At 39.0% G+C, this 71,930-nt stretch overlaps 4 protein-coding genes and 2 long non-coding RNA genes across 8 annotated transcripts in view; 1 reads left to right on the forward strand and 5 right to left on the reverse strand.

The window, feature by feature from the left end:
• The window catches only part of LOC115754628, a 3,782-nt gene extending 1,092 nt beyond the window's left edge, over positions 1–2,690 (reverse strand). The window contains exons 1-2 of the mRNA XM_030693709.2: positions 2,409–2,690; positions 2,029–2,293 (exon numbers count right to left, since the gene is read on the reverse strand). Coding sequence (XP_030549569.1) covers positions 2,029–2,293; positions 2,409–2,522 — 379 coding nt within the window. The 5' untranslated portion in view covers positions 2,523–2,690. The remainder of the gene's footprint in view (positions 1–2,028; positions 2,294–2,408) is intronic.
• On the reverse strand, positions 1,126–2,022 carry LOC115754629. Its single transcript, XR_004017015.2, has 2 exons — positions 1,886–2,022; positions 1,126–1,704 (listed from the first exon to the last, which is right to left on the reverse strand). It is a non-coding gene; the product is annotated as an uncharacterized LOC115754629 (long non-coding RNA).
• A 22,856-nt stretch (positions 2,691–25,546) lies between the features above and the next one.
• On the reverse strand, positions 25,547–39,568 carry LOC115754622 (isoamylase 1, chloroplastic). Its single transcript, XM_030693695.2, has 18 exons — positions 39,035–39,568; positions 37,964–38,146; positions 37,610–37,702; positions 37,132–37,284; positions 36,047–36,138; positions 33,942–34,083; positions 33,756–33,863; positions 32,896–32,981; positions 32,389–32,460; positions 32,155–32,281; positions 30,936–31,022; positions 29,712–29,804; positions 29,405–29,563; positions 27,881–27,964; positions 27,097–27,177; positions 26,939–27,021; positions 26,732–26,849; positions 25,547–25,985 (listed from the first exon to the last, which is right to left on the reverse strand). The coding sequence occupies exons 1-18, from the start codon at positions 39,425–39,427 to the stop codon at positions 25,722–25,724; spliced, it is 2,418 nt and encodes an 805-aa protein (XP_030549555.1). The 5' UTR covers positions 39,428–39,568; the 3' UTR covers positions 25,547–25,721.
• A 5,902-nt stretch (positions 39,569–45,470) lies between these two features.
• LOC115754623 (serine/threonine/tyrosine-protein kinase HT1) lies at positions 45,471–54,850 on the reverse strand. 2 transcript variants are annotated; one of them, XM_030693697.2, is made up of 4 exons: positions 54,338–54,850; positions 47,666–48,555; positions 47,013–47,468; positions 45,471–46,033 (listed from the first exon to the last, which is right to left on the reverse strand). In XM_030693697.2, exons 2-4 carry the CDS (start codon positions 48,383–48,385, stop codon positions 45,761–45,763), a joined length of 1,449 nt encoding a protein of 482 aa, XP_030549557.1. In that variant the 5' UTR covers positions 48,386–48,555; positions 54,338–54,850; the 3' UTR covers positions 45,471–45,760. The 2 variants fall into 2 exon arrangements, with proteins under 2 accessions (XP_030549557.1, XP_030549560.1); XM_030693700.1 differs by lacking the exon at positions 54,338–54,850 and adding an exon at positions 52,170–52,278.
• Positions 54,851–63,216: 8,366 nt separating this feature from the next.
• LOC115754630 (galacturonokinase) overlaps positions 63,217–71,930 on the reverse strand; it is a 16,403-nt gene continuing 7,689 nt past the window's right edge. For both annotated transcript variants that reach the window (XM_048277504.1, XM_048277505.1), the window contains 7 exons: positions 71,545–71,644; positions 69,645–69,817; positions 65,288–65,328; positions 65,177–65,205; positions 64,789–64,858; positions 64,585–64,674; positions 63,217–63,681 (listed from right to left, as the gene is read on the reverse strand). In XM_048277504.1, the coding sequence (XP_048133461.1) occupies positions 63,437–63,681; positions 64,585–64,674; positions 64,789–64,858; positions 65,177–65,205; positions 65,288–65,328; positions 69,645–69,817; positions 71,545–71,644 (748 nt within the window). In that variant the 3' untranslated portion in view covers positions 63,217–63,436. The remainder of the gene's footprint in view (positions 63,682–64,584; positions 64,675–64,788; positions 64,859–65,176; positions 65,206–65,287; positions 65,329–69,644; positions 69,818–71,544; positions 71,645–71,930) is intronic.
• Positions 66,619–71,930, forward strand: part of LOC125314655 — a 10,706-nt gene continuing 5,394 nt past the window's right edge. The window contains exon 1 of the long non-coding RNA XR_007198114.1: positions 66,619–66,660. This is a non-coding gene — a long non-coding RNA (uncharacterized LOC125314655). The remainder of the gene's footprint in view (positions 66,661–71,930) is intronic.

Consider the following 71,930-nt stretch of genomic DNA (forward strand, 5'->3'; position numbering starts at 1 on the left):
CACTTCAGCCAACAAATCACTGCAAGATAATATATTGGTGTTCTAAAAAGCTTGAGAGAAGACGGATCATTGCTGATTCACAATCAAAAGATGATTTCCTAAACGATAAGGACTCTCCTCAAGTTTAATCAAAGAAATTATCAGCTAGGATGGATTATTATTATTAGGATTTTCTTAAGTTCCATTTGCTTATTTTATGCAAGATATTTCGTTTTTAGAGGTTTCCATTTTGATTTGAGATTTTCTATTTCCACTAGGAGTATAACTTTTAGAGTCTATTTATCGTTGAGTTAAATCCCAAGGTAGGCGAGTTGACACCTGAGTCAGAGACTTCAGGTAAAGATAATGAACGTTGTTTTGAGCAACAACAAGAAGATTGATTAACTCGCTACGCATATAAAATTGTTAATGTCCTGGGGATGCAATATATAGAAAGAAATGCCGATCAAGTCCCGCCACAATATTAAAACAGTAGGGGTGTTCAAATATTAGAAGAATCGAACTCAAAGGAAGATCTTCAAGCACAAGCACAGAAGAGATGAAAAATAATAATGGATCAAGCAAGAAGGATGGCTTGAAAGTTGTGTACTTCTGGTGTGGAGATTTCAGTCATGTTGCTTATCAATGTCCAATAACGGTGCATTGGCAAGACAAGGAACACTCTGTTCAAGGTGGTTGTGAAGATCAAGGAAGCATAGTTGATGATGTTGATCTTGTGATACCATCCAAGTTTGAATACCACATAAAAGTTGGATCAGGAGTTTCTTCTCAAAACACGCCCCGATCTAATTTCTTTCGGCTTGAGGGACAGGGCTCGTCATGGTGGATAAAGCTAATGCATTCAATTGTTTCACACTTCAAAACTCGAGAATGAATCTCCTCCAACCAAGGGAGATGATATTTGTTCAAAGACTGATGTTTTTACTAAGCTCGAGTGCAGATGGACCATTGCTGATTCACAATCAAAAGAAGAGTTTCCAAAAGGATTAGGATTCTCCTTCAAGTTTAATAAGTGAAGTTATCAACTAGGATGTTTCTAGGATTTTATTAAGTTTTCTTTTCTTTTTTAACTAGGATGATACTCCCTTTATAAAGGTTTCCCATTTTGACTATGTTTCATGTCTTCAGATATCCTATTTCAGTAGAACTTTTAGAGAGCCTATTTATATGATGAAATTCTTTGTTTTCAGTAGAGTTGATGGTAATCTGAATTTTGCAAGCTTTAGCTTTAGGAATTAGGATTATCTGATGCAATGATTCTTTACGTGCGATGCTTATGAAACCCTCTAGTGTGATGCTAAGGAAATTTCGAGTGCAAAGCCTAATGTTTAGTTTGTGTGGTGAGACTCGTTGTCCAACATCATATTGCCAACTATTTTTCAACTGTTCGGTAATTCCTTTAAATCCTTGACTGCTCCAGTATTGCTTCACTCATTCCACCGGCTTATACTCGTGGTGCAGACAACAAAAGACATTCTCATCTCAAATTTTGGTTTTCGTGTACATGATCTCCTTATTGTTCAAATCCTCAATCTAAGTAATCAATAAGTTCAACAACCACAATGCTTGTACGTGCAGAATTTCTTGCACAATTTTTAGCCTTTTTACACGAAAACAAATTCGTCTGTGCATTTTTACCTTAGTAGTTCAGCAATACACCATAATTGGACACATCAGAGCACATAATTCTCTCGGGCTTCTAATCTAAACATAATGACACTCAATCGTAACCAAAATAAAACTAGGGAAAAAAATCAAACTTGATTTGCAAGTGACTACCCACTTCCAAACTAGAAATGAAACAATCCCAAGCTCACTAACCACTTGCACAATGTTTACCCGGCAGAGTCATTAAGCAAACTAGATAAAACCATGTTCATCCCACCTCCGTTTTCCTAGAACTTAAAAGAGCTGATGAGTATCTCAGTTAAGACAAACGACAATGGCTTAATCATCCGACGGCAAACCTAATCATTGCAGCAAAAACGACAAGCACGACGAAAAGGAGCTAGGGCTCAGGTTACTTACTCTTAAACCCAGAGATGAATTCAGGGTCCACGGACACAGAGAAACTCGAAGGGGAGTTCATTCCAAGAAGATGGCCGTGCACGGGCTTGAAGAGAACGAGAGCCCTCTCCTCGTTCTCCGGGGCGGAGGACGAGGCCGATTCCGTCGGCAATTCCTTCATCACCGGCCCACCGCTCCGGCTCTGCAGAATCTCAGGTTCCGGTTGAAGGTAGGGCATGGCGAATTCAGGTTCATCGTCCTCCATTATCGGCGGTAACTCCGCGTCCTATCACACGACACGCGCGCGCGCATTTGAGGCGATGTCAGAGAGAAAGAAGAACGACCACACAAAATCGATGGACTGATCGATCTCGCGAGAGAGAGAGAGAGAGAGTGTGTACCAGTCGGCGAATCTTCCTGGCGGGAGAAGAAAGGGAGAAGTCGGAGAAGTCGTCGTTAACTTGGTCGAGGTCTTTGCGCTTCATCTTCGTCCTCGTCCTCGTGTACGCCTCCATAGCTACAAGAATCCTCAATCTCTCTCTCTCTACCGTGAAAGTTCGAAAAGATTTGGAAGCGAATCCTGATCGAGTGAGAGCTCAAATGAACAACCTCCGGAGCAACCGATTCAACAATGGTTTCTTATACGCCCTTCTCGCGAACACCAGAGAGAGAGAGCCCAGACTTTTCCAGAACACATGAGAAAGATGGACACCCGACCCTCTTCGAGCCCCTTTGCTCTCGGCCAATCCGCATCCGACACGTCATCACGAGGACGCTTGCTTGGGACAGCGTCCCCCGCGGCAAGCCCGAGCGAGTAATCAGAACGACAAGTCGTATGAAAGCGAGGGGACAATCAGGTGCGCATGATAACACGTATGGAAGTATATTTATGTTTTGGAAGTATTTCTAGAGTAAAAATTTATTTCATAACATAACTTTTAAAGTAAAAATTCATATAGCAAAAAATTTTACTTTTGAAAGAAATTTTTACTTCTGAAGTGAATTTTCACTTTTGAAGTTATTTTTCTCCTAATTTGAGAAGATAAAAAAATTAGCTTCTTAATTCAAGAAGCACTTCTTAGACAAAAAAAACGACCTCACAAAGTATTTATCGCCTCACCTTCCTTTCATTACACCCTTACCCTCTTTTTGATTAGGCCCACCTCCGCCAACTTTCATCGTCGCCCATCGCCGACCACAAACATCCACCGCCGCCGTCGACAACCGCCAACCACCGTCGCCCACCACCCATCGCCGCTCGTGACCATCGCCAACCGCCGACCATCGCCCGCCGCTTCCCACCGCCCGCCACCGACCGTGACCGCTGTTCGTTGCTCACCGCTGGCCGTTCACGCCTCCCACCGCCGGCCACGATCGCCGACCATCACCACCACCGCCCCTTCGCCAATCGCCGCCGCCAATTCGCCATCTCCGGCGGCCGAAGTAAAACATAAATAATTTGTTTTTATTTTTAAAAAGTAAATAATATTTTTTAATAATACAAATTATTTTTTAAAGAAATTTAAGAAATTTTTCGACGGATGACAAAAACTATTCATAGAAGATTTTTTGTTAATAATGTTTTAGAAGTAAAAATTTTGAACCATTACCAAATGAATTTCTATGATTAGAAATCAACTTCTACTTTTGAGTAGAAGTAGAAAAATCAAGTTTTAACCAGAAGTTGATTTTTGAAGTAGAAGTGTTATCATGCACACCCTAACAAAGTAGAAATTATGTGAATTTTTTCTCTTTAAATTTTAACCCAATCATGATATACAATTGAGGGGTGAGGGAAAAATCGGGAGCCAACGGTACCAGCAAATTGAAATCCAACCGATACCTAGTGGAAACTATCAAAAATGAGTTGGTTGGGTATGGTCCTGGCAATTGGACTAAAAAAGTCATTTTTGTGACATTCCGAATTCTAACAGTTTCGAGGTCTATGAATGAATAAAATATCCTTCGATGTATTTCGAGTTAAATATCGCTCGATTTGATCGCTCTTGAGATAGCTAACCAAAAAGGGAAATGCTAACTAGAGTTTAAGTACGTGGACTAAAGAATTCGACCATGAACTGGTACTTGGACCATAATGATTGCCGAGAAGAAGTTTTGAACCATTAGAGGCTGATCTAAAATTGGTCTTAGAATGATTTGCTAGTATTATACGATGGGTTTGCGGATGACTCTGTTTGACCATCGTATGATTTGCAAATCAACCTAAACCAATTTCATGACGATCGCGTCCTTTGGAACTAGTAATTGAACCTCGCAATTACATGAAAACCAAAGTCTCCATCGCTCGAAAAACCCTTAAACGTGACATTAATCACGGGTCGACACGCGTAACCCCTAAAACCCGCCCGTTAGTTGAAGATACATTGAAACCGAGATTAAGCGATTTTGGCTATGAAATAGACTTCAAACTTGGGCATCGGAAATTTAAGAATTCCAATTATGGAAAATTGGGCGTCGCCTAATCAAGATCAATTAGAATTAAGGTTCGTCTTAGAAAGTTCGAAAAGTGAAAATTGGAGTGAAAAGTGGAATTGCCATTTTTGCCTCCCGATGAGTGCTCATACCTTTAAGATGGACTAAGGGTAAGATGGTCCTTAATCAAATTCCACATGTGATCAAATGATGAAGGATAGGATGGTCCATAATGCTCTTGCATTATTGGAAGACAAGAATGACCATTGAGTTGATAAAAGAAATCTCACAAACAACTATACTATTTGATCACTATTCTCTCTCTTACACACTCTATCTCACCCCATGAACCACCCCACTCACAAATTTGAATTCTTGAACCTTGATACAAGATGGCGAGGTTTTTTTCTCTCCCTCACACTTCTCATTTTCGGCTGAAGCTCTCTCCCTCTCAACTCTCCTCTCGGTTTTCGCTTCCGCCCGAGAGCTCGCCGACCGCTTGTCCATTCTTGAGGTAGGTGACCCTCTAAGCTTAGTTTAAGTCTAGTCGAACATTGGTATTTTGATTAAAGCTTAGTTAATGGTAGATTAGAGGCTAAATGGTTGTGTTTGCTTGAAATCGAAATAGCCACTCCAAATTCCAGATTTGGTTACCGGAGTTTGCTACTATTCTGAAGACTTGAAAAGCTTGTTTTAATTTGTGAGTTAACTCTAAACTCATATCAGGACTTGAGGTTACTAATAGACCAAGTGTGGATGAAATTTGGCATGATTAGTGGGCTGTTTTAGTGGGTTTTGTCTTAAACTCGAGATTGACTTGTTGGCTGCCTACTTCCTTGATTGATTGAGAATTATTGTAGTTGAAACCAAGGTTGTTGGGAGGTACGGTTGAGTAGGGGTAATGAGGGCGTCGTGGATGAGTTTGTGTGAATTGGCATTTGAGTTAGATCTTAGAGCCGAAATGTAATTTATGATTTAATTGAGTTTCAATTGATTGGAACCGGCTTATAGTTGAGCATGTATAGTCTTGATACTTGATGTGATTTGGAAATTGAGGAACATGCATGTTGGATCCCTTCGATGTATAATTGGTCTTGTGAGGAATTGTGGACCAAGTGCTTGAATTGCAAGATGAGCCTTGCATGTTTCGGTCATGAGTGACCTTGAATGATGAATATTGGTTAAATTGAGATGTGTATGTAGAGTTCGGCCATGAATGAGAATGTTTATGAGCTTGATTGGCCATTTAGAATGAATTGTGTTAATATGCATATGATTACCCTAAGACATATTGACGCGGGATCTATAGTCAATTAAATCTTATGATATGAGTATGATATGAGTATATATATGCACATTATGCCCCGATGCGATAATCGCGGAGTTTACAATATCCCGATGCGTACTAACTCGAGATTTGACCTAAGGAGTACTAACGCGGGTCCGACCCGAGGTGTATTAACGCGGGTCCGTGAATGAAAAATTGTAACCCAATGCGTACTAATGCGGATACAATGTAATTTATTAGCTCGATGCATATTAACACGGTATGGCCATCGGAATTGAGAACTATTGCTATTGAGTACCACTATGATGAAATTGAGTAATACCCCGTGAACTTGTGATTTATAAATTGCCCGAAGTACGAAGCTTAGCTTAGTTTGATTACACTATTCAACCCTTAAATTGTAAACTTGATTGTGATTCATGAAGTGCCAGCATGTTATGACTCTTGCGAAGTACGTTTGCCATGTATCATTATTAAGTAGAATTGCATGTCGTAAGTGTCTAGAGGTACTCTTGGCCTAGTTTAGGTTAGGGTTAGCTTAACGAGATCCATTCTTATCCCATTGTGGGACACCCTTTTTCGGACCTTAAGTCCTAGCCATGCCGCCAAAGCGTTTTGGGGTACCGATGGACATCGTTACGTCCATCATTGAGTACCTGGTGGGCGAAAGTAAGGCCTACATTAGGAAGGGAAGCACGGTTTGGGTAGACGAAGGGGACGACTTCTGGAAGCCCCACTCCTATGAAGCCTAGTTTTATAAAGACGGTGATACAGAGTTTGGACCGCTTAGGACTTTTGAGATACCCACTAGTATCATCTCTAGGTGGTTTAGTGCTACTCCCTCGGACGGTGAAGTATTCGACTTGATCGTCAAACCTGAAGTCCAGCCTTAGAATCCGCCTAACCCCGAGGAAGGATATGAAGTCGTGGAACCCTCTAATGTTGATGCCGAGGCTGAACCTAGAGAACCTTCTAAGTCGTAACCCGAGATGAAGGACGAGTAGGATATCCTACCGGACGCTTAATCCGATCCCGAGGATGAGGAGGAGGAGGAAGCAAAAGACCCCATGGAACTCCAAATCAGACGTTTCTGCAGTAGATTGCCCCTCGATGACGAAGAATCATCTGATGATAGTGAGCCCGACCTGCGGGTGTAGTCGTAACACCTAGTTTTTAATATTCCTTTGGGTTTAGATAGTATTATCCTTTTAGCCTGTATCGTCTCCTTTGAACCCTCAAGGTCCTTTTTGCTTTATCCCTCGTGTTGTAAAATACTATGTGTTATGTTATGTTACTTTCTTTAAGTCATATTGTTTCAATTTATTCAGAGTTTTGTTTATGCTTTTAGTTGTGGATATCATATCGCGTTAAGATGTACGTCGTTGGATCCTGGGAATAATCGAAAGAGAACGACCGTGGCGGGATGTTGGCGAGCCCGAAGGATTCGGGGCGGGACATCCGCATTGAAGTGGTATCAGAGCAAGGTCAGCTCGATCCAAGTTGGTTGAGACATGGAGTAATAAAGAGAGATGACTTTAGGATGACTAGATAGCGAGACCTAGGGATTCGCTAGAGTTAGGCACGATACGTATGACATGTGAATTGGAGCTTGTAATTGGCATACTTGTTTGGTATTATCTTGAGTGATTAAGGGTAACTAAGCTTCATATTTGGCAATTGGTGATGTCCGGCTGATGACTATCTATTGAATGGCTTGCTGTGGTAATTGTACTAAGTTGCGGATGCATCCGGACTTGAGATACGAATGTGAAACCTTGGATGTAGTACTCCTATTTGTTTGTTGAGAACCGATTACTTTGATCGCGAATGCTGCTGTGGTAGTAGCTTATAATTGCTAGGCTTGAGTGGATGACTTAGGTCCCTAATTTCTAAATTGAATTATATGGGTTAGGTGCGGTGAGTCTAGCGAGGATGAGTAGCGGGAATAGGGGTACTAGAGGAGCCTCGAGCTCGAGGTTGCAAGTAATGGAAGATTCAAGAGTTGATGGGGGTCTTGAGGGCACTGGAGGAAATTGGAAATCTGATAGGCGGGAGGCTCATGAATGAGCCGCCACTATCGCCCAAGTCGCCGAGGCCGCTGTCGCGACCCTCCGTCGGAAAATTTCCGTCCGATGAAATCCCGGCGGTGGTGTAGGGTTAACGAGCCAATCCCCCTCTTTATATTTTTTATGGGATCGCGGGTCCCTCCCAAGACCCATTACTCGAATCGCGATGTCGGGTAAAATTTATCAAATATCGAAATTGACCTTGTGTGGTCGGGTGGCATGTGCGAGGTGTACATGCAATTTGGAGTCGCCACCGATAGATTTATTGGAAGGTACGATCGGAAAACCTTACCGAGCGGTCGGGAGAAACCGTTCGGTTCCGCGAAAACCGGAGATTTTGGGTTCGGGGACTTGGTTACGCCAAATTTCATATTTGACGCCCTTTCGGTTACCGATGTTGAGTGTTTTTCTAACCTAGGAATTCATGCAGATGCGATATCGGGTGAGGTAGGCCCTAACAACTCTAAGTTTTCATGCGGATGGAAATTTTCTATCCTAATCAATCACAATCAAAAAATTTAATGCGCAATCAAAATCATTACAAGCAATCAAATCAATCAAATCAATGTTCGATATGTATAAAAATGGCCCTATCGGCCCATACAAAAATCAAAATTGGGTGTCGGGGTGATTTGGCAAAAAATTTGGGGCGGAAGGCCCGGAAGGGTAGAATGGTCATTTTTGGGAGTTGGGACCCGAAAATCACAAAATTCCGATTTGGCCAGTTGAATGTGGCCATTTCTCATTTTTTGTGATTTTCTTGAATTTTTTCTAATTTTTCTATTTTTTTGGAATTTCTATTTATTTTTCAAAAATATTAGGAATTTTCCGGATCGAAATTAATCGACCCTCGAAGTCTCAAAAATTTTCGATCCAGACTTTATGAGTCCCGAATCGATCTACAAATTTTTAGAAATTTTTTATGAAAATCTGGGAATTTTTATGAATTTTCTAAGTATTTTTACAATTTTTTTGGATTTTTGGAAATTTCTTTTTATTTTTTATTATTTTTTTATTAATAAACCGGACCGGGTCAACCCGGTCAACGACCGGTCAACCCGGTCCGACCGCTCACAAACCCTCTCAGCATCAAAACGACGCCACATGCAATTTTCTAATTATTTCTATATATTTTTTTGATTTTCTAAATCTATTTTCTAATATACAAAAACGATGGACGATTGAGATCAATCGGCGAATCAATCTCAGCCGTCGGCCCTTCAATAAACAAAACGACGTCGCTCCGGCAACCCCCCCTTCTAAACGACGCCGCGTCTTCTTAATAAACGGACGATCGGGATTTAACCTAAGATCTAATTTGAACCGTCGATCCTTCTCGATGCTAAAACGGCGTCGCATCTCCTATTATTGCTGAACGGCCACGATTAAAACCTGAAACAAGATCCGGGCCGTCTGTTCTATCTAAAGCCAAAAACGACGACGCTTTATCCTCTCTACATGAAACGACACCGTATCGTTTAAAACCTTGAACGACCATGATCTAACCTAGACTCAATCTGGACCGTCCATTCCTAATCTACCCTAAACGACGTCGCCTAATACTAGTTAAAACGGCGCCGTTTCTTTTATTTTCTATTTTCTTCCTATTATATCGATATCTAAAAAATACGAAAATTGGATCCGACGGTCCGTAATCAAACTTGCCTAATTATCTGGACCGTCGGATCGGAGCCGACTCGGCTCGCTCGCGCCAACGGCCGAGCCGAGTCAGCGACACCTTGGCCCAATCACACAATGACACATCACCTCTTTGACCCGTTGACCGCCACATCATCGTCGTCTTCTTCCTCTCGACGATAACAGAACGGACGGCCAGAAGCTTTCCGGCGAGATCCAACGGCGAGATCTCGCCGGAATGACACCAAACCAATGCCAAACGACTCGATTTAACCTCTAGACCAACATATTCAAAGATCAAGCAACTTCGTTCACGTAATCGCGAGAATCATCTCACACACAGTCACGGCATTCAGAACTTCAATCGAGCAATATACAGCACAACAATCAAATTACATCACACATAAGCCAAAATAGGGGGTAAGAAGACTTACCTCGAGTCCCGATTGGACTCGCGACGGCTAGAAAGGTCCGGCCGGTGTTCGGCCAAACCGAGCTATGATGGAGGTTCGACTCGAGGTTATAGCGTAGAATCAATGCACGAATGAGATGCGATCAAGGTCGGTGAGGTTCGGGCATCAAAAGGCACACAATAATTTCACAAATCGTGCTCGGGATATGAAGATGCCATGATCGCACAGTGAGGAGAATCGAAGTTCAACTCACCTGGTTTGGAGATCCGGAGCCAATCGAATGAGTGCGATCGCTTCTCCTGGATGCCGGGGAACTTCTGAAAGTGATTTGGCAGCTCGAAATAGCTTCGATTGGTCTCACGGTCGATGCTCGGTCTAAGCTCCAATGGACGACGACGATGCTCACAGGAGCTTCTCTCTCTACTCGCTCTCTCTTTCTCTCTCTATTCTGTTGTTGCGCGAGCCAAATGAACCTCTTTTTGCTTCTAGAATTCTCTTGACTATTTATACCCAATTTTTCAAAAATGCGCGCGCGGGTGAAGCTTGGCCAAGAGATCCTCACGTGCGCCCACGTGACTTTAGGTCGCCGGACGGCGACGGAGTTAGTTGCTATTCCGTCCGGGGCCGTTTGGTGTCCGTTTGAGCTTAAGTGAGTGCGAATTCCCCTTTGAATTTGAGAATGTTGACATTTGAACGCCGGCACCTTTGACCATCGATTCCGGCCACCTCGGGCGACGGCCGGTCACGCCGTCGGTCCCAATCGACACACCAGATCCCGAGGATCAAAAACCCCACGACAAGTAGCTCAATTAGGTTCGAATTGGCTGTCAATTTGATCGCCAAAATTAGTCTTCAAATCTGCAAATGGCGCGGGCTCGAGGGGAAGAAGAAGCACTATTCCGGACCGGTTCGACCGGTTCGACCGACTGGTCGACCGGTCCGAACCGGTTCGGACGTGTAATTTTCAAAATTAACCCAAATTTATTGGGAATTTTTGCAATTAAACCTCAAAATTGAGCTTAGGACCCTGGATATTATCTAAAAAAGTGGTTTTGCCCAAAATTTCACCTCAATTTCTATGAAAACCCCAAATTTTTTCAATTTACCCAAGTTGGGGAAAAGTTCAATTGGATGTCAATTTGACCAAATTGGACTATGAGACCTATGCCAATCGATCTAGAATGCGTGAAAACATAGGGGACCAGTCCAATTTTGCCACGAAAGTCCCCCAATTAAGATTAATTTCAAAAGTTGGCAAGTTGAGGGACTTAATTACAAATAATTTGGGGATTTGGCCTAATTCGTGCAATTGGCGTAATTGTGGGTGCAATTGATCAAATTGGCGTTCAAAGGGACCACAATTGAATGTCTAGACTCCAAATGTGCAAAAATTGCAAATAAAAAGACTTAATTGGTATTTTTTATGAAAATTCAACCTTAGGCATTGTGAAGGAACACCTAAAATTGAACTCAATTTTTGATTTTTCTTGAGGTCAATATTAAAAGGGAATTAAAATAAAAATATTGAACATTTTTGTGTATTTTTGTGACCTCTAAAGGTATTTTTTCATGAATTTTGAAGTATTTTCCTATTTTTCGAAAATATTAAAAAAATGCGAAAAATATGAAAAATTATTTTTTGTTCCAAATTGGTTCCTTATGCTTGGCCAAGGCTTCCAATGTTGATTTTTTAATTTTTTTTTTATTTTTTGTGAATTTGTAATGAATTTTGGAAAATAAAACTAAAGGAAAACCGACTAAAAATTCGGGTGTCAACAGATGCCGCCGCCGCCACGAACGTGGCTAATGGAAATGGAAATGGCAATGGGGGTAATCATGGTATCAATGGGAACGGGAATCGCTCCATGAGTCGGCTAGTAGAGCGGCTCCTAAAGCTTAAACTAGCTAAGTTTGATGGTAAGGAGAACCCCGAAGTCTCCCCTTATTGGATAGAACTCGAGAAAGCTTTTAAGGTGCTAGGGTGCACGGAGGCTGAAAGGTAACCTTGGCCGTGTACCAGCTGGAAGGTACTGCCAATGATTGGTGAAAGACCACCAAGGGAAGAGTTTTCCCAGAAGGCACAGTACCAAATTGGACTGCCTTCTCTGAAGTGTTCAATGGGAAGTACTTTTATGAGATTGCACAAGAGCAGAAATTGGTGGAGTTTCAATAGTTACGTCGGAACCACTTGACGATAGACCAATATGAAGCAGAGTTTTCGAAACTGTCGAAGTATATTCCAAGGATGGTTGAGAATTCCTTGGATAAGGCGCAGAGGTTCCGGGATGGATTGAGGCCGGAACTCAGCAGTAAGCTAATATTGTTGAATTTGAGGAACTACGATGAATTATATGAATGGAGCTAGATGGTTGAGAGAGACATGAAAGAAAGAGCAGCGGTTTTTGGATCGCGGTTTGTCCTTATAAGAGACAACCGTCGGTTTGGCAAGCAGCCAATGGTGAGCAATAGACCATTCGTTCCTCCCGCAAGAAAGAACATTGGGAAGCCGGCTCATCGTAGTAATTGGAACTGTCGTCTCTATGGAAGGAGACATGGAGGTGGACCTTGCCCTAGTTAGACGGGCGCTTGTTTTAAGTATGGTCGGTTGGGCCATCAGATAAGGAACTGTTTTAACAGAGCCCCAAGATTTCAGCCACAAGTGCTAAGGCCTTAAGGAGGGCCTCAAGTTAGAGTTGCCCCGCAAGGAAATTAGCATAGGCCGTCGGCTCAAGGAAGAGTTTATACAGTGGCACGAAAGGATGCGGAGAGCGCGCCCGGCATGGTCATAGGTATGGTCTCTTTCGTGATCATGCTTGTCTGTGCTTTGCTTGATCCTAGAGCATCACATTCTTTCGTATCCGCTCGGTTTGTTGAATTGGCTGAATTGGAATTGAAACCGTTAGAAGTACTATTGCATGTTGTTACACCTTTAAAGGATAAAGCATTGGTCTCTTTAGGGTGTGTAAACCGTAAGATGGTTATTAATGGTAGCGAAGAAAGAATAGATCTTGTTGTATTAGAGATGTATGATTTTGATGTTATAATTGGGATGGATGGCTCGAGAAAGCAAAGAGCCATTGTTGATTGTGGTAATAGGACAATTCTATTCTTTCCCGTTGATCGTTCTAAATTCGAGTTTGTAGGAAGTTGAGGAGGAACCTCAATCCCTTTGATTTCATCACTTGAGGTGATTAAGTTGATAAATGACGGATGTGGGGCTTATTTGGCTATCGTGATGGATCCGACAAGTGAAGAGCCAAAGCTTGAGGATATACCAGTAGTGCGCGGGTTTCTAGATGTCTTCCTAAGGAGTTATCGAGACTGCCACCCGAGAGAGAGATAGAGTTTGTGACCGAACTAGCTCCCGGGATGGAGCCGATCTCGAAAGCACCCTATAGGATGTCACTGTCAAAGTTAAAGGAATTAAAGGTTTAGATGCAAGAACTGCTGGACAAGGGATTCATTCGTCCAAGCGCGTCACCCCGGGGAGCGTCGGTGTTGTTCGAAAGAAAAAAGGACGTGTTATTGCATTTGTGCATTGACTATAGGTAGTTGAACCAAGTCAATGTCAAGAACAAGTATCCGTTGCCAATGATCGACGATTTGTTCGATCAGTTGCAAGAGGTATCCGTGTTCTCCAAAATAAACTTGAGGACGGGTTATCATCAATCGAGGATTAAAAAAGAGGACATAACGAAGTCGGCTTTCCGGATGAGATATGCACTCTATGAGTTTACGGTCATGCCATTTGGATTGACTAATGCCCTAGCCGCCTTCATGGATTTAATGCATCGAGTATTCAAGGAATTCCTAGATCGGTTTGTTATCGTATTCATAGACAATATCCTGATATACTCAAGGAGCTCCGAGGATTATGAGCAACATTTAAGAATAGTTCGACGGACCTTAAGAGAACACTCGTTTTACGCTAAGTTTAGTAAGTGTGAGTTCTGGCTAAAAAAAGTAGCATTCCTTGGATATGTGGTTTCTGAAAATGGGATTTCGGTAGATCCTGCGAAGATCGAAATTGTTACGAATTGGCCCGGATCGACATTAATTACCGAGGTTAGAAGTTTTCTTGGATTGGCTGGATATTACGGGAGGTTTGTGGAGAAATTTTCCTCGATAGCTACTCCGTTGACAATATTGACAAAGAAGGACACATGGTTCGAATGGATGGATAAGTGTGAAAGGAGCTTTCAAGAGCTTAAGCACAAGTTGACTACCGTGCCGGTGCTAACATACCGTCCGGACTTGGAGGATTTGAGATTTATAGTGATGCGTCGCTAAAGGGATTATGATGCGTTCTGATGCAACATGGAAGAGTTGTTGCTTACGCTTCGCGACAATTAAGGCATCATGAAATGAACTACCCGACACACGATCTGGAGCTAGCTATGATTATCTTTGCATTGAAGATCGGGAGGCATTACTTATGTGAAGAGAAATTTCAGATCTATACGGATCATCAGAGCTTGAAATACCTGTTTTCCCAAAAGGAATTGAACATTAAGCAACGACAATGGATGGAGTTGCTGAAGGACTACGACTGCGACATCTTATATCACCCCGGGAAAGCAAATAAGGTTGCGGATACACTTAGTCGGAAATTAAGCATCGTGCATTTGATGGTTAAGGGATGGTCTCTGTTGGAAGGAATGAGTTCAAGTTTGAGGTCTGTCATCCGTCTAGCCCGATGGCTACCTTGAGGATCGAACCCGAGATTCGGGAGAGGATTAAGGCGTTACAATCCACGGACCCCGATATTCTGAAGATTCTAAAAATGGATGCAACAAAGAGGAAACCTGAATTTCAAGTATCTGAAGACAAGGTTTTGAAGTTTCGTGGACAGTTGTACATACCCGGTGATGAAGAGTAAAAGGAAAAGATCTTATCAAAAGCTCATCGGAGTAATTACAGCATTCATCCGGGTAGCACGAAAATGTATCAGAACCTACATCAGCATTATTGGTGGAATGTAATGAAAGTGGATGTGGCGAAGCATTTAGCTAAGTGCTTGACGTGTTAGCAAGTGAAGGCACAACATTGTAAACCTGGTGGGATGTTACAACCTCTGGAAATTTCCGAATGGAAATGGGAACACATCACGATGGACTTCGTGATAGGGTTATCGAGAAGTCAGAGAGGACACAACTCAATTTGGGTAATCGTTGATAGACTAAATAAGTCCACACATTTACCGGTAGTGCGAAAAGATTTCACCATGGATAGGTACGCTGAGTTGTACATGAGACACATAGTTCATTTCCACGTAGTACCGGTGACGATTACATCGGATAGGGATCCGAAGTTCAAAGCGACCTTTGGGAAAAGTCTTCAGGGAGCTATGGGAACAAAACTACAATATAGTACGGCTTACCACCCTTAGACCAACGGACAATAGGAAAGGATGATTCGGACACTTGAAGATATGTTGCAAGCGTGTGTTATAGATTTCAAAGGAGGTTGGGAAGAACAGTTACACCTAGTCGAGTTTGCCTACAACAACAGTTACCAGCAAAGTATCGGAATGGCACCGTTTGAGGCATTGTATGGTAGAGTTTGTAGAACGCCGATATTCGGGGATGAGATTGGTGAAAGAAGTATTACGGGGCCGGAATTAGTGGAACAGTCGGTTGACACCATGAAAGTGATCGGGGAAAGGCAGAAAACAACTTAGAGTTGACGGAAGAGCTATTCCAATAAGCGGTGTAGACCGTTGGAATTCCAAGTGGGAGATCATGTCTTCCTTAAAGTGTCGCCAATGCGAGGATAATCTCGGTTTGGAAAGAAAGGAAAGCCGAGTCCGAGGTACGTAGGTCCTTTCGAAATTTTGGAATGAGTTGGAATTTTGGCCTACCGCCTCGCCCCGCTGCCAAGTTTGTCACGGGTTCACAACGTATTCCATGTGTCGATGTTGAGGAAGTACGAATTAGACCCAACCCACGTCTTGGATTACAAAGACATAGACGTGGATGATAGAGTATCCTATGTTGAAAGGCCAGTTAAAATAAAGGATAGGAAGGAGCAAGTCCCGAGGAACAAGACAATCCCACTAGTGAAAGTAATTTGGGAGCATCATGGAACAAAATGAGCCACCTGGGAAAGTGGGGAGACAATGAAGTGCCAGCACCCCCATTTATTTGAATAGTTTGGTTGTTGTAAATTTCGAGGACGAAATTTTCGTAAGGGGGAAGAATTGTGACATTTTGAATTCCGACCCTTTCGAGGTCTATGAATGAATAAAATGTCCTTCGATGTATTTCAATTAAATCTCGTTCAGACTTGATCGCTTTTGAGATAACTAACTAAAAAGGGAAAGGCTAACTAGGGTTTTTAAGTACATGAACTAAAAAACTCGACCATGGATTGGTACTTGGACGATAAGGATTGTCGAGGAGAAGTTTTGAACCATTAGAGGCCGATCTAAGATTGGTCTTAGAATGATTTGCTAGTGTTATACAATGGGTTTGCGGGTGACTCCGTTTGACCATCGTATGATTTGCAAATCAACCTAAACCAATTTCCTGACGATCGCGTCCTTCGGAACTAGTGACTGATCCTCGCAATTACATGACAACCAAAGTCGCCATGGCTCGAATAACTCTTAAACATGACATTAATCATTGGTCCATACGCGTAACTCATAAAAGCCACCCGTTAGTTTGAGATATACTGAAACTGAAATTGAGCGATTTTGGCCATGAAATAGACTTCGAACTTGGGTATCGAGAATTCAAGAATTCCAACTATGGAAAATTGGGCGTTGCCTCATCAAGGTCAATTAGAATTAAGGTTCATCCTAGAAAGTTCGAAAAGTGAAAATTGGACCGAAAAGTGGAATTGCCATTTTTGCCTCTCAATGAATGCTCATACCTTTAAGATGGACCAAGGGCAAGATAGTCCTTAATCAAATTCCCCATGTAATAAAATGATGAAGGGTAGGATGGTCCATAATGCTCTTGCATTATTGGAAGATAAGAATGACCATTGAGTTGACAAGAGAAATCCCACAAATAACTACACTATTTGACCACTATTCCCTTTCTTACAAACCGCATGTCACCCTATGAACCACCCCACTCACAAATTTGAATTATTGAACCTTGATACAAGATGATGAGGCTTCTTTCTCTCCCTCACACTTCTTATTTTCGGCTGAAGCTCTCTCCCTTTTAACTCTCCCTCTATGTTTTCTTTTTCACCCGAGAGCTTGCCGGCCGCTCATCCTCCCCACGCCACTATCCCGTCCTCTTGCCTAGGCTGTGAGTTGCCATGAACCACCACTCCACGTCACCACCACCTCACCCTCAACCCCCCGTGAATCACCGACCCGAAACACCCCGCGAAGCGGCTGGAAACCGCACCCTATATCACCGATTTTCTAGACGGATCATGAGATTTGAGGGCTAATCCTTCTCCGTTCTTGAGGTAGGTGACCCTCTAAGCTTAGTTTAAGTCTTGTGGAACATTGGTATGTTGATTAAAACTTAGTTAATGGTGGATTAGAGGCTGAACGATTGTGTTTGCGTGAAACCAAAATAACCACCCCAAGTTCCAGATCTGGTTACCGGAGTTTGCTACTTGTTCGAAGGCTTGGAAAGCTTGTTTTAAGTGGTGAGTTAACTCTAAACTCATATTAAGACTTGAGGTTACTAATAGACCAAGTGTGGATGAGATTTGGCATAATTAGTGGGCTATTTTAATGGGTTTTATCCTAAACCTCGAGATTGACTTGTTGCCCGCCTACTTGCTTGATTGATTGAGAATTGTTGTAGTTGAAACAAAGGTTGTTGGGAGGTACATGTGTTCGATTGAGTAGGGGTAATGAGGGCGCCATGAATGAGTTTGTGTGAATTGACATTTGAGTGGGCTCTTAGAGCCGAAATGTAATTTGTGGTTCAATTGAGTTCTAATTAATTGGAACCAGCCTATAGTTGAGTATGTGTGATCTTGATACTTGATGTGATTTGAAAATTAAGGAACATGCATGTTGGACCCCTTTGATGTATAATTGGTCTTGTGAGGAATTATGGACCAAGTGCTTGAATTGCAAGATGAGCCTTGCATGTGTCGGTCATGAGTGACCTTGTATGATGAATATTGGCTAAATTGAGATGTGTATATAGAGTTCAGCCGTGAATGAAATTGTTTATGGGCTTGATTAGCCATTTGGAATGAATTGTGTTAATGTGCATATGATTACCCCGAGGCGTATTGATGCGGGGTCTATAGTCGACTAAATCTTATGATATGAATATATATATATATGCACATTATGCCCCGATGCGATAATCGCGGGGTTTACGATATCCCGATGCGTACTAACGCGGGATTTGACCTAAGGCGTACTATCGCGGGTCCGACCCGAGGCGTATTAACATAGGTCCGTGAATGGCAAATTGTAACTTGATGCGTACTAACGCAAGTACAATACAATTTATTAGCCTGATGCGTATTAATGCCGACCTAGCCACGAAATTGAGAACTATTGCTATTGAGTACCGCTATGATGAAATTGAGTAATACCTTGTGAACTTGTGATTTATAAATTGCTTGAAGTACGAAATTTAGCTTAGTTTGATTGCACTATTCAACCCTTAAATTGTAAACTTGATTGCGATTCATGAAGTGCCAGCATGTTATGACTCTTACGAAGTATCATTTTCCATGTATCATTATTGAGTAGAATTGCATGTCGTAAGTGTTTAGAGGTACTCTTGGCCTAGTTTAGGTTAGGGTTAGCTTACTGAAATCCATTCTTGCCCCGTTGTGGGACACCCTTTTTCGGACCCTAAGTCCTAGCCATTCCGCCAAAGTGTTTTGGGGTACCGATGGACATCGATACGTCCATCACTGAGTACCCGGTGGGCGAGAGTAAGGCCTACATTAGGAAGGGAAGCATGGTTTGGGTAGATGAAGGGGACGATTTCTGGAAGCCCCACTCCTATGAAGCCTGGTTTTATAAAGACAGCGATACTGAGTTTGGACCGGTTAAGACTTTTGAGATACCCACCGGTATCATCCTTGGGTGGTTTAGTGCTACTCCCCCAGACGGTGAAGTATTCGACCCGGTCATCAAACCCGAAGTCCAGCCTCGGAACTTGCCTAACCCCGAGGAAGGATATAAAGTCGTGGAACCCTCTGATGTTGATGCCAAGGCTGAACCTGGAGAACCTTCTAAGTTGCAACCCTAGATAGATGACGAGTGGGATATCCTACCGGACGCTTAATCCGATCTCGAGGAGGAGGAGGAAGTAGAAGACACCATGGAACTTCGAATCGGACGTTTCTGCAATGGATCGCCCCTCGATGATGAAGAATCATCTGATGATAGTGAGCTCGACCTCTAGGTGTAGCTGTAACACCTAGTTTTTAATATTCCTTTGGGTTTAGGTAGTAGTATCCTTTTAGCCTATATCGTCTCCGTGGAACCCTCAAGGTCCTTTTTGCTTTATCCCTCGTGTTGTAAAATACTATGTGTTATATTATGTTGCTTTCTTTAAGTCATCTTGTTTCACTTTGTTCGGAGTTTTGTTTATACTTCCGCTTGTGCCTATCATATTGCGTTAAGATGTACGTCGTTGGATCCCGGGAATAATCAAAAGAGAATGATCGTGGCGGGATGTTGGTGAACCCGAAGGGTTCGGGGCGTGACAATTTTCGTCGTTACTTACGTTGAACCCATCCCACAAGTGATCACCTCGAAAATAGAGAAATAGCTAGAATTGAAAATATAGATCGTGCCTCATCAGGTTTACTTCTTACTTCAAAATAAAGGTGATTTTTTCTATAAATTTGTTGAAAAAATCAGCAAGGGATGTTGATGCTCGGTAGGTACTTAGTAGGACCGGTACGAGCAAGTGGTTCACGATTTTTATTTTGCGGAACCAGTTCCTAACCAATGGTTATCGGTTCTAGGATGGAAACCATCCACCCTGGAACCAACCACCTCCTATCACAAATTGGATTCACCACTTTTCCAATTGTGTTTGGCATAATCTATTCAGTTGAACCTAGGCATTAGTCTTTCTTTCGAACACTCCCGTCTTCGATTGTCCATGACGCGCTCGGACTCTTTTGCCGAAGCTTGGATTGATTACGAAGTGACGAAGTTTCGATCTAGGAAAACCATGCCAATACTCGGGATCCCTTACAAGTCCCAAGAGTGTGATACATCTAGGGAACATAACGAAACCTTATAAAACTCATTAAAAGAAGATACCCTAAACAGAGGATAAAAATGACACAAAAGATCACTCTTAGGTAGTTTCAATAAGGAAATCTAACCACATACATGCAAAGATAACATGGAACGTGAGTAATAAGTCTACTAGCTAGCCTTGTCTTCAAGTGATATTGGTTCCTGCTAGAGCACATAAAATGAATGGCCCGACGGAAATCGGTAGGAACGAGATGAGGTGGTGATGGAGGCCGTTCTCCGTGGTATGTCTTCCGGTGCTTGATCTCCTATTCTAGCTGATTAGGTTCTCTAGACACAGCGAGCATTTGATGGTTCTGACTCCATCTAACGTGCATCAAAGTAAGTGCATTGATATAGGTGTGTTTGGTTGGAGTTTTGAGGAAAAATGCAAAGAACTTTGGGTTAAACAAGTTTTTCAAAACCCAAATTGTGTTTGTCATCTTAGCGGGTTCAGAAACCACACATTTCTCTAGATCGTCATAGCGTACTTCCACATATCCACTCGGAGGAAGATCTTTTCATAATGGATGACCCTCGAAACCATAATATGTTGATATAAGGTGTAGATCGGAATGATTGACATAAGAAACACCAAACATATCCCAAATTTCTCGCTTCCACCGGCCGGCTGAAGGAAATAGACCGACTACTGGAGATATTCGTGTTATTTCGTCACTCAAATCTTTCGCCAGAGACCCCCATTTGGCATCGCCTACCTAGGGACCCCCGACGAGGGCACGCAACCCTCAACAAATATCGCGCAACCCCGGAGAGGGCCATCTGGGTCACGTGACCTCAAGAGGTCCTCATTTGGGTTGCGGGACCCTGGCGAGGCTGTTTGAGTTCACGCAACCCAAGGCAACCATTGCCGAGGTCATGTGACCTCGCTGGCCTGTCGCCCACCGGCCACCCTCACACAAAGAAAATGAACAATTAAAATAGGGCAAGATCGGAAAAACGAAAAAAACTGGCAATGGTAGTTTAGGAAGAAATGTTTTTTTACTAACCCTAGGGACTAGTATGCCGAGAAAGACGAAAGTTCAAGGCACCCTAAGACTTGCATTGGGCTTTCGGCCTTTTCTAGGCTTACTTTTTCTCAAGGCCATTTAATTTTTTTCTTTTTCCCCAAAGCCCTTACCAAACGAAGATAATCCATTGAAAGTAAGCTAGAACAAACACATTTATACAATCATAAGATGAAAGAGGGAAAAGTACACTAGAAGTGCCATAACTTGTGTATGGCGTTCACTTGAGTGCCATAATTTTCAAAACGTTCATTTAAGTGTCATAACTTTCAAAAATCGTTCACTTGAGTGCTACGCCGGAGCAAAATCGTTCACTTAAGTACTACGATAACTTTTCCGGCGTGCCGCGTCGCCTTTCCGACGTCTACAGTAACTTTTCCGACGTGCTACGGTAACTTTTCCGGCTGCCACGTCAACATGGCACTCAAGTAAACGATTTTTAAAAATTATGGCACTTAAGTGAACGTTTTGAAAGTTATAGCACTCAAGTGAATGCCGTACAAAAGTTATGACACTTCTAATGTACTTTTCCCGATGAAAGAATACGGTACGCAAGTATGCCATAACACCTCCCGTCGTAACTTGAGATGCGGGCGTGAAATTAATAGGTAGACTAAAAAATATAACTAGTCTACCAGCAAGCGATAATCGCAAACTCGGGTATGTCGGTTCGGTATCGTTGCCTATCTATCCAAATTGGAAACTCAGTGGCATATCTCATCCATGCAATCAATTAACTCGGGCATATTAAAGGACCATGCCTTGGGAGATTTTAGTTAGACAGTCTTAGAATTCAAAATCGGCTCAATTCAGTTTATTCGGCACAAATATATCTCAATTAGCTCAAAACGGAACCTATAACAATCCAAATGTGGAATTAAGGATTAAATTTTGCCCCATTAGAACATGCATGGCTATGCATGTCATGGTTCAAACTGAAGTGATATGATTAGCTCGAAACAGAAATGGGAAAATTGTCAAAAAAGTCATAAGCCTTTTACACTTTTGCCGATTTAGTCCTAAATCTTTTAAGTTTATTGATTCGATCTTGAACATTTTCATCTTTCGCCAATTCAGTTTTATTGATTGAAAATCTTGGGTGTGGACACCGGCCATTCTACATGACACCGTCGGTCTTGACGTGGATAATTTTTAATAATATTTTAATATTTTTTTGAATATTTATTTTTTCCTTTTCTTTTTTACCTCCCTCACTTGGCCATGCCAGCCTCGCATCCCTCGCTTGGCGAGGGTGGCCCTAGCCGTGGGCTCGCGGGGACGACCCTCCTTTGCCCAATTGAGAGCTGCCCTCGCTTGAGGTCGGTGGAGGTTAAGGTTGGGTGAGGGAGGGAAAAACATAAGGAAAAAAAAGGAAAAAGAAAAAAGAAAAAAAGGAAATAAAGAAAAATATTCAAAAAATATTTAAATATTATTAAAAATGTCTATGTCGGCGCCGGTGGTGATACGTAGGACAGCCAACATCCACGTCGGGGATCTTCGTCCAATAGGACTGAATCCGCAAGAGTGCACATGGAATCATGGTTCTTTATCATTTCAAACACATTAGATACGTCATCTAACATATGAATAAGGTCTATATTTATTAAGATTTTTACATTAGAATCGGTCTGTCTATGCATGTCATGGTTCAAGCCTAAAATGATCTAATTAGCTCAAAGTTCAGAATTATAGAGATCTTGACATGCATGCATGGGTTTCTGACATTTCAAACACATTGCAAGTATCAAGTAATACGACAATAAGGTTGATGAACACATGGAAAGGCACTAAAATAGGTCGTGGCCATGTATGAGCATATTTCGGAGCTTAATCCCTAAACTAGTTAGAATCAGTGACTTTGATATGAAATGGAGAGTCTAGTCTAAATTTTACACATCATCATGGGAAAACCTTGCATGCATTTAAAATGCCCTATTGTCTTTCTTTATATCAAATTTGAAGCTATTTTCTTAGGTTTGGTGACAGCAAAGGAGTCTTACCATACCCACCAAAGAGGTTTCCCTTACCTCAAATCTGAACTTGCTTGTTTCTTCTTGTTAGTGGCCACGAGAAAAGTAAGAAAGAAGTCTTAAATTTATTGCATTAATGCCAATTCAATTCTAAATTTTTCAATTGGATCAATTTAACATAAACCTTTTGCATTTATGTCAATATAGTCCATCGGGCCTATTTTAATCAAAAATCGCTGACAAAGATGCCGGTCGACCTATGTGGTACGATGGTTGCTAACGTGACAAATCTTGCAATTTTTTAATAGTTTTTCTGAATTTTTCCTTACGAGATCCATCAAGGGAGGCCCTTGCCCGGCCGCGGGAGTCAAGCCCTCAACCAGACTGCAAGGGTCCTCACTAGAAATGGTAAGGGCTTGACTTTTGCTGCCTAGGCAAGTATTGCCCTCACCAGATTTGGCGAGGGTCACCGGCAATCGTTGCCAGCCACAATGAAAAGTAAAAAAGGAAACAACATAAAAAAAATTAATATTACAAATTTATAAAATTTATTCGCTGTTATGCCGATTGTATCACGTAGGACGATTGACGTTTGTGTTAGTAATTTCCGATCAAAATTAGTCGGATGGACTCCCTTTGCCTAAATGAAAAATATTTAGAACTAAATTGATCTATCTAAAAAGTTGAAGACTGAATTGACACAAATACAATAGGTTTAAAACTGTTTTGGTACTTTTCCCTCGTTGCCACATATTTGAACCGTTTTTACAGCTGGATGGAAGCTTTCCCCTAGCTTGCTAAGCTTGTTGGAGGCTCAAAATGGGTTAAAGAAAAGGCTGGAGTGGAGTATGGGTGAAAATTGACAGGATCCTCTCTAGATAAGCTTCGTCGCTTCAAGCAAGTGAACTGAGAGTGAGTTGGTTGCTTTGCTCAAATCGCATAATCTTCCACATGCCACCCGATGAGAAGGCTTGCTTAGGTTCTCAAAATCCAGATTCAATGATTGCCAAAATCTCCTTGTAATTGGTTGACCACATGACTCCGGATCTGGCCTAAGCGATCTATGATTATAGAAATCTTAGCTGAGTGTAAATTCTTGCAAACTTTGAAGAGTGGAGCTTCATCGGGCGTGGTAAATAGGCGTTGTAGCCGAGGTTTTATCAGGAATCTCTAATAATGATCACACCCACCTCTAGTTTGCATGCGATGGCTTGACCAATGGGAACATGATGGAATTTCACAGATTGCGGCTTATTCTTCCTGCTTTGGGCATCAACACCAGGAAGAAAGGGAAAAGGATTAGTTTTTCTTATCTTGGGTAAAAGCTTATACAACATTCCAAACACCATGCAACGATTTCGCCTGTTAGTTATGCGTTCCTCTCTAATTTTGTATTCTGAGGTTTAATAATGGAAGATGAAAACTTAACACATAATTAGCACATAGATATTAGGAAAAGTAATAAACGCATTTGAGCTCATTAGGGGAGGGGGGGATTTGATTGTTGCCGATTCAATTCTAAATAATATCGTAAAATCAATATTTTTAGATATCGAAACCGAGAAATATGAAGGGAAGCGCATGACAATTTGAGGTACGGGGCGATTCTACTAGATGATATTGCCAAATCAGTATTTTTTATTATCATGTGATTTTCACTATATATATGAAAACAAATATTCAAACAAAATATATTTTACCATATACTTTGTGTTAAGGAACAAATTATAACAAAAAAGATAGCCCTTATGTTTATGTCAGTCAATTTTTGAGTCAAAAGTTATTGATTTTAATAAAGTCCTCGAAGAAGTTTTATCATGCGACGTGGAACTTATATCTGTATTGAGTAGAAGAAAGTGCCCGAGGGTGAGCTAATCTTGAGCAAAATAAGTAATCTACAAATCCACATCAACTTTTGAGAAGTTGTATTGCTTCCCACACCAGTTGGTTTTCGTGGGTTCCTTTGTTTAGCTATTAGAAGATTAGCCATTAAGACAGCGCGCATTTAAGCTTGAAAAGAATAACGTAAGAAGAAAAGGCGTCTGCATGAATTTTGAAAACAGTTGAGTTATTTGTAAACATGAATACGAGGAATTTTACGGGCGCGACGTGCGGGGTTGAGTTAAAATACTCATAAAAACAATCAAAAGCAAAATTCAAAATTACATTTTTCTCTTATACGGGTATTAATGCACTTGTTAAAGTTATCAATTCAACATATTGTAAAACTGTTGCTCACCGACAGTAATAATTTCTTCCCTTAAAAATCAATAAGACAACCATTACAAAAAATCATTTTGCATAACATTTATCGAATAATCTATCGTGTTAATGCATATAAACCATTAATTGGCTAACATTCCCCCAAATATCCTCAGAAATAAGGATTAGCAATTTAGCAGTATCTTGCGAGATAGAGATGTCACCTTCAAGCCTCTTGAGTGTAAAAGAAATAATGCATGTCCCATGCTCCGATTCACGTCCTTTTCAAGCATTACCAACGTTCCAACTTGATATAGATTGCTCTGTAACAATTTCGAGTAGTTTTCTATACACTCCCTAACTTCATTATTCACTGCAGCATGTTTTTCCCTACTAGGCTGATCATTTACAAAAAGCGAAGATCATGTCGAGCATTAGAAGATTCACCAGCATTGACCATACTCGAATGGGGTATCTAAGCACTAGTGTCGGGTGAAAGCAAGAGGATGATGGATGAATAACTAAGCATCGGGTACAAGTTGGAATCAAGAAATTGCACATACTGTTTAACCGCGACATCTCTTTCTGGAAGGTCGCTGGTGAGGAAGTCAAAAGGTGCGGGTTTGCTGGTGTCTACCAATGGCTCCCATCGGTATCCAGGTCGCTCAGGCAGCACAAGGGTCACCGGTAGATGGCTCGCGTTGAAGGCGATGTAGATCTCACACTTAACTGAGTCAACCTGGGCACAATGTACAATATAGCAAGGATGATTCCCTTACACCCGAAGCAAATAGATACCGCAATAATGCCTTTGTAGGGTGTCATTTCAGAGTAATACCGGAGACAAAACAGGCATAAGTCAATCCATTAGGTAAAATATCTCTATCAGGCTTAACAAAAGAAAAAAAGATCACCAAGAAACACTTCTTGATGGATTAAATTCCCCACAGAAAGTCACAAGCATCAGGTTGCTTCAGCTTCTTGAAAGAAAAGTTTTGTTTGTCTTCTAGAATCCCCTTTCTAATTCTTTCACACTATGGTCTACATAATACCTAAAGATTTTTGTGAGTTTTTCAGTGTATGAAAAGCCAAAAGGTGGCAATCCATAGATGCCTGACTTAATCCTTTTGGAAAGATCATGCAAATGCAGGCCATTCACCACAGCGAACTATCAATCTCATCCAAGAAGTAGCTTGACAGTTTCCAGTAGTGTCAAAATTCAACAGTGTGATGATGCAGCTACAAAAATCTAGGAAAGACAGCAATCTAGATGAAGACTCCACCAGCCAAATTTATCCTTCACTGTCTTATGTACATACTTAGAAGACAGCGTAGTGCTATTGATGTGAAAGCATGTCTTTTTGTTCTTAGTCCCGTTTTTTTTTTTTTTTTTTTTGTCAGAATTTGTTCTTAGTTCAGTGCTTATTTATGGATGTGTTATTCCAAGGAGTACCCAAAATAGATAAGGCGCTAAAAATGGTATACCATAGTATATGCGACAAAACGGCTGGTTTCTGACCAATCTGGTTTGCCAGGAAGATGACCATGCCATTGCAGCCTTTCTGCAGTTGGAAAGTCACTCAAGCCAAGCGACTCACATTCACTGCAAAGTATTTGAAGTAACGAGGTGGATCAAAATGGTCAATCTTTAGGCATGAAAAAAATAAAACAAGTCGGAGGAGTGCTATATACTGGCGAAACTTTGTCATAAGGGAACAGAATCTATAGAAATCTGATGATGACTCCTCTTTCTTATCCCATCGGAAGTAGTTGATCTGAAATTGAGAGAAAACAAGTTAGTTGCTAGCAATGAGTCAGATGTAGAAAAGTGGCAGAGAGTAGATGATCACATAGTTATCATGGCAGTACGAATTGTTGTTTCCTCCTTTTGTGTGACCATATTCGTCCCCCATATATATCATTGGGATGCCCTGGTTAAACATAGTTGAACACATAAGCAACACAGGAACAGATAAAAGCAACTAAACTTTAACAACATCATTTTACTTTTCTGTTGCTGCATTTGCTTTAAGGGGGTTTTGGTTGGTTGTGCTGCTGTCAAATGTATATCTTATCAACATCCATCAAATAGGATCATATGGTCTAATGTTCACTTCAGTGTTCAAAATCTCACAAAGGAAAACAATGTGCATAACAAAAACAGTTGTTTTTATTTTAACTGTATTTTGTCTTGGATAAGGAAACGCTAGGTAGGCAGGCTTTCTGCGAGGAAATGTGGAATCTCCTAGTAATAGTGTCTCACTTTTAAAGTGAGTCAAGGATTAAATCTTTTCATGTGAAGTTGGTTCCATAAAGGGCATCCAGGCATATGGAAATAGCATGTCTATTGGACAGCTTCAAAGCCATTATAAATGCCTAAGCAGATTTTTCTACAAAGCTCCTCTGTCGTTTCAATCAAGCTTGTCTTTCCATTCACGTGGAAAAGGGGCAAGGAACGACAAAAAATTTATTCTTGGAGAGTCAAATTATACGGAGCACACTGTTAAGGAAAATGTCAAAGCAGGAACATAAGAGAAAATCTTCTGCTGATTAACGCAAAACCGGCGAGGTAAATTTGATCACCATTTAGCATTAGGACCAGAAGCCTACAATGAAATGCAAAGTAATCCTTACCTGAGAAACCATGAGACAAACAAAGAAATTTCGCATTTGTCTCTTCCTTAATCTCTTTACTGAAGTGATTGCAAACTCCCCTTCCTGTGTGTTGTTTGGGACGAAGTCAAATGAATATCAATCACTGATGCCCTAGTCAAAAAAATTACTGTACCTATAAAAGTTTTTCGTAGTAAAGGTTAATTCCTTGGTTTTGGAATTGTTGCAAGGATACCTCTAGTATTATCTCACCATATTTTATTAACTTAGTGGATCCACCAAAATATGCCATAGAAAGTCAATACAATTTCTTAACGGGGCAACTGACACCACAATGCAAACAATGGGGTTTCAGAGTGATTGATCCATGCATTACTTGTACAACAGCAGAATTTAACACAAAAGCAGTCTCGTACATGTAGACAGCACCCCACAATTTATTCAGAGATTATGATATCCAAACATACAGGAGAGTAAATTTTCCCCAGAAATAGATAACAAATAATTACATTAATTTATTTTTCTTGGGATACAAAGATTGAACTGTTGATTAAGGGATAAACATCTTCATTTTATGATATCGTCTTTATTTCTCTTGGGATACAAAAACTACTGCAATGTCACACAGTGATCCAATTAAGTAATTATCTAGGTTAATTATACAAAAAAATTCCCCTAGACAACTTTGAGGTGAAAAGATTAACTCTTATAAAGTAGATGCTTCTTTCTTATTTGGACTTTGGCCAAACTTATATAAAAGAGTTTACCCAACAGATGAAGACATAATTCTTTCTTTTAAATTGAACTGAAGTTCAAACAACAAAATACCATTAGCAGCATCTTTTGGACATTGAAACATTATAAATTCTTGTTTTTAATGATCCCTTACAAAACTAACATGAACAGCAGGGACTGGTATAAAATAGACATTTTCGCCAGCCAAACACCAAGCAAATAAAATATCTTTACGTGCAAAACGAACAAAAAAACCTTCCTCACAATCTGGCAAGACTCCTTGACATTCAAACCAATCTCTAATTGCGGCACTACTGACAGTCATGTCCCAAAATGTACTCCATCAATTAAAATGTCATTATATTCAACTGCAAACATTTATTATCTTTTGGTTTAGTAAAACTGGAAAAGTTTATAGTTATGTTGACCACCTACTCTAAAATTCCTTTTGTTAAAGGTCTTGCTTCTTTGGAAAAAATCTTCACCAAAATCTAACAGATGGTCTGTACATTCCAACCTTAATGTCACAGTCAATAGTTCTTATGTACGTCCAAGCTGGGATTTTTATTCTATTAATACAAGCATAATTTCAAATTAAAGTACAATTCAATTTTTAGACTCCACACATGATTGGACAAAAACTTAGTATTGATGTTTTAAAAGTCGGAGTCTTTAATCCCTCCTCTCTATTTGTACTAAATGAAGAAAAGGAACAAAAATTCTTTCACAATGGACAACACAACCCCTGTAGTTAGTGGCTTTTTACAGAGTAAAGCAATCCTGTTCATATCACAGGCATTCTGTACTTACCTGTCCACAGTTCCAGCTATTGTTGTGATTTTCTCCATCGTTGTTGTCTTCGCCATTCGCCAAATTGTGTTTGTCATTGTAAGAAACCAGATCAGCCAATGTGAATCCATCATGTGCACAGACAAAATTGACACTATTCCATGGTCTTCTTCCTCCTTCCTGACAAACAAATCAGGTAACCGATGCTACTAGAGAACCCAGAAAGCAGCAAGAAGATTATCTAACAAATCTACTCTAAGAAGACCCTAAAACGATGGAATCAGTCGGATGGCAAAAGAATATTTGAGACCAAAAACTAAATGATTACCTGGTATAAGTTTGGGCTTCCACACAGAGATTCAGCAAAAGCCCCAGAAAAGCCATTTGTACCCTTTATAAACTGACGGACCACATCTCTATACTGAAATGAACAGAACAAGCAACTTATCATATATCGTTGTAGATAATAGAACATATAAAGATGTAGACATCATCTCTTGATTTGCTACAGAATGCATATATGTTTCCACCAGCACAAGATTAATTAAAATTTTAACACCATTATTAAGTGAAAATTACAATCAGATAAAAAAAGAAGTTAAAATCACACTGAGTGCATTTTTGAGAATTTTCGCGAGTATAGGGCTAAAAAACAGAGTGAACTTAGGCCACATTATTCTTACAAGAGTTAAAAAGAAAAAAACAAAGTTGGTCTCTTTCAAGTTTCAACCTAGCATCTGCTTTGAAGGACAATAAAAGACAAAACAGCTTCTGCATTCAAACCATACAAGAACCAGTGAAATCATCAAATCAACTTGCAATTTCATCTGCGCGTTTACTCTCCAAACTACTTAGTACATCGTTCCCGCTAGCTCTAAGCCGTCCATTTAATTTAGTATTGCAACTCTTTGATGACCTATTCACAGCCAATGTCAGAGCAGTACATGGTAGAAACTTCTGTCTTCCCATCATTCTAACAAAAGTCAATTTGGACTGCAGCCCACACCACCTTGTATGACCATTCAACCCATTAAAGACCTTCTATATCCACATCCCTTGTATACAGGGTCTGTGAGAGGTGTGAGTAAAATAAATCTTTTGCCTACAGAGTTTGTTTGGGCCTCATAAACAGTAGTCTCCCACCACATAACTTCAACTTTTAGTTAAATTTTTTAACAAAATGCTCTAACATTGATTGTCAAGCATAGGCTAGGAAGAAGAACATGTGCTTGGCATCTTCCCCATCAAACATTTCAAAAGGCCAATGTAGGAAACAGCAAAACGGTTCCGACCATTCAAAAACAGATCCTTCTGTATATGCAAAAGATATGTCACAACTAGCCATCTGTATAGAGAATGTGTGTCTTCATGAGAATTCCAAGCATAAACCAAAAATTTAGAAATATCATGGATTAGGTGGAAGATCGAAGTTGAGAAGTTTTGTGTCATAAATCTCATTTCTTACAAATTATTGATACAGTTTTGCCCGCAATTACATTGCTGACCAAAAAAATGACATGATAGTCACTGCAAAAAAACCATCTGGACTGACCTTGCCATTCCACTCAGACCAAATGCCCCAGTGAGGAAATGTGCCAACCTGGTAAAGGCCTCCAGTATCCCATGCTTCAGCTATGAGCTTTTCAAATGAGAATGAGTCTCTCAGTTTCAACAGAAGTACATAATAATCACACATGTTCACATGAAGAAAGCTCTTTCCCTCCTAAACCACCAACTAACCATGGCAGAAGCAACAAAAATGGACAAAAGAAAAGTTTATAACAGCCACACATAGATCATTGAAGTGAGTATGTTGTGAGATACTTCCCTACGCAGATGGCATCATTCTAGGTAGAGTAAAAAACTGTAGAAATAGCAAATGCCGATAAATTTCACATAGTTCACCCATCTATATCGTAGAGATTTAAGTAACACCAAGATCCTCAAAATAGAACACTTATATTGTGTAGGAAAATCTACAACAAGCTCGTAATGTAAATTTTTAGTGGCACTGGTATTTTTTTCCCAATATGCTTAACTGCACCTACTAGGGGAAATTATTAAAACTATTAAAAAGATATTGATTGTCTTTGAGTTTCACCAAAGCACATGAAATTGCTAGGTTCAAATACTTCAAGTGGTGTTCGCATTGTTACAAGATGTTTTCTACGATTGATCAAGTTTATAATTTAAACATACAGCAATAAATTTTCTGCAGTAAACATGTCTGGTAGTGACATTCCAAATAATTCTTGTCTCATACTTGTAGAATGAAACCACAGAGGCAAGAACCAAGACTTAACTTTCAGCAAATCTACTGCATGAATGGGCATCACCAGAGTTGGGGCATCACCAGAGTTGGAGCATTTAAAAGGAGAAACGAAACAAAATTGATATAGCGTGGAGATGGCTGTGTTTATATATCTAAAATACTTCAAGTCACAAGCAAGCTACCAAAATATCTTGGCTGTGGAAAATTGATAACATATGGAACTGCTAGGTCAAGCTCAGACCATGCAGGGAGAGAGGACAGCAGAATTTATTACTCAGACAGCCAAGGAATTTCAAGTGTAATACAAAATATGACCAAAATTCTTCAAGATGTCCTTATGGTGCTTAATTTTTGTTTAATATACTGCTGCAAATGTGCTCAATCAAAATCGAGTTGTCAAATAGAAGTTAAAGTACATTAGTCTGACATTAAATAGTTGTCCATGGAGTTGAAATAATTGACTACATTATCTGAAACATGATGGACTTAAAGTAAACACCTTGACTCCTCGAAGAATTGGATCGTTGCTTATCATATCTATCAATGGAGGACTGCTTAAAGGTGTGCCTGTAGTCAATAAGTCCCCTTCAATTGGCTTTCCAAATACATTAACTGCATCCCAAAGACTTCACACAGTAAAGATAATTCAAAAAGAAAATGCAGAGGAAGCATTAGTCCGACGCTCACAAATTAGAAATGCACTGGATATATTTGAAGAAAGTTGATGTAAAACCTGCTACTTCTGGTCAAGATAGAAGCAAGATCAAAACGAAAGCCATCCACGTGCATTTCTGTTGCCCAATATCTGTCACATCAGAAAGATAATGAGATAAATTATGCCCTTATTGTCCACAAATCTCATGTTGTCAATGCTAGAATGATTAAACTCCATCAAGCAGAGCAAAGAGCATTTCAATCCCATTTGTACTCTAGAAATACAATGAAGGGATATTTACGGACTCATTATCTCAATGAGGCATAGGTTTTCAAAAACCACCTTCAGAAAAAGCTTGGCTCCTGAATAACCTTTCCTCTCGCATGGAGCTTCCTTATTACTCTAGTGTTACTTCAAGGCAGTATAAGTTGTTCTATACATGTATTCATCCATGACTATCAGACTGGCAGTAAACTGTTATATATTAATATATTTGAGGAAATACCACAGGACTTTCTGGCCAATTCCTAATTTGACGGCAGATGTCTCAGCAAAAAATGTTCAGCAGCGGATTAAAAATTTTACCTCAAGCTGTCCACTATAAATTGACGTACTGCTGGGTGATTGCAGTTTAATGTGTTCCCACAACCCGAATAGTTATAGAATTCACCCTGTGACAAGCAAGAAGTTCATATTACCTACAAAACAGAAGGCTAAAAAAGCAGAAAAAAATCAAGAACGTCATTTTCTATGACTTAATCATCCATTAGACTTGGTGGCTCAATGCGAATTTTTCTTTTTCCAACGAGATGTTTGAGGCACATAATATCTGTTTGCTCAACTTGGTGTCTATCTTTTCTGAGACAAACTCCATTGTTTAGTTCAACATATTTTCCAAATCATGAAGCTTCATTCTTGGGTTTATTACAGAAATTTATTTTCTACCCACAATGCACAGTCCAGTCAGTTTTTTCCTCTAAAGAGGATCTTTTGTTGGTGACAACCCATTTTCGCTCTGAGTAGTTACTCCAACATAACACACTCTAAAACATTACTGTATTTGCATCTCCTTTCAACGACTACCATAACTCCACTAACATATTTCCAGCAAGGGATCCAGTTGCTTTTTCCATTGGCATGTATCATATACCACCTTTACATTAGCCAACTTTACCACCACCATCAAGATATGACTGTAAACACAGTCAATGCATGCCCCTCAGATGAGCAGTTGAACGATATTGTGAGTGTGCTCGCATGCACGTGCGTGAGTGCATGTGTCCAAATCAGGACTGGCAACTGCTGTTCACCAGATCAACAATTATTAGCGAGATTCAGGAATTATCCGAAAGAAGTTATGAGAAACAATGAAACTCCAGAGCATCATGTTTACTCTTCCAATCTAGGACATAAGAGCAAAATAGTATTTACTTCTCATTCTCTACCTTTGGCGCAAGCATGTAATACATGCTGTTATCGATGCCTCTAAAGGACAAAACAGGGCCATTTTCATGCCCTTCAGCCGTGTGATTGAAAACAACATCCATAAGGACCTGCTCAAACAAAGTTAGAGATGAACATTATGAAAAGTACTGAATAGTTCAAATACAAAATCCAACCCACCAGCTTACCTCAATCCCTCGTTTATGCGCTTCTTTGATGAGAGTTTTGAATTCATTTATTGCATCTTGACCACAGCTACTTAGGCCAGCAGATGAATATCTTAACATCGGAGAAAAATAATTGATGGTTGAATATCCCCAGAAATTCATCCTGAAGAATACATGGCAGTGGGATTATCCGCAGCTCTGCTAATCATTCACTAAAATGTAATCAAAGAAAAGATAGACAGGCGCTAAAGAAAAGATAGACGGGCACTAAAGGTGTGCACGGAAGAAAAACTCATTATATTTCTTGCTAGGCTATTTCCTCTAGTGCTCTGCGAATTGCATCGCATGAGCTCAGGTTGTTCGGCCATAAGTGCCAAGCCCAAGTGAAGCAGGGACCATGCTGCTGAGAAGCTTACAATCCTTGTGCTATCGGTTGCAGTAATAGCTACTAAAGCTCTATTACGTATAAGGGTTTTGTTTAAAACAATGATACCTGCCATCCTCATGTCTGCTAAAGTATAGTAATAGCTATTTTATGCCCCACATGCAACAGCTATCACATCTCTGTTATAACATTCATGTAATTCAGTATTAATAAAAACCCTTCTCTTTCCTCCCTCTCGCCGTCGCTGCTGGTGAGACACTACTGTTTGAATAAATAATTAATATTATCATTAAATAATAAAAAATATTACGGTATAATTACTAGTGTTATCATTGCAAACTATTGTTCATCAAAATAACAATATGATGAGTAAAAATCAATAATCATACCATATTATTGTGTCATAGTAAATTATTGCATTATACTTTTGATTTAAAAAATGAATTATCTTTTATGACTATACTAGGAGATAATTTATTGACAACCCAAATTCCAATCGTGGTTAATAACTTTTTATTTCATGTAGAAAATGAAACAATTTGCATGTTCTTAGCTTCTTATTTTAGCTAGGATAATAAATTAAAATCAGGTGAATAAACACGCGTGCTAGGTAGGTTTTTGCATGAGAAGAGAAATGCATGAGGAGCCTTTGAGTATTTAAAGATGTATTGGAGATCTAAGTGGCTTTGGTCATACCTTCTTAGAACTTGGTAACATACTTCAATTAATGGACCTCCAGCATCATGACTAAGAAAACATTGCTTTCACCGCCAACAGGAAATTAAAGAGAATATTAGGAGAACTTTCACGCTCGTTCTTTTGGGAGGAGATAAAAATAAGAAGAGAAGCACGATGAGAGACTTTAGAGAGAGAAGGACCAGAGAGAGATGATATGATTTTGATTTTGATTTAACAAGAAAATAAAGTCTCACCTGTGAAGTGTTTATCAACTGAATTTATGGATTTTTATTGTAATTCTTATATCCCCTCTCCAGTGTTTTGATAAACGGTATGTTAATGTATTCTTCATGTTTGATATGTGATTCAAGATATGAGAAATCTAATTGGATGACATTGTGTGCATCACAAATAAGTTGAATATCCATGTACAATGGAAGTAACTGCCACAAGGACAACATCCTGCAAGGTGGAAGCCACCTCTTGAAGCCATGGGGGCCACCTCTAGAATCCTACTTGTACGGCCATCTGTGTATATCATGATTAGCTAAACTATATGAGATGGTGGATTATTTGCTCAGTCCGTGATGTGCTTACTCAGCTTTGAGGCTGACTCACCATCAGTGATTGCAGCTTGCCTGTTGGGGAGATAGGATATCAATGTCTTATGATCAGACCGGCACAATGGACGCTGAGTGGATTCAGGGCATTGTTTATTTGTAACTTCATGAGAGAGAGTGATGGGGCATCTGGAGTGTCATTCATATTACTTTGCAATAACTATCTCATTGATACCATGGTTATTCCTCCTCTAATCTGTTAGAGCTGTAATAGTGATAACTTTGCCTTATAACCCAGTTTGCAACCAAATATGCTATAATAAGTTAAAGTGCTAAAACCTGATATCCTTAGTTTTTGCCAAAGCATTTGGTAACATACAGGGCTTAGCACAAAAAGAGGTGAAGAAAATTAATGCTTGTCCTAGTGGTGCTTGCCAAAATATAGAATAAAAGAATGACTAATCATCACCCAAGATAAATAAAGAAAATGAAGAATGTCATACTTGCAATCACCCAAGACAGAGTTGTAGCTGAAGTACTCGAGTTCATTAAACTCATGACATGGCATTAACTCTATGCAGTTGACGCCAAGCTCCTACAAAAGCAATTCTCACTAGAAATTACATGAAGTCATCAAATATGTAAGAGAGAAAGAAAATGATTTTCTCAAACTCCAGCAGTTTTACTAGTCAAGCTCTAAGTTATTAGAAAGAGTATTCTATTATTTTGGTACATTGCTGTGTCCACCTTGTTCTCGAAACTTGAGCACACAAAAGAACAAAATGTTCTAGATTCATGTCTATGTCACTTACGAGAAGATAGACGGTAATAAGTGAGTTGAGACGACAATTTGAAATGGCTCTTTCGTAACAAAAGCCAGAGGTAATAAGATAATTTATCTCATCAGATAATGTTTATCTGACCAGCAGTAGACCAACCAATAAGATCTGAAGTCATGCAAGTGACACAACATGATATTCCGCTTTACTACAACTGTTACTTATTTAATCAGGAAGCTTGTCTCTCCTTTTACTTTTTTTCCATATAGGGGAATGGGGAGTTCACACTCTTCCAATTGGTGCTTCGAGCAAATGCATTGAGCTTCACTTCTCCACTGGTCTGTTATGTGCATTGGTTGCAATGAGCCCACTAAAAATATTCAATATGTATTACAAACATAACTACTCAGATTTTCATATTTAACTTGAAAGATTCTTTTTCTTTTGGTTGAAAACAAAAATTCTAAGTTGGTGTAGCTTATGAATAAAATTTTAAACCGTGTGAGGTTCATGAAATCCAGATATTCCAAAAATTTGTAGGTTTCCCATTCTTCAATAGTCTACTCCTGCATCTTTGCATCCTTGCTAGATCAACATCTCTTCCAAAATAAAATATCAACATGGTGATGCTCTGATTTATGTTTTCTCCAAACTTCATTGAGAAATTCAAAACCCAGCCACTTCAGACTTTCAACCTCGTATCAATGTTTGTGTAAGGATCTATCAAGTGCAATGGTCGTTGTGACTTTGAAAAGAAGAAAAGACAAACGAGACCCGCAAAGAATAGGAGAATTTAACCAGCAAATCACCTTAAGATAATCAAGTTTTTCCACAATGCCACGGTAAGTTCCAGGAAAGTCTGCCTTGCTGGAATCATGCCTTGTAAAACCACGTACATGGATCTCGTATATGATAAGATCTTTGTGATGGTATTTCAGAGGTAAATCTCCTTCCCAGTCAAACTAGGAAAAAAAAAAAGGAAAATAGAACAAAAGGAAGGATACTAAGCGTGCTTATGTAGCTTTAAACTGTACAAAATGAATAACTAGAAAACATGCAGTAAAGCTAGTTATTTCTACTAGTTAATAAATTCTGAAAAATTATAAATCCAATACTTTGTATTTCCTTAATTGCCACCCAACAATCAGTTTCCACTGAACACGCACGGATTTCGCAAGTAGATATCGAAATCAACATTTCAATTTAGAAGCCAGTAACATTTATATATGGCATGATGCAAAACCACTCGCTAATTTCCCATTATCAACTACAGCTCTTAACAAATACCTCATCACCATCAGAAGGCACCATACAAGCCATTTGGGGCCAGCAGTCACCCTCAGGTCCCAAGACACCATACTCTCCTCTACTTATCACTGCCTAGACAAACAAAAGTAAGGTCAGTGAACACTTGGTTTATACTGGTTGGTAAACAGGAAGGGCAAGGGGAAAGATGGGACACATGGCCAGGGCAAGAGCCTGGATTGCCCTACCAATGGCCACCAATCAAGAACAATTTCAACATGACAGCCCCTAAATGCTTTTTGCACACTAAAAGAAGGTTGAATAATGCCTCGATAATGATTCCCAAAAACCATTTAGCACCAAGATGGATAAAAGAAAGGTGCAAGAAACACTAACTTTTGCATAGGGATCCAAAAGGATACGGGAAGCATCATAGCGGTGTCCTTCTTCAGGAGAAAACTTCCCATCAAACTTGTAACCATACAAGACATCCTCAAGGTCTCCTTTCAGAAACACATGCCAAACATCCCCAGTTTTATTAATCATGGGATCAAGAGATATCTGCTCGGTGACTCTGCTCTGCTTCAAATGATTAATAAAGAGTTAGACATTTGCATAATCAATGAGTTAGGCAACACTATACGTGGAAATACATTCCTGGATTAAATGCTTGAATAATCAATCCAAAATAACTCAGAATCTCCATTTAACAGATAGTGCCTCGAGTATGTTCAATTATCTCAAATTTCTAGTAGCGGAATCTGTGGAATTGGCAGATTATCATATCTCCCAACTGCAATATTAACAATGATGTAGTAGTAAAAAACAGGGAAAACGCACGTTCAATAAGTTGAGCTACCAAACAGAATGGCTGCCAATTGTTGGTGGAGATAATGAGAATCACCCTCTCGTTTTTCTCAAGGTGAGATGTCATAGAATGACATCGAGCATCCTTAAAGATGTAAAGAAAGGGGCATGCATGCATGGTATATGGCTGTTTTAATCCTCAACAGAGTAGCCACTACAAACAGAGAAGGGGAAATGCGTTCAATTCCCTTTTAGCTGCCCAAAAAAATCGAGCCTTGAACATTACTAGCATCCTATTCCATACTGATAGTACTTTCCTCTGGAAACATCAGTGAACGGCATAGAACAATAAGGCCGAAAGAGCATCCACATCATGTATAGAAACTTCAGATACAGCGAAAAAGAAAAAGATTCACACAAATGCACTCAGTGTAGCTACTCGGGAAAATCAGAATACGAGTCCAGTCGTGGGCGCTGACATGAAGTAACAGAGTGTATTGTTAAGCAAGAGTTCAACTGCATACTAAATCCCATCGGCAAAGCCATGGACCAACCGAAGCGCTATTTGGCCATTCATTTTGGAATGGGCCAACAATACAGACAACAAATTCAAGCATCTCAATCTCTCACGTATAGTATCCAAAATCTAACTCAAGTCACCTCGTTCAGATCGGCGAGGCTAATCAAGCAGAGAGTTGCTGAAGCCGCATTGCTCGAATAGACAGAGAAGTTGACACCGCCTTCGCGAGCGGTGGCGCCGAGAGGCATCGGTCGGCCTCGCGACACTTGGAAGCTTGACGGCCTGGGCCGCTCAACCACCGCAGTCTCCACCGCCCCGGACGCAGCTCCACCATCTCTCGCTTTCACTGTTAAAGTAGACCGCATTCTCTCCAGGTTCGTCCTTCGCGTCATAGGGTAAGAGAGATTGCTCCTCCTCCCCCGTCTCTGAAGAAGCCTCGACGGCGTCTTGGTGCACAGCAGTGGATGTGCATCGGGAGAGCAGAGCGAGGAGGAGGAAGAAGAAGAAGAAGAAGCGAGATGGCTGCTCATCATCTTCGCCGAGCTTGGAGGAGCAGAAGAAGTGACGACCAGATTGCGATCATAAGACGATGAGCGCGTGCCAAGTGAAGAAGAAGTCTGGTCTGATCTGAAAATCTGCGGACTTAATAGATTTTTTGGAAGAATGTCGAGAGCCGAGGCTTCTGGAATGTGCCACGTCACCTGTCAGTGGCCTCTAAGAATTCTACTGTGAGCTTGTCAATGGCTAAAATGATTATTGCACAGCGACGACCGCGTACTCATCATGCGGGCGTGTCGAGCTTTTTTCCTCAAGGGCATTTTTGTCCGAAAAGCATGTTATTCCCATTCCACACACGTGCAAACCTATAAAGGCACTAATTTCGCGACAAATTTACAAAATCATAAGGAAAGGCTAAGGGTTTTTCTTTTTAGCATAGATAGACAAATTACAAAAAGATTTACAAATAATGATCTATCATGGACTGAAGCTGGTCCAGTGTTGTGCTTTTTTAGAGCGAGCATGACAACACTTTTGACGTAAAAATCCATTTGGTAACGTAGCTTATAGAGCAGAAATTCGTTTGATAACGCAATTTCATTTTTTTACTTCTCAAGTATTTTTTTACTTCAGAAATAGTTTTAAAGCCACTTGAAGAAAAAAAAAATAAATCCTTTTTTTTCGATGAGGGGAAGATTGATTTTCTTTTTTCTACTTTTAAAGAGGTCATAATGTTGTTCATTTCCTTCTCAAAACTTTCCTCAACTGGTTATTTTATAAATATTCTATGAGTAAACAAATGCTTATAATGAGAATTCTATTTTACTAATGTACTAGTTGAAAGTTTTGGATCGTTTTTTCTTATATACAACCTTATAAAACAAAAGTTCAATATTGAAGTATTCTTCTCTTTCCACGTATATGATTAGCATTTTTACATATTGCGCCAATAATTTCGTCTCATTAAATTTAATCCAACTGTACCATAATAAAGAGATTATTGAATATCATTTAGATGTCAATTGTTTGCATATCCATAACACATGAGCACTTCTGCTAGCATTATATGAAGCCAAATTTCAAATTTTGGTGTGCACCCTTTTGCTATGACTTGATTGAAAAATGAAGTCTAACTTACTGAAGCTGATGAAGAGAGTAATGGTGACTCTTGCAATTCGCTACAATCCCACACTTCTTAGGAGTTGGAGGAAAAAATAGGAAGCTGGAGAACAGTTTGCTTTCGCACTCCATTCAAATTATGCAAAAAAAAAAGGTTAATACCATGAAAAATCCTAAAATGACACACATGTTACAAATTTTCATAAGCTAATTTTTTTACCACAAAAAAATTTAAGTTAATACACAAACGACAAATTTACCTCAAATTAATTTTTTGACTAATAAAAATCCTAAACTAATACACTTGTAACAAATTTACCCTCCGTTAATTTTCGTTAAATTGAGTTAATGCCATGAAAAATGTCAAACTGATCAAATAAAGTGTAAAATCCCCAAAATGGTACACTTGTCATATGCCATGCGTTATCTAACTTAGTAGTTTGATGGTAGAATTTAACGAAAATTAACGAAGGGTAAATTTATCACAAGTGTATCAGTTTATGATTTTTTTATGGTAAAAAAATTAGATCACCGGCATACCAGTTTGGAGTTTTTGTGTGGTATTAACAAAAGAAGAATGCTTGTGCGTATTATCTTACTAGACCATATAACCAATCAAGCTATTGAAAACTCTAGTGAAAATTACTAAAAAAATGTTAAACTTATTATACAGATGTCAATTCAGTCATAAACCTTTCGATTTGGCCAATTTAGTTTTGCTAATGATTTTGGCTTGGTCATCCTATGTGTCATGGCCTAAGAAGCACCGATACTCTCCAAGGTCTCTATGTCATGTCCGACACTCTTTAGACACACAGACAGCACGCGAATTCAGCATCTTGACACACCATTTCTATAGGCACGAGCTCAATTTTAAGTATTTTCAATAAATTAGGGGTCAAAATTTAAATTAATCAAAGGTATATATGCTTAAGTCATATACCCAATCAATCCAAAATTAATATATCCAACCATAAAAAAAAATAATAATAATCACGAATCCCCAACAAAAGAAGAAGAAGAAGAAATTCGTTGCTAATATATATATGATAATTCATCATGTACATGCATGTATAAAAATACATGTTTAATATACAATGTGTTGAAATTTTCTATTTTTTGAGAAATGACATGTAGGCGCATCGTGTCGCATGTCGTGTGTCGATGCTACTTAAGTCACAGCCAACGCCGACGTGAATGTTTTTTTTATTTTTTTAAAAATATTCTGAAATTTTTATTTTCTTATAATCGTGAATCCCTAACATAATAAAAAGAAAAAACTCACTACCGATATTTTTTTCATCATGTGCATGTATATATAAAAATATATATTTAATATACAATGTGTCCCAACATGTTGAGATTCTCAATTTTGTTAAAAATAACATGTTGACGTATCGTGTCGTGTAGTATCGTGTCGTGTTATGTCACGTGTCGTGTGTCGGTACCGATACCGATACTACTTAGGTCACAATCAACACATGAATGATTTTTATTTTTTATTTTTAAAATGATATGAATTTTTTCTTTTTTCCTTTTCTTTTCTTTTTATTTATTTTTTCCTTCTTCCTCCTCCTGTAGCCAGGCTTCTATGATGGCCAACTACCCTCGCCAGTCATTGTCAAGACTCAACGATCAGTGGAGGAAGAAGAAAAAAGAAAAATATATATTTTTTAAAATTTCAAAATCGTCCACATCAATACCCGCCGTTCAATGTAAGACGATCAACTTTGACTGGACCATCATGTCATCGATCTACAATAAAAATTTATTGAAATGATAACATCGGCAAATCGTCAAAAAATTTATAAAAAAAAATTGGCCAAATGAAAAATTTGAGATTAAATTGATATCGATACATTAAAAATTTTTCAGTAATTATGCAGAAAAATCTTGCGCGCGCGCAAAGCGTTTATACAAAGTCTAGTATAATTAAAATTAAAATCAAGATAATGTTTCTTCATGTGCTCACAATAGGATTCTGTACTTTTCGTGTGTGATTGCCTCGCGCCAAAAGACCTAGTATTATATTGTCGCGTCATCCACATCCAACCAGTGAACTTTTGCAACCAAAAATAAATAAATAAATAACTCGTGCTATTTTTACCTGCTTATTGGTACCTGATCCGAAACTCTTATCACATTGGAATGACCATTATCACATTGGAATGACCATATTATCCCTCATGGGTCTCACTTTTGATATAAGATTATTTATTACCTTTTTTTTTTCCTTCATTCTTTTTTCAATTTTACTGAAAAAAACTTACTCATGTCCCTTAAAAAAAAAAAATTTCACTCGAGATACTTTTTCCACGCACATTACATTTCATTTGAAACAAATTCAGTGTACCTCTTTTTCTTTTTTGCTTTTTGCCTTTTCTTTCTTCATTTGAAACAAATTCGGTGTACCTCTTTTGCAAAAAATAATTTATTTGGTAGATAATTAACTAATTATTGTGTTTCTGAAAAAAAAAAAAAAGCTAATTATTCTATTAGTGAGTTGCATATTTCTTTATTTTTTGTACTAGGAAACTATAATTGAAAAAAACAACTTAAGCAAAATAAGAGGATAATCTTTGCGTACGTTGTGTATGATGTATATATGAAATATAATATTTCACTTTTGGGTAAATTCTCATAAATTTGATCCAAAAATCAAAGTCAAAAAATTCGTGATCATGAGAATAATCTAAGGAAATAAAGTAAACAATTTACAAATAAAACTAACATTCTTTACTCTAATATATGATTATGGCTTGCTTGGATTACAATAAAGGAAAACAAGTTCAGAAGAAGACAAACATGAAGGAAACTTTGAAATGTTATGTGCGTAGAAGAAGTGGCTCGGGTGAAAAAAAGTTGTCTGGAACAAATGTGGCTTTGTTTTTTTTTTTTTTTATAGTAAAATTGAAAAAAGAAAGAAGAAAAAAAGTAGGAAATAGTCTTATATTAAGAGTGGAACCCACAATGAATAATGTCGTCAATATAATGTGAAAGAGGGTGTCAGGAGCCAATAATAAAGGCTGGAAGTGAGATCGTTTCCTAACGCATTCGGTTAGAAGAAGATGGGTGAAACGAAGAAAAAGTAATTTTGGGGGGTGCGGTTTGATTTTTAGGGATTGTTATGTTTTACTTAGATTTCTTCAAATAAAAATATTCAAAGTTCCGGTTGCCGGAAAAATTATTTGCTCGTCGGTCCGTCGCTAGCCAACTCAGATCGTTAATTGAGACGGACTTGATTATTTCATGCCCTTATTTCGAGAAAATGATTCACAAATCAAAATCAAATTATCCTCGCCATGTTCAACAACTAGCTTTTATTCCTTTGCTCTCTCCACTGTGAAGATGAACGCGAAACCACCATTGAAGCTCTGAAACCAAGCTTTGTCTTGTCACAGAAATCTCCTTCACGTCGAAACTAGGAACGCAGCAGATACTTTCTCTCGAACATTCTCACCCCAGTTTCCCTCGCTAACCTCTCCTGCGCAAGTTCTCGCTCTCCGCCGCCAAAATCCACTGCCTCACCGGTCAGTCGATGCGGGCGGTGCGCTCCAACCTGTACCAACCAGAACGAGAGCACGTGCTCGCTCTCTCGCTCCGCGATCGACAGGCCATTGTTCGTCTCCGAGAACAAGACTGACTTCATCGTCATCGTCAACATACGCCTCGGCGAGATTCGGGCTTTTTGTGTTCTTATTCCCATGTATTTGCATGCACACTCGTCACACGGCACATTCCTACACCCTAGTTAACTTAATGACCAACTCTTACATGCATTGACAAGTTCGTGTGCCTCGAAAGAATTGTAATAGAACTAAAATTTCCTCACCAACGCCCATTCATAGCAAAGTGAGAGTAATTCATACGTCCTATATTCTATTTCCCTTGCTTTAATGAATGAACCCCACGCAACATAGTAACATTCCTTTGAAAATGGGGGCTTGCCTAAGAATAAGAAAGATGAATCTCATGTATACGATTTAAACTAACAGAAGGTCCAATATTTAAAAATTGGAAAAAATGATACAAATGATCTCCAAATTTTGGCCGAATGTGTAATGTGATCTCTAAACTTTCAATTTGACCAATATAGTCGCTGAATTTTAGGCCAATGTGCAATGTGGTCCTTGAACTTTTAATTTGTTCAATGTGGTCTCCAAACTTTTGAAACATGTTTAACTTAGTTCCCGAACTATAAGAAAAAGTTCAATGTCATCCTTGAACTAGAATTAATGGAAGGATTACATTGAACATCTTCCTATAATTTATGGACTAAATTGAATGTGTTCCAAAAATTCAGGGACCATATTGGTCAAGTTAAAAATTCGAGAATCACATTGCGTATTGAGCTAAAGTTCAAAGACTATATTGGATAAATTAAAAATTCAAGGATCACATTACACATTAGCATCAAAGATCATGACCATTTGTGTCATTGTCCCAAGTCCTTAAATATTTATCTATGTGAAATGTGTGGACCAAGGTCTATTTTTATTACAGAATTTCATCATATATATTCAATTTGAAATATGGACGTAAAGAAAAATTGCCCGAGAGAATTTAGTAAATCCAATCCCACTTCATAAGATGACCGTTCGATTATTCTTCCCGTCTTGCTGTACTTAGGATTGTATCTTAATTTTGTCAATAGTTATAATCACGAGAAACCATAGGGTCAACGTCAGTATACAAATCGCTGAGTGCTGTCGGATATTAATTATACGAGAACAAAACTAAATTTCCCCGAGAAAATGTATATTAGGAGGCAAAAGATGGAAGTTCGGTTGTAGCGATGGAAGTTCAGTTGTAGCGGTGCCTTCTTGAGACGAGACCAAAAACGACAACGTAGCAAACTCACTAATACAAAAACGACAATAGAGTTGACAAAAAAAAAAATAGTGACGGGGGCAAAGAAGACATGCGACAAAACAAACATCTTACAACCAACCCGACATAAAACCAAAAAACAGAAGTCGGCTTTAAAAATTGCCAAGATAAATTTATATGTCAGCATTTTTCCAACACCAATGACCCAATCATACATACCTGTAAAATCTACAGGAAGAGCCTTTTACAAATTGATACATGCATACAAGTCTACCCATCGATCTCCATGTGAATCTGCACCGCCATCAAAGAAGGTTCAAGCAGACTTCATCCTGGACAGACAGTTGACACCAGTATAATTCTTGAAGCCTTACAGAGTGGAATTCATGTGAATTGGGTCCTAGGCAAGCTCAGAAGAGTCATATGAACTTCGGTTTAGAAACATTTGAACTGTTATGGTGCATCGGACCGAGCTTTTGGATCCAATGACGCAACCCTTTCTTGTGGTCTTGGCAAGTCAGGTTCTCCACCAGATTTAGTGTTCCATCATGAGCAAGCGAAACCTCAAACTGTTCCAATACTCTGACTATCTGCCAGAACTCGGGCCTCTTCTCTGGTTGTAAGGACCAGCACTGGTCAATGAGATCATGCAGTGCGGGTGGGCAATCCTTTGGGATTACTGGTCTCAGATTCTGAATCACATCCCAGACCTCGTTAGTGCATAGAAGTGACAATGATGATTCCATTTGAAGCAGACACACAACAAAATGATTGGGCAACACATAACAATTAACAAGATTGCGTGACAGAATGACTATCACGCTTCCGTCAAGTAAATTATCTAATCTTTGCTCGACTAAAAGCTGACATCCCAGTATATGCAGGTGTCACATGAATATTCAGAATGTGAAGTTGACTCTACACGTCTCACATAATCAACAAAGAAAACTTTACAACTGGCGCATCAGAAGAGTGCATTAGTGACTTCACGCATCACAAGAGTGCATCACAGGAGTACACGATTCTATTCTATGTGTATACTATTCTTGACACCCACGCAACACGTGGTCACTAAAAAAATGTTTAACAGACCGAACTAGTTGACATTTTCTCTACTCTGTGCAAAATGACTCGATGATGGGAACCTGGTGGCAGACCCTCTAGCTAGAAATTCAGATTAGTTTTTTACTGTTAAGAATTTTCTAGACAGTCCTCTGGAGTTAGGATGCAGAGCTGATCTGTAACCAACACCAGACCTTTATTCAGGGTTTGGTCTTACAACCAGTCTGCGCCACTGGTTTTCCACGGAAACCTAAATAGAGCGTGACAGTTGTGATGATGTGAGGAACTACTACTCTTTTTATATCTGTTTCTATATCTTCCCATTGCAATTATCTATTAAATCCTAAGATAGTAAAGTGTTAGCCCTCTGGACAACCAAGCCTTATCACACATTGCTAAAGTGTAAACTATTCTATTTGGTGTAGATAACTTTCTTGTAAAATGTAGTGTTTCAATTTCAAAGCATCAGAACAAATGTGTTGCTATTTTTGATAACCTTAACTAGTGCCCAGCGATGATAAATACATATTAACCACCGCAAAAGCAGCTCAAAAGGATTATACTCGGAATGGACCCAGCATGCACACAATAGGAGAAAGTAAGCACAACCTTATTAACCACCGCAAAAGCAGCTTGTATGGGAGTCATGTCCTCATATGGGATTGCGCCAGCCACCATTTCCCATAAAATAAGACCAAAACTATAAACATCAACCTTTCGCCCATAAGATTTGCGTTTGATCATTTCAGGGGCCATCCACCGGTAAGTTCCTGGATCATCAGCTAAAGTATCACAGTAAGCCTCATCACAAGCAATGCCAAAATCAGCAATTTTCAGATGGTAGTCCTGGTCGATTAGGATATTCTCTGGTTTGAGGTCACGATGAATGACCCCTCGTGAATGAACATACTCCATTCCACGAGCAACCTCGAGAGCTGTTGTAATAAGCTTTTGCAAGGGGATTGATTTGTCTTCAAGCTTATGCAAGTATGCCCTCAAAGAACCTTCTGATAGATATTCTGTAATGATGCAATAAACTGGTGGCTTCTTGCATGCGGCAACAAACTGAACCATATGGGAAATAAGAACAGAGAAGTTATAAACACGTGAATACAACAATTCATAGTATTCATGCAAGTCCAGCCTACAGCAACGTGCCATCACTAATAGAACTTGACCATCGGTCCAGGTAAATGTCTCTGCACAGGAAAATGAGAATAAATATGCTAAAATTGTTACAAGCTCAACAATTTTCAAGTTACCTTTATAATGTTCTGATGGTGAAGATGGGACAAAAGAGTTACTTCCCTAGTGAATTGTTTTTCCAATCTTGCAGCCAAGATTTCATTTTCGCCATCATCTGGAACCCTAATAATCTTTACAGCAACAGGTTCATCCTTGTATATCCCATGATAAAGCCGACTATGCGCACCATGGGCAAATCTGAGACCAAGCAATAGTTTAGACATATCCACAACCCATTCATCTGTTCCATCAACAGCCATAACCCTTCCGCCAGAATAATCAAAGTATTTTTTAGTCCAGGCAGAGTCCTTCCTGCTTTTAACTTTGTCATTGTGTTTCATTGAAGCAAAATGCCTGAGCGGGCTACTATTCGAGGATGAATTGGAATTCCGAGCCTTTCCCCTAATAATACCCTTCTCAGTTTCTTTCCTCTGTGGCAAGGGAGTTGAAAATCTCTTTTTTTCAGAGCGTGCTTCCTTAAACACATCAGATAGGACCGTCTCTGGAGGGGGGGATAAAGCTCTCTGTTTATTGGTAACTGGATTTCTTTGAATCTGTGAACCACTAGAACTGGGCTTCTGGCCTGAGACCGCTAGAGTTGGCCATGACTTCAGTCCAGGATTCCGATTTGCTTCAATTGTAAAGGGAATCGAGGCCAATCTTGAAGAATCTAGCCTATGACAAACTGTTTGAGAGAATTTTGTTCTCCTTATCCAGGAATTAGCCTCCTCATCCATTTTCTAACTACTTATACCATAGAAATGCTAAAACACTTCATATGTGATCATGTCCTTGATCTTCTTCACCTTTTTCAGCTTTAAGCAACTCCTATAACCAAGAGGGTTACGCTCGAACAACTCTACAGGAATTAAAGACCAAGAACTAAATTTCTTCAATCCCATCAAACCTATCAACAAACAAATTAAGAATGAACAAGATGTCATAAGCGAAGTCAAAAGAAAAAAGATTCAAAGGGACATATTTCACCTATTCTCAGATTACTAAAGCCACAATCCCCCCTAAATTTGCTAAGTTGTCGAAAATAATAACTTCAAAGCGATGGACAATGATTAAGGCATAACAAAAATCATAAAAAATGAACAAGATGCCATAAGCCAAGCCATTAAAAAGATTAATACAAACGGATATGTTACACCTAATCCCACCACAATCCCCTTAATATGCTAAATTCTTGCAACTTGAAACTTCCGAGTGACAGATTGAATCCCTCCCTTCCTCTATGACATCGTATAGTAATACAATAAAACACCAAAGCTTCATATACCTAATTTATCCAAAACATACACAAATTTATCTAAAGAAGAAAGATTTACTTGTCTATCGTACACTGCAATCATCCCTACTAAGCAAGCCCTCCCTCCCTCTATGAAATCGTCAAATAACACAAGCAAAAACCACAACCAAGCTTCAGATACCAAATTTATCCAAAACACCCCACACACACCCCTTTCCTTTCTTTTACCCTAGAAAGAAAAAGTGATGTTTCCATTGTATAGTACAATCATCCACAATAAGAGAGCCAGATACTGGCAATGATGTTGGAAGCAATTGATTATATAGAATGTAGAAATGTCAATTGCCAATCTGTCCCTTAAGCGCCGCCCCCCCAAAAAAAAAAAAAAAAAAGGACCTAAAACTGATGTAAGGTTGATTAAACTTATAGATAGTAATCTAACTTTATGGGTTGCAATTTACTTGGCATGCTAGTTCCCTGCCTGATATCTAGGAAAGCTCCTTTCTGCTGTGCTTTGCCACTACTGCCTAATAGGGCGTTAAGCAGTAATATAAGTACTTTTTTTTTTTTTTTTCCAATTCAAGCTCTCCACTTGTTCATAATCGTAACTAGTAATTTATTCATGCTCGATAATTCTTCTACGGAGTTCGTAACATGAAAATGCTAATAGTTAGCAATTAAACCATAACATAGAAAAATGTCTCAAATTGTATGAAGTGATGGTAGCTATCCCTAGTAATTGTAATTCTCCAATCATATTTTGTAATGACAAGTTAGTAACCATCATTCACATGTAGTAATAGACCTTAAAGTCTTGTAAGGTTAAGGTCTCGTAAGGTTGAATATCCGAGCATCCGTAACTTTCCATAAAAAATCGTAACCAACCTAAATTCATCGTAAATCCATTTGTTGTATTCTTAGTAACTTACCTCCACGATCATAACATCCCTTCATAGTTCGTAAACTTTGAATCCCTATTAGTATGTAATTGCCTTCAAATGTTGTAATTTTACTTAATCAATAGCTTATAGTCAGTAATTTTATTTAAATGTTCATAAGTCACTATCATTTTAAAATCATTCAATGGTTAAAAATTCTTTTCCATGTGATTCAACAGTCCAAATTACATATAATACTGGTCCCATAAATTGCTGAATTGGACCATATTTCTCATAATTTACAACAACTTGACTACTTATAAGCATGGCTGGATGATATGGTCCAACGTTTACATAAGCCTGTATGAAGCATGACACACTGGCAAGAACTAAGAGTGGCAAAGATAAGAGTATCAACCTTTCAATCTATTATAGGTCAGATGACAAGACAGAATCATAGATGTCTGATTCATTTTTGTCTGAGTCACACATGGAATTAACTAAACATTTCTTATTCATTTTGATATGAGAATTTGCCTAATAGGTACAAAGTTTACATTAAGATTCTCAATCAAATGCTTCAGTAAGTGTTTTTAGCTTCCCCTTTCCAGATTGCATTCTTAAGAAAAAGATGGGAGCCTAAGCCACATCCTGCAATAGGTTGGGGAACAGGGAAGTATAACCGAGGTATGGGGCATGAACTCAATGCATTTCCTCCCTCTTTGCACAACAGAATATATGCAGGACCACAGCATGCAGAGAATATTGCAGGCATGAAGTATGTCTCATGTAAAAGTAAAATGCTTTCTGCAGGAAAACGTTTTTAATAGGTTGATCTTATTCAACATTCTCCGCAAATTTTTGAGATGGCAATTATCCATTGTGGCAGCAGTTTACTGGAAAAAATTTTTGGTGTCAGGAATTCATTGTATTGGCATGGAGTAGTGTCTGATCATGCTCATGGTATCCGACTGACGATCCTCCTTTTTTTTTTTTTTTTTTTTTTGGGCGGGGGTTGGGGGGAAGCCATGGAAATTGCTGGCCAGCAGTGTTTATTGGCTTATTGTGGTAGCAATCAATTAAAAATGGCACAAGTTCTAAAAACAGTCTCCTGACGATTAGAAGCACAAGCCAATTTGCGAAAGAGATGCATTACAATACACAGGAGCACATGCGAAGGAAATAAGCAATCTAAAGTCCATGTAAATAACTTCAGTCAATTTTCTAAAATTATACTTTTGCAAAAGAAGTGCATAACAATATACAGATGAACATGCACAATCTCCAGTCCACGTAAATAACTTCACCATCATTAGGACATTTCAATGCTAAGAGTCCACCCTTAATAACTATGTAATCATGGATAAGGATCTTAAGCTGCCTTTTTAACCATCCATGAAGGCCATGCTTCTCAAATATGATAGGACCATCTTAATACTCACCAGCAATCTCAACGCAGAAGAGATTTCACCAACAGTGTTTTCAAATCAGAACTCGTGAGATAAAGTGCTCAATTCAGGATTCAACTATTTCGACTGGTTGAACCACCTTCCGAACTGTTGTTGAAAATTGGATCTAAAGAAGTAGCTCCATGGCTCGTCATATGCCATCTGAGCACCACATTTAGGGTCCAAATCTCCTAGGGAGCACTTTTTATTTAATCTAATATTCTTTTATAATAATCAGTTGATCAGTTTAAGCGCCTTAGTAGTGAATTAGTCGATGGTTTGAGCAGAACATTTCCATAAAAGAGATAGACCTTCAGGCTTTTACCAGTAGAACTTTACATTTATATACTTTATTAGAAGAAATGAGCTGTTTTGGTTATTGACCAGCATGCACCAGCTAGACAGGGCCATTGAACCAGGCCATCTTCAGTTTCATCCAATTTTGTGCTATAATTTTGAGGTTTAAATCTCCATTCAATAGCAGACTATTGAACCATCAGTCTTGTGTGGCCTTTAAAACTTTCCCCTCCTCAATGTTTCGAAACACCCCACAAAATTTTACTAGGGATCAATTTTATATCTAAATGCATAGCCACTTGCGTTGAATACTCACATAAGTAATCCCCTGTAGTATGCATCATCTCATTCTCCCTCCAGATCATTCGACTTATTCATAGAAATTGTGCAATCATCTATTATTTGATGGCTTTTCTCATATAGATCACCTCTTCTTCTTACTACACTAAAAGCGGATTCACATTTTTGTTAGCCACCAGGTGTCACCTCCACTTTTGCAGTCTAAAATTATTGCTAGGGCATTTCACCTCTTGCTTTAAAGTACCACCCTCAATCACGAATAGACTAGGTTGAAATTGACCAAAAGGAACATACGGTTCAGAAAAAAAAGTTTAGGTTCTTAATCTAGGAGGATCTGACGTACCTGCGTCTCTTTTATTTCTTTCTAGCTGGTCCCTCTTTTCTACTGTCCATTTAAATTTCTCCATCAATCCCCTTCCATATTATTCATGGTTAAAATCTCCAGACACTGCCTGCAAAGTGAATTCTTCTACTCGTTTTTTCCGTCCACTGGGAATCCATGTATGTCTCATGCTCAATAGGTTCCGTAACAGGACATCCCAGGTGAATTTTTAATAACATACCTTGCACTTCAAAAAAGAAAAAAGAAAAAAGAAAAGTCACATAAAACCCCTGCTCTCAGGAAACCCTCATAAAGTAACCATCATACATGGAAAACCATTGTAAACCCCTTAAAAATGAAGTAAAAGAAACAAAGGAGCTTATGGTGCAATCTGGATACTAGTATAAAAAGGATTTATGAGGAAAAATAAATAAAACAAGGGGTTATTGGTCAACTATTAAATTCCCCAAATTGCAAGTGGAGTACAGATAATTTACTCTTTCTTAACTATACTCTCGACACTTTCTCTCGTTTTACCAATTGTCACAATAAACCTACAATGGTAATACTCTTCCTCCTTTATCAATCATAATGGTTCCCTGTCTGATTTTCAATCTCATCCATACATAGTGTTTTGATCTAAGATTTCTTCATTGGGAAGGGATAGGGATGGTGCGTTGGCTTGGTTGGCAGCTGGCGGCCTTAGGTTAGAGAAAAGCTAACTTCTAGTTCCTTTCGGGTAGCATGAGCATACTTTATTTGACCCTTTGGGAAATCATTCTTCTTGGCGGGGTTACCACAAAAGAATTTCTTACTAGACTCTAAGCTCTTTTGCTTGCTGGGGCGTAAGGTCTAGGTTCTACATTTTTTTTTCATAATTATTACAAATAAAATTTTTCTTTTCATATCATAAATTCGTCATCTTCTCATGAACCAATTCTTTTTCTTTTCTAGGACCTACGTATGCAATATCGGATCTCATACAATACTATACCCCAAATTCGAGTCCACTCACTTCATTTAAGATGCGAGATGAAAATCCTTTGATTTCTTCGATTTCTTCAATCATTGACTAAGAAAAGAAGGTGATCTTACACCCCCATGGGGAAATACACAGGAAGTCAGTCCTTTCCGGGCCTATGATATTGAGGTGGGGAAGTGAGAAAACACAATTTCCTAAAGAAAAGTGAACCTTAAGGGAAAAAAGGGCTTGATTTAATATCTAATTGTTTTAGGCATTAACAAGAAATAACTAAAGTAAGTTTTTGATCCTTTTTATTGAAAATCTAAATCATCTTAGATTCTGTCTATATTTCGTGCAATGGTAGTTTAAATACATGTCTCTTCCACATCTTTCAAAAAAGATCAGATGAAGAGACCTTTAACTTGAACCTATTGGTCGACAGAGCTACGTTAAGGAGTGCAATTAAAAGATACATAAAAATAATATGAGCGTGTTTATCCTTCCTGCTGTAATCTTACATGGCTCTTCATTTATTCATTCCCAATACCTTTGAGCTAAGCTTTTTATCTTATTCCCACTTGCCCTTTGATCCATGTAAATTTCCTTTAATGGAAAATATTCCTGTATGAATTTCTTGTCCCCACAATCTAAAAGATTTCCCATGGACGTTGAGGTCAACCTTAGTCTAGAATCACTTATTATGATTAGTAAAAAAATTTAATTCACTATCGCCTGCTCCAACCGCTCACAGATCAGTAAAATCAACACAATCAACAATACACTCAATCTTCATAAATTTATCAAACCCATCTATGGAATTCCATCTCAGACTCCATCCACCATGTTCATCAGAAGCCTGAATCAGATGAGCAGGAGGGGCCCAAAGTTCGAATATCACATGCTTCCCTTCAGAAGTATGAAAGATCAACTTAAATGAAACCACAAGGTCCAGTTATTGACTTTTCTTTTCAAGTTGTTCGGACGAATCATGATATCCAAAGCCCCAATTCAAAAACCAAACCGTAAACAGACCAAACCCATTTCAACCCTCCCCTGGAACCACCAAATGAACAAACTACCCATCCCACCGACATTCAATAGACCAAGCGGTATGACTAAAATACCCGAATCCTCGGCAACAACAAAAGAAGAAAAAACACGTCGGCCCAGAAAACTCGAGAAGAAGAAAAGATCCTGAAGAGAGGCGTCAAACAGATCAACTCACCAGGAATACAACTCTCTTATCAAACCCGAAACTGACTCCCCGGACCTCCACCGGCGAACTGGATGAAGCGGACCGCACCAAGAATGGCGGGTGAGCTCGTAAGGATTCGCCGATCAAGGACTGCCCGGCACCGTTGACCGCCGGCCGCCGCCCCCGCGCCCAGATACGCTCGCGGTGGCCCCCCTGGGGCTGGGTAGGAACGAGCGCGGTTGGTTTGGAGGAGACTCGATCGAGAGAGAGAGAGAGCGGGAGAGGGGAGAAATGGGTTCCTCCGGATTTGCTTTATTTAGTAAAGAGAAGAAAAGGGCGAGAGAGAGAGAGAGAGAAGGCGGCGTTGGAGAGGGACGACTGTGGACGGTGGTGTGGGACAAGGACGGGGATATTCTTTGGCCCGTGGGGAGGAGGGTCCGGTCTCCCCCGCCCCCACCTCCCCAATTCCAAATTCTACGACCACAAAAGTCAAAAGCTTGAAAAATCAAAATGTGCTGCTCATCTCATCTCCGCCCTTTGTTCAATCTCACACGCTGACGGTTACCCGTCGTGTCTCATTATTCTTCTTGTTCTTCTTCTTCTGCCCTTTTCACGACACTAGTTTGATACGGCTTCACAAAACCCGAAAGGCCAACAAAAAAAAAAAAAAAAACAGGGTTTGTTTTCATCAGGAGAAATAAATAATTACCTATTATATACCATGTCAAAAATTAGGCATGCCGTCACAATTAGTGCATCTCCTTTTCAATTCGTTAGATTTTAACATAGTAACTCAATTTATTCCGATGATCAGTATGAATTGACTCTTTGTTGTTATTTTTATTAATCGATGATGCAAATGACTTTTCCTTTATAAACGAGTATACTTTTGGATCAAAACTGATCAAGTATAGATAAATTGCTTCCACTACAAGCTTACTTGACCTCTCATAAAGTGTCCTTGAACTACCAAACTACTCTGAAATCCCAATTTAACAAATTTTTATGAAGCTCTTCACAGGACATGCAAAACAAATATCTTACGGTTAACAATACCTAGCTAATGCCCCCCCCAAACAAAGAGCAATGAGCTTCTTCCCCCTTCGACAATTATTGCATTTTCATTAACAATCATTCTTAAAGAAATATTCATATGTTGAATCATTTTGTTCTTGTCAGGTTGGGTCTATCATGAATGATTAAATTCCTCTCCTTTCAGAGGAAATGTGCAGCACCATTCCAAAGTAGCTTGAGCAGAACTTCAGGAAAAGATTTGCCTCTCGAAACTCTCAAGATCCAGCTACATTCACTGTCACAATCTCCAATCCCCTCTTTGCAATTCCAGTCATTTGCAGCAACAATTCCCAAATCTCCTTAGCAAAACAGCAGCTGAAAGCCCTTGTCCAGGCCCGCCCAGGATGTACTCTCGGCCAGCACCCCCACGGCAAGAAAGGCCCAGGCCCAGCTAATTGGGCTTATTATATTCTTCCCAACCTGATTTAGAACTATTATAAATCGGTAATATTCAAGAATTAGAGCTACACTTCATTTTGGAAAAGTTGAATGTCAAGTCAACATAAACCCACTTCCCGGGTAGTTCACAACATAAAGTGATAAACCTACATGAGCATTCAACACTCCACAATACATAGAAAAATAATCAATCTCACAAATAGAAAACAAGCGATTTAGTCCTTGAAAATGTGACATTGACGCCATCTTGAGTTTCTTGTATATATTATTCTTCACCTCTAGAATCTCGTGCTATCAAACACCCAAGAAAAGAAATGCGAATAGTGAAGTAGAAATGATCTTAATATACTTGAATGTAAATATATATCAAATCACTTGGACTATGATTGTCATTTTCTATTTTGATATGTAATTGTAAATACATATTGAATCCACAAACGGTAAGCGAGCCAGAGTCGGGCCAGGCCCTATCTTGAAGCCCGACCGAGCCTAAAAATTTCGATCCACCCCGCTAGGGAGAGCCTATTTTCTTTTCCAGCCCTATAATTTGATGGTTGGGCGTATGATCGAGTCTAATCTGGATGCGGAAACTTTATTTTCCAATTACGAACCAGGTCAAAGCATCATCTTGATACAAAACACCGGGTGAAGGAAAAGTGAAAATAACTCTATGAGGCAGATTACATGGTTGGATAGCTTCACGGGTTTCGGATTAAATCTCCAAGAAAGCTTCTAATCTATGGCTGGAAGCCAACCAAGAAGTAGCACTAGTAACATATGAGACTTTACCATGAATAGTTGATACTGAGTCACATACAAATTCTAATCTTGGATGTCATTTAACATTGCCAAAGCGGAGTAGATGTCCCATTGCCACATAGGTGCCCTAACATGGGGGGGGGGTTGTTGGTTGGTGGGGTGGGGTGGACTATCAAGATCATGCATTATTTGCCCTTTAGTCGAGCATCGGGACCCGATACCGGATCGATTTTTAGGCAGTTCAATGAAACTAGTAGATTATTAGTAGAGTGAACAACACAGACTTTAATTTTACTATATTAATTAAAATTAAGTTTGCATTTAAGAAATGAAAAAAATATAATGGTGGATTACTAGGTTTACATTTATGAAATAAGAAAATAAAAAAATTAGTTGGTCAAGTTTGGGTAGTCTACTTTCCTCCTAGAACTAGAAAATGGATTGAAAATCTCCGCTTCCAATTTTATGGAATTGAACACCGGACCGGCGCCCTCAAAACCCGGTTCGGTCAATCCGTCTTTCTCACTCCTATCTCGTACAAGATATTCTTTTACTCATGCCACAAATAAGGTACCAGCTTGCATGAGACTTTTCAGTTTTTTATTTGAAGAAGATTGAAATATTTTGAAACTTTCACAAAATGTAATTTTGGACCAAGATATCCACAAATTATTTTTAATATGCGTTTCGAAAATCCTGTGGAAAAGTTCTAAAAATAAAAGAATTCAATGGGGAGAGAAGACATGCGGAATTTGAGCGACAAAATACTTGGCAGTTGACGTATCGGGCAAAATTCAATTCTCAATCATGTATAAGTTGACTGAATGATGTAGGTTCCTTTGTATTCAATAAATTCATTATGCACTTATTAAACATCTTATATGTTCTATTTTACGAAGATCAAATATATCGGGACACGATGACAAAATACTTGGCAGCTGTCTCTTCATCGCTTGGGCTGCCATGAATACCTCCTCTAAGTCACTATGGGGACTATCCCTCTCTCGATGCCGCCGCTCTTCTGCTGGTTCCTCCGGGACATGCCTCCTACCTCACTATTTTGCTGGTTACTCTCCCATCCAGCATTGGTTTTTTGGTTAACGGGTCCCCATACTTGGTTGGCCGTATTGTGTATAGTGTAGTCAATTCTAAAGTTAGAGATTTTTTTTTTATTCTTCATATGTTATTTTGCATAGCGTCAATCGATGCTCCAATAATTCTGTTTCAGGCAATAAAATCAATTTCTCGGTTTTTACCACGTAACATTGTACCTAGCAGAGTCGATTTTATTTAATTTTATATGAATAAATATCTAGTCATTCTACATTTCTACAGAGTGAATTTTACCACTTATTATGTCAAACATGATTAGTTATTTATGATACATAGTGCTATGTTGATTTTCAGCAAACGGGACAAATTAAAAAAAACTTTGTCCCTATAGTATCGCTGCTTTTTTGAACAAGCCACGTACTTTTAATTTTTCTAATCAAATCATTCAAGTCCATCCGCATCCAAAATCTAGCTGAGTGGTCATTGGATGACGCCCGAGTATGACATGGATGAAGTATTGCCTACGTGGACACCCTTCTTGTGACATCCCGTATTCTAACTCATTCTCGAAGTTTTGAATGAAAGAAATGTCTCATTGATGTATTTCGATCGAATCTCACTCAGAATTGATCCCTCTTGAGAAGACTAACCAACCGAAAATGGCTGCCTAGGAATCAAGTACGTGGACCTAAGAACTTGATCCTGGATTGATTCTTTGGGCATGAAAATTGTCGTGAGAATATTTTGGACCAATACGGGCCGATCATAGAATGATTAAGGAACGATTTGGGTAATACCCTACGCTTGGATCACGGGTGATTCCGTTTGATCTCGTGTGGGTTCCAAACGTCCCTAAATTATTTTCTAACGATCATGTCCATCAGAACTAGTGATTGACCATCGCAATTGAATGACAACCAAAGTTGCTATGGCTCGAGAAATTCTTAAACGTGGTATTAATCACGGGTCGATACCCGTAACTCCTAAAAACCGCTTGTTAGTTTAAGATACGCCGAAATTTCAATTGATCGAGATTGATCGCGAATCGGGCTTCGGAATTTGACGTTGGACCTTCAGGGGTTCCAATAATTAAATTTTGGACGTTACCTCATCCGGAGTACGATTTCTTCGCGGTTCGCCCAAAGGGTTCAGGAAAATAAAATTTGGACTGGAAATGGGAAAATACTCATTTACCCTTGGGAAATATTTATTTTTCCACTTTGGCCAAAGGGCATTTTGGTCAAATCACTCCCATGGCCGAAATTTGACTAGTCAATATTGATGGAAATTACCAACTTGCCCTTCTTGACTTTCAAGACCAAAATATCCATCCCAAAAAAATATCCTAACCTTTATTAATCAATTTTTTTGATCATCTTCTTCATTATTAGCCTTTTTTTTCTCTCACTACACTCTCTCTCTTCCTCCTTGGCCGAACACCCTTCACCACCACCATCACCCCCGGAATTTTTGCCAAGCTGCCGCCGGCCACCCCCTTGAGCCACCGAAGCTATGCCGCCACCATGAGCTACCCGGAGTCGGCAGATTTTCATGGGTCAAAGCTGGCCGAGAGGAACCGCCGGAGCCGCCGCCCGGATCAAAATTTCTATCAACTTTTTCACCGAGGAAATTGCTAGATTTTGAAGTAAGTTGGTTTCTAAACTTGGATTAGGTAACTAGAATGCTAATGGAGCTTAGATTGAGTGGTTTTGGTGAAAATTTTATTGGATTTGTTCTTAGGCATGCCTTGGCTGAAAATGAAGATGAGAGAGGGGGAGAATTTTGTGTTCTTGAAGTGAATAGTGATCCATGATTGGATTTGGATGGCCATGATTTAATCTTGCTTTGGGTGCTTTAATTGGATGGCTTGGATTAATTCTTGCTTTATGAAGATTGATCACATGGCTAAGATTAATTGTGGTATTTTTATGCTTTAATCCTATGGTGGAGATTAAATACACGTTAGGATATTTTATTCGTACGGTTCCAATTAATTGCCATGTTAGAATAATTTAATTGTGTGGTATGTATTAATTGTACGTTAGCGTAATTTTGATTGTACAATGCATATTAATTGCTACATTAGCAAATTTTAATCGTATGACATAGATTAATTTTTGTGGTAGCATAAATTGATCGTGCGGTCCAATTGGCCGACGACTTGAGTGTGATTTAATCGAGTGGTCCCGATTTATTATTTATTCAACGTGAGTGAATCACGTGGTCCCGATCGAATATTTATTCAGTATAATTAAATCGAGTGATCTCGATTGAGCGGTTGGGGAATATTAGAAAGATCGTGTGGTCCCGATCTTTTATTAGAGAAAATTGGTGAGATCGTATGGTCTCGATCCGCTAATCGGGAAATTTAGCAAGATCATGTGGTGAAGATGAATTGATCGGGAGGTTTATATGAGACCGTGTGGTATATGAAGGGGTGATTGAGGAATTATTGTTATTATATGATCTTTATGTGGAATAATTGAGAGGAAGTGTGGAATTTTACCCTGAAGCGTTATGACGCGGGGTTCGTATTTATAAGGCCATATATTTTGCCTTGAGACGTTATGACGCGGGCCCTATTATTATTTTACCCCGATGCGTTAAACGTGGGGTTCCGTGTATTATTTTATCCTAAGGCATTAAATACGGGATAATAACTTGATGTGTTATTACGCGGGTCCGGACTATATAATGGCCCGAGGTGTTATTACGCGGGTTTGTCCATATTTATGATAGCCCGATGCGTTAAACGCGGGCTTTGAAGTAATGTGGAATATTTATATTACACCCCGAGGCGTTAAATGCGGGCATTGGAGTAGCGTGGAATTTTTATGAAGGTGTAACAAGTTTGGAGAATGAATGACATGTATCCTAGAATTTATTTGATGAATTATTGATTGTGAAAGGAATTGATGAGAATTGCTGGCTCGTGACGTGTCCGGATGCATTAGCGCCCTGATCTAGAATTAAGGACTTTCTTACTGAGATTTACTCTCACCCCATCGTGGGCTCTCCTTTTTCGGACCCTCCGCGTCGACAATGAATGATCCGCCTCGTAGATTTGGGATCCCCCAAGACATGGAGACGGTAGTGACAGAATATCCAGTGGGGGAGGATATGGTTTATTATAGGCACATTACTACCATCCGGGTGGACGTAGGGGAGCTTTTTCGGAAGGCCCACACGTATGTGGTGTGGACTTACCGCTACGGGGATTTGTTGGTGGGTCTGTTGAGGGGTTTTGATATTCCCTATGATGGAGTTAGGGAATGGGACCCCACTAATGTTGCACCTCCGGATGGCGTAGTGATGCACCTTGATGCTGGTCCTGAAAACTCGGAGCCCAACCCGGAGGTTTTGGTGCTAGAAGAGGGTGGGGAGATTGTAGAGCCCTCTGATGCGGAGCAACCACCCGAGGTTAATGAGGATGAGGAGGCAACTGTAGATTCTATGACTGATGGTAGTGAGGATAGGGCCTAGTGTAGTTAGCCCTTGACTTTTGTTGAGTGTTTTTATGTTGAGGAAAGTTAGGCTTCGACCACTAGATATTTTTGTTATAAGTGGTCATATGCTTGTACAGTGGCCTCTGAAGCCTTATATGTTTGAGAGTTGTAACATTTATGTATATATATACAAAAGTTTGTTTTTACCATCCCAAGTTATCGTATTGTTGTTGGTTTTTATACGGGGATTGGTTTCTGCTTCCACAAGAGTTTTTGTTGTCCTTGGATCCTGGATAACTGTACAAAGTCGTGGCTAGAGGGGTTGTTTGCGAGCTCGTAGGGTTTGGGTTGTGACACTTCCACCGTTAGTAGTGAATGGACGGAAGGATGCCACGGCCTGTTTGACCAGTTTTTATCTTAGGCCCTATTTGGTTCTGTATTAGAAATGAGCATTGGGGTTTTAAAGTCCCTTGGCCGAATGCAAATGGTGTTTGACTACTTTTTTAGCTCACTTTGAGGAAATGCAATTGCATCTCAAATGCTCTCTAAATTCCTTTAACCCGAGATACTCTGAGCTAAAGGACTTTTGCGAAATGCAACTAATTTTTTTTTTATTTAAACTTTGTCATCTTCGCTTGTTGCCACTAGCCCGCCGCCCGCCTGCCGGCCCCCGCCTCCCCCCCCGGCTATCGCCCGCCCGTCGCCACCTACCGATCGCCGCCAACCAATGCCTCCACCCACCGCTAGCCGCCGACCGCCGCTTTTTTTTTTTTTCTTTTCAAAAAGTAAAAATACTTTACAAAGTTCATTTTTCACCAAACAACATTTACGTCAAAGTTGCTTTTTAAATGTGTTTTTAAAATACACCTTACCAAACACTACTTGTATTTTTAGCTCAAAGGTATTTGCATTTTCTCAAAGTTCCTTAACTAAATGCTAAACTAAACAGGGCCTTAAGCTAAATCTGTGGCTGTGCCATGACATGTTTGACCAGTTTTTGCTCCAAGTTGATTATGTAGTTGTCCATTAAGTAATATTTGTTCCACGTGATGGCCACATCAGCTAAATTTGTTTTTATGTGGTACCAAAGAACTTTTTTTTTTGTTTACACAAATCAAAGGAAGTTGATTAGACGATTTATGTAGGTAGAGGGACTTGAATAGTAAAATTAAAAGTACGGGACTTGATTAGAAAAGTAGTAATCTAATATGGACAAAAGGTAAGAGTTTTCCTTTAAAATACTTTTCTATTTGAAATTTATGACAAAAATTAAATGAACTACTGTCCATCACAGGATTATTGTACATATTGTATTTTACTATGAATCGATGTACATATCAATTCCCTCTACACTTATCAAATGTTGGATATGTCCTATTTTACAACGTATAAAGTAACAAATTGAATTTATCATTAATTTTCGATTATCATTTGACACGATTTCTTTCTTACCATCTTTCAAGAAATTTCCATTCCTTAGTTAAACATAAATAACGGTAATATATTCTGTTACATGTTATATTATAAAAAAAAAAAGGAATTAATTTTACTATCCATATATGATTGAAGCATATTGATGTTTTTATAATTAGTCAAATGTCTCCAAAGTTGAGTATACTTAAAATACGATTTTACATACTATTTCTTGTACATCTTCTATTACTTGTATTTCTTCTACTGTTTTCTCTTTACCTTATTAAAAATATATTATTAGAGAGAACAGACTTTTTTTTCATAGAACCATTAAAAAACTAGTTAATGAGGTAACCAATGTTCACTGCCAGTGCGACAATTTGAGAGTATATCGAGTATTCTAACTAACGATATTTTCTGACCAAAAAAAAAAAAAAAACTAATGATATTCCTTTTCCTTTTGGAAATATTATTCTAGAAGGTGAAAGCAAATAATCTTATAGGTCCTGCTGCCCTTAACACAGACAGTGCAATGACTGTTATGTTACATTCTTGCCTAATTTGATTTCGTAAATTTAAGTATGTGCAATAGTAAGTTACACAAATCATTAACTCATTGAAAACATGAGGGCTCATATCTATCCATGTTTTACTCTTTTCATGGTTTCAAGTAGTACCTCCTCCAAGTGCACCACCCATGGCTTCAATGGCCATGGTTTCCCGTTTTCCACTTTTGACTTTGATTTGTTAATGGTCCTTGGAACATTGAAGCAAGAGAATTCTGTTCACATTCGCCAACCTGGCGGTACAATGAGGTTGGTTTATAATCTGGTGCACCGCAGGATATACAAACTTACAAACAGCAACCCACATGATAATTTGCATTAGCCTGGATGTTCACTCAATGTTGAAGAGATTGTTTTCGCATTCACAGAATCGTCAAAGAAACAGACATGAAATGAATGATGAAATTGAAAGAAGCGGATCAGATGACTCGAGCACAGTCACCCACATCACATATCAATACTGCTGTTTCTTGGTTCAGTTTGCTTGCCAACTTAGGCTGGCGCTTGGAGTACTCCCCCCTGACAAATGATGCAGCTTCCGCGGCTTTATGGGTGTCAACAAATGCAAGACAGCATCCTCTAAATCCAGCACCACTGAATCGTGCCCCAAACACACCGGGTGCCCTAAGAAGAATTTCATACAATTGTATGAGCGGTTCAGCACCTGAGCAATTGGGACACTAGGGTCAGTGCTTTATAAATCTGGGCTCAGAGCATATTAAGATCCAACATTATCCCCACACATGCGCACAAAGAAGAATTTCATACAATTGTATGAATCGTGCCCCGAACACACCAGGTGCCCTAAGAAGAATTTCATACAATTGTATGATCGGTTCAGCACCTGAGCAATTGGGACACTAGGGTCAGTGCTTTATAAATCTGGGCTCGGAGCATATTAAGATCCAACATTATCCCCACACATGCGCACAGGAGGCTGAACCTATTAAGGGAGCTCCTTCATATTATTTGATCAGCTACATCTATTTGAGTGAAGTGGTGAATAATTGACGAGCTGTTTCAACGAGGCAGGTCAAGACAATGAAAGAACAAAAAGCATTGAGGGTTTCAAAGTTTTCGTAAAATCAGCCATGTCAACATCCCCCATTTGCTCCCTGATGTCTCATCAAGATTGGAAGCCGGAGCCCAGTCGTGGCGAACACATACCAAAAACATAAAAGTAATTGAAATGCCTTTAGAACTTGTTAGGTAACAAAAGTAACTAGTGAGGAGGATGGCAAGAAAATGAGAGTTACTAGTCCATCCTCCTGGACTAGTATGGCCCCAAAATCCAGCAATGTTAACTATATTAAGCACTGCAATCGAGCCACCAACTCCAAACTAGAAAGGCGATTTGCATTGTTCCCAGTAAGAAATATGTCAATAGTGACAGCAGCAGCAGCAACACCAACAATGCCAACTAAAGCCTCTTTCCAGATACCATCGTAATTTCACCAAAAGAAAAAGAGTACTCTTTGCTGTCAACGTAATTCCTATCGGCTCATTCATCATGAGTTCAGAACTGTATCAGGCAACTTAATGCTGCTGGTGAGAATTAGAAACATACCGCATTCATAGTTCCGAATTGAGCTTAAACCGGATGCTGAGATAAGCTCTCCGAATTTTTCCATGTCTCCTGAAGCCCAAGTTTCAATTCCTGCAGTAAATGTGGTATGTCTGCCTCTAAGCTTATACAGCATATGAACAGGAAATCAAGACGACACTAGAAATACATCCAAAAGAAATAGAAAATTGTTTAGGATTGTGATACCTTTCAGAACGCGCATATTCTCAGAAAAATAATGCTCAGCTCTTTTAGCTAGGTTTGTTTCTAATTTATGCTGCAGGAAGAAAATGATGTTTGTAAAGTTAATTGGTAAATGCTAAATGAATTTCAGCACACGATAGTCCCTTAACATTAGCACATTTTGAATATTTCTTTTTTCTTTTTTGAAGAATAGGCCTGGGATATGTGTGGAGTCAAAGCAACTGTTCGATCAACATATAATGAACTAAGGTATCTAATATATTCAACTTAGTTCCAGTAGATGAGCACATCCATGTGCAAACACGAGCTTTGTGTAGAAAGGAAGGTGAACAAAACCGTGAGACAGGTTACATTACCAAACAAACAGTAGACATTGATGCAGCCAAAGTACCTTATAAGCTTCATAAACTTCAGGATGAACTGCTTGGTGAGGATAAACACATTAGCCCAGTTTTCTAATCATTAAAAAACTAACAATCTTGACGAGTAGTTAAATACTTGCCATCAGACAGGACAGGTTCCGTTTTGCCATTTCCAGAAGCACTGTTAATTAAGAAAAAGTAGTATTACATATTGGACAAAGTATCTTGCAAACAGAGCATATCTAGGTGATGAATTTGATGTTAAACGTGTGATTAGCTCATACGAGCTGTCATTCCAACAAGGTTCCAAATAATCAGCCTCGCAAGAAAATTCAATACCCATCCACAACACGAACGAATGGCCAATCTATTGATCTCATAATCTGCACCGCCTCAGTACATGGTACTATATCGACCAATACCAATAATAAAGGCCAAATGACATGGTATAATTTTGTGGGACTATTGCCGATTGATGTAAAAGTATAAATATTGGACAAATACCTGTCTTAATATTAAATATTGTGACATTCTCCTTCATGCATAAAACTAGAACATAGAAACTAATTATTTTGAGGATGCAAATAAGAGACCTAGATTCATTTGAACGTATAACCTCTTGCCCTCACATTGTCCCGACAACCATTTTCCCCAAAACTTCAAGTTGGAAAATAGATATGCAAAGTACATACTTTTTTAACCCTCATTATGTGTAAGCCGGACAGGAGATACCCAAGAAAGATGCTTTTAGATATCCGGGATCAATATTGCAAAAGAGGGGAGATATTGATGAGGATGTAAGCCATAGAATCAAAGCAAATTGGATGAAATGGCGTAGTGCATCAAGGTTTTTGTGTGATCGCAAAATCCCTCTTAGGCTAAAAGGAAAATTTTATAGAACAACAAGAAGGCCCGTAATGCTATGCGGAGCTGAATGTTGGCCAAGACAGAGGCAACATGAGCATAAAATGAGAGTAGCGGAAATGAGAATGTTAAGGTGGATATGTGGTCATACAAGGATGGATAAGATAAAAAATGAAGATATTCGACGAAAAGTTGGAGTAGTACCAACGACGTAAAAGATGAGAGAACATAGATTGAGATGGTTTGAACATATTCTTCGAAAATCCCTAGATGTTCCGATAAGAACAGAAGTTTGTTACCGAGAGCATGACATGAAGAAACGAAGAGGTCGGCCGAAACTTATCCGGAGGAAAGTAGTAAAACAAGATTTAATGAAGTGGGAAATAGATTGGCGTATAGTTTGTCTTAGGATGGAGTGGAGGAAAGCTATTAGTATTGTGGAGGGGTAGAATTCCTATGTTCCAAACTATCCTTTTAGTCCTCTCTCTCTCTCTCTCTCTCTATATATATATATATATATATATATATATAAATATATATATAATTATTTTTTTTCCTTCAATCGGTCTTGCTTTTATTTTTATTTATTTTTGGCTTCATCGACCGCCGACCCCAACTAGTTTGGGATAAATGTGATGTTGATGCTAATGTTGTATGTGTAAGCCGGACCTCACGCACTAATAGCCTGTTTGTCTAGACATATGAATAAGCAGAAACTAATTCTTTGCTTTCCCGGCAAAATCTAGAATATTTGTCAAAAGTTAAAAAAAATTATATGTGGATAATCGAAATGTGAGTATCATGAAAGTTTAAGGAGTTTTGGACTTGGAAAGGCCAGAGTGTGTGAGCTGCATATAATGAAGACTATTAGGAATGATCTGGATCATTTTTTGAGGAGGTTTGTGAGTACATGGAAGAGGGATCCTCAGTGCTTCATTCAATGGGGGGAATGCGGGTTAAAGATAGAGGAAGGCCTAAAAGAATGAAGACTACTAGGAATGATCTGGATCATTACGTGCTTCATCAACGGCAATGCAGGTTAAGACAGTGAGGAAGACCTAAAAACAAGCGACTATTAAATTAGATCGAAATCAGTGAAAACCTAATACATAATTAAATGAGGTGGAAAAAGCTGATCCATTTACCAAATCTGACTTCGTATGCTAAAAGCTTGTTGGTTGTGGTTGGACCAAAAAGGTTGTTGACATATCATAGACTCTACATATGACACTTGTGCCAGAGATACAAGGTCGATATCTCCAAGATCCCACAAGCTTCATGGCTGTACCCACCCATCTTTCACCCGTAGCTTTGAGCAAGTGACTATGGAAAAAAATACTAAAAGTGCTAATCTGTGTGTTGATTTTTCAAGCCCATCACCATAACCTCTAAAGATCCATCACACTTCATTGCTGTACCCATCCATCTTTTATCTCTAGCTTTGAGCAAGTGATGTGGAAAACTACACAGAGCAAAACTGTGTACTGATCAGGGCCATCACCATAACCATGCAATGTGACACTACAGCTGTTGAACAACATCACGCACTGCATAAGCTCACCCTAGGCTTATGTCTGAAGCATGTGAAAGATAATTCAAACTGTACCCATACCATACCCTCTAAAGATCCAACACACTTCATAGCTGTACCCATCCATCTTTTATGCCTAGCTTCGAGCAAGTGACATGGAAGACTACACAATGCTCTAATCTATGTGCTGATCTTTCAGGGCCATCACCATAACCATGCAATGTGACACTACAGCTGTTGAACAACTTCACACGCAGCATAAGCTCACCCTAGGCTTATGTCTGAAGCGTGTAAAAGATAGTCCAATCTTCATATGGTTGGCCTAATTTTGGCTTATTATGGCACATGATAAAGTAAATCTAAAAATTCTTTGCAATCTTATTCTAACTTGATAGGAGGAGATTATAAAACAACAGGATAAACCCAACAAACAAGATATGTTAACATGGTTGCAAGTGCACTAAGAATGAGGAGCCACACTCGGAATAAACTAAAATAGGGCATTACTGACTGGAACATGGATTTAAACCCAACCTATAAGCGGGCTATTGGTGGAGGGAAGATTACATTGTGTTAAGCCATAAGACCCCTTACGCAAGTGATGTGAGATAACAGCATAGCCATAATTAAGTCCTTAACAATTATATCAGACCATAATTCATGTTGTTTTGGACTTTCTCCAATATCCAAATCAGTTTCATAGATATTGACTTTGTCATTCACCCATGTAAGATCTCACATTCACAGAGATACTGTTCGCTTGTGTTAAAAGAAGGATATTTACAAAAGTCATCATTTGACTTTCCCCTTAATTACACTTTGCACCTACTAGTCTAAAATCCTACAACTTACAACTTCTAGATGAAGACTTCTCATTTTGCAGCATGAAGTTCCAAAGTAATATAGCACCTTCTAGCTTCTAGAAATAGCAGTGTTTTTTTCTAAACATGCAAAACATAGGTTGCTCGAAAAATCAGACGCAAAGTGTACGGTTTTGAAACCAGAGGGAAAAGCGTCAAAATGGGGAAAATTTATGATGTTTTTGTAAATTTCCTGTATAATTAAATTATCTTCACATAAGAACATCAACCACATGTAGGCATATACAACACAATATGATATAGATAGATATATGACCTAATATGCAACACAGCTACTCAACATTGGGTGAAGATATCTCATCCAAAGTAGATGTGAATTACCTGTTTCCAGAATAGTGAGTAATGAAATCTCGTCACAAAATTGACCCAAACATTGCTGAGACAAGTTTTTATCCATACATCCTATTTTCACATCAGCTTCAATTATTAGATAATCATTCAAGCTCAAAGAGATTAATTTCGTCCCATATTTGGGAGCTGGATGCAGTCTACTCTTTCTTCAGAAAGTTATAGGCTGTTAATACCCCGAGCTCTATTGAGGATACATTTCATTGCAAGATCTCGAAAAGTAGGACATTTGAGGTTAAAATTTATTATGACTTATGAGGTTTTACGTCCTAGTCATGTGATGCAAAAAAAAAAAAAAAAAATGGAAGGTTAAAGCTCCATTGCTTTCTTCACCTGATCAGCATCTTCAGCAAAAGTTATTGTGCATGAAAACTTAGGAAGTCATGGCTTCAACATTGTATATTCGTGGTGTTGCATGAGTGAACAACAGAGCAAGAAGAGTTCGGAATCTATGATTCAATCTATTAACCCTTTGTGAAGTCACCTCTTCAATCTAATATAGTGCTTTGATAAAATGTGATCTTCCTTGGTCATATCACACTCTACATTTGCTGGCGAAAGTACACAACGGGCTCAAAATCGAGAAGAAAATCCAGAGATTTGTACCATCAGGACTCGAGAGAAACAGTCTAGAGGATTTGACCTACAGAACCTTGTCTGTTATATAGTTTTAGCTTCATTTTTTTCTGGTTTTCTGGTATGTTTCTGCATTATCTATTGTATACTTCCTGTACACTTGGACAATCCTCTTCCTTTTTACAAATAATTTTTCACCTATAAAAAAAGATGAAAAAACATGCATATCTCAGCAAAATCTCATCACCATATTGATCATTCAGATTTCAATTTGTGGAGGAAAAAGTGAAATCTTACTCCAAGAGAAACTTTGCAGCCTCCTGACACTCTTCAACACGGCGGTTATACCCAGGATTACTGGTCAAAGCTTGCTTCAAGCCTGAAAAGGCCAACAAGATTTTGAAAGCTTTTGGCACCAAAGGAATGTCCTTTTGCAACTTTGAAAAACAAATAAGCTCATGTTTTTTAGTCTGCACGAGCAATACTTCACTCATCAGAAAACCAATCTTCCATACAGATAATTGAAAAGCTTTACATCCTAATTCATCTACATATGCAGCATGGGAAAACTTCATATGGACAAGACATTAAACTAAAAGGACATCAATAGTTCTCAGTAGAAGCCATCAAACATGTGTATGAAAAAAAAAATGAATTTCTATTAAAAAGAAGTGTTATCGATGAAGTTCAGTACAAGAGGAGATTAGTCAATCGCGTTATGATAACTCATTTGCCATTGGAAACAATAAGAAAGTTCATGTCACCATCTTTGTGTGATGGAAAGGTCACATACTCCCAATTTTACAGAATTAATGCTGAACATGCAAATGGAGACACACAACAATGAGAATTGCAACAAAGTAAATCCTAAGCAGGTAGTAAGAGAGGTGCAATATGCTTAAGAAGGTGGACTATAGCCTCTCAATTAGCAGCTAGAGGGGTACTGTGGCTTTTACAATGCGTTCAGTAACCCCTCAAGGTTGCAACACCTCCACACTGGCACCATCTTCCAACAACTATTAAAAAACTGCTGCACCCAGCTTTAAGGCACTGCATCTTTCAAACATACATTACCGAAACGAACTCTACTTCTGACACTTCACAGGACAGTACAACAGCCACACAACCACAACCAGCCAAACAGACACCAAATCCATGGTAATCTAAGTTGCTGAATCAGTAACAAGTTCCAAACTATATGTTTATAAAAACAAAAATGGGGTCTACCATATGGCTTATCTGTTTGTAATAACATAAAATGACAATTTACAAGAACATTACTGTACACTCAATATATGCTTGCACTGACTATAGTCCTCTGTTCATACAATAAAAACTCTTTCGATAAACCCCTAGCATGAAAGATTATTCACAGGCATCCACGAATTAACCAACCATACCTGCTTATTCAGCCACCTAGTTTAGATTGCCTAGCCAAATTATAGAGTTCCACTAAGCTAAAAAGGCTATGATGCTGAAGCCTATGTGTGGATTTGAAGATATAAACTTACAAAAGTCTCCATTCAAGATAAACGCAACTTGCTAGAGATCAAAACAGTTATAAAAAAAAGGTTCGATCAGCATCACAAAATGGAGAGTTTCCAAGATTTGGGAATAGATTATGCATGCTTAGTGGTTCACAGATTACACAGAGATTATGGAAGAAGCTCGCAGACATGCAATACTCATTCACTTCAACCAGACAAATCATGAACTTATCATTTATAGCAAAATTTATTCGTTTACAATTACTAGGTCAATATGGCAAGCTTGCAAATATTATGACCGACATTTAAAATGACATGCAGCATATTATGATGGATTTCATTTCTGGCTAGCCATTGACCTGAAGTGTGCATGGTGTTATTTGGATGATTGTGCGTAAACACAATAGTTCATTGCTCACAATTTGCAATACACACAGAATCTCAGCTGCAACTCTATCACTAAAAGATTTGGACACCACCTTATTACATTCCCTACATACCTTAACATCTATGGATGGCTTTAATATGATAGAAGGAAACAACTTTGCATGGCTAATGGCAACTCATGAGGACAGCCAATACTCACTTCGTAACAATGTGTTTCCACAACAACAACAAAGCCATTTCCCACAAAGTGATATTGGCTCCATAGATCCATTGTGTGAAGATAATTCTACAACTCTTTGTGCATTGAAACATCCCCACTTTACCTTGCAATTCATGGAAGTGAGACAGCCATGACTTGATAGTAAAATAGCTGATTGATCCAGTATGCCATTCTTAAGGCCCAAATATTCATTTTCAATCAACCTACATGGAAAGGAAACTATGAAGAGCTCCATTGATCAGCGAAATACATGGGCTAGATGATTTCAAGAAGTGCACTATTTCATAACAAAAAAGAAGAATAAGGTATCAACTACAAGTAAAATTTCGCCTCGTTTAACATGTAATAAATTTCCAGATAGGTTTAATCAATTCTCTCTTCCCATTACTCACCATACTCTTTTTGAATACATTTTCTTTACCATACATTCTTCTCCTTAGCTTTCCCCTTCATTACTCCAGAATTCAACTTTCCACATTGTGAAAATCC

The sequence above is a fragment of the Rhodamnia argentea genome, chromosome 4, assembly GCF_020921035.1.
Source record: "Rhodamnia argentea isolate NSW1041297 chromosome 4, ASM2092103v1, whole genome shotgun sequence".
Lineage (NCBI taxonomy): Eukaryota > Viridiplantae > Streptophyta > Magnoliopsida > Myrtales > Myrtaceae > Rhodamnia > Rhodamnia argentea.

What these genes read in the sequence shown, in the direction of transcription:
- LOC115754622 (XM_030693695.2), bottom strand. Translation starts at nt 39,427, where the DNA reads ATGATGAGCAGCCATCTCGCTTCTTCTTCTTCTTCTTCCTCCTCCTCG. An exon ending in ATTACATGCTTGCGCCAAAG is followed by an intron (nt 32,982 to 33,755) that starts GTAGAGAATGAG and finishes TGCTTGTCACAG; the next exon opens with GGTGAATTCTATAACTATTC. An exon ending in CAATTCTTCGAGGAGTCAAG is followed by an intron (nt 31,023 to 32,154) that starts GTGTTTACTTTA and finishes TCATTTGAAAAG; the next exon opens with CTCATAGCTGAAGCATGGGA.
- LOC115754623 (XM_030693697.2), bottom strand. Translation starts at nt 48,385, where the DNA reads ATGGATGAGGAGGCTAATTCCTGGATAAGGAGAACAAAATTCTCTCAA. An exon ending in ACCATCAGAACATTATAAAG is followed by an intron (nt 47,469 to 47,665) that starts GTAACTTGAAAA and finishes CATATGGTTCAG; the next exon opens with TTTGTTGCCGCATGCAAGAA. An exon ending in CTTTTGCGGTGGTTAATAAG is followed by an intron (nt 46,034 to 47,012) that starts GTTGTGCTTACT and finishes GATGTGATTCAG; the next exon opens with AATCTGAGACCAGTAATCCC.